The sequence below is a fragment of the Hyperoodon ampullatus genome (genome assembly GCF_949752795.1).
Source record: "Hyperoodon ampullatus genome assembly, chromosome: 1".
Classification (NCBI taxonomy): Eukaryota; Metazoa; Chordata; class Mammalia; order Artiodactyla; family Ziphiidae; genus Hyperoodon; species Hyperoodon ampullatus.
The window spans coordinates 83468846-83540934 of record NC_136914.1 but is presented as its reverse complement, the minus strand read 5'-3'; the positions used below and the strand labels follow the sequence as shown (position 1 = coordinate 83540934).

The 72089-nt window shown below is 36.2% G+C and overlaps 1 protein-coding gene across 1 annotated transcript; it reads right to left on the bottom strand.

Moving 5' to 3' along the window:
- Nucleotides 1-19504: 19504 nt before the first annotated feature.
- On the bottom strand, nt 19505-71220 carry N4BP2 (NEDD4 binding protein 2; the record flags this gene model as incomplete). The annotated part of the gene is made up of 16 exons (XM_079706848.1): nt 70980-71220; nt 65675-66809; nt 61978-62102; nt 59059-59147; nt 54151-54227; nt 48686-48838; nt 44757-47134; nt 44046-44131; nt 43265-43310; nt 41470-41666; nt 38560-38678; nt 33517-33655; nt 28976-29164; nt 27911-28079; nt 20951-21074; nt 19505-19550 (listed from the first exon to the last, which is right to left on the bottom strand). The coding sequence occupies exons 1-16, from the start codon at nt 71203-71205 to the stop codon at nt 19505-19507; spliced, it is 5298 nt and encodes a 1765-aa protein (XP_079562974.1). The 5' UTR covers nt 71206-71220.
- Between the last annotated feature and the right edge of the window lie 869 nt (nt 71221-72089).

Below are 72089 nucleotides of genomic sequence, written 5' to 3'. Positions count from 1 at the left end.
ATTTCCTCTCCTAGTTTTAATTTACTTGCATTATGTGCTTTTCCAATCTCTTTATTTTAAAATAATTCTTTATTACATAAATGTGCTTCTTGTACACAACATATAGCTGGGTTTTTGTTGTTGTTGTTGTTTTTTTGCGGTACGCGGGCCACTCACTGTTGTGGCCTCTCCCGTTGCGGAGCACAGGCTCCGGACGCGCAGGCTCAGAGGCCATGGCTCACGAGCCCAGCCGCTCTGCAGTATGTGGGATCTTCCCGGACCGGGGCATGAACCCGTGTCCTGCATCGGCAGGCGGACTCTCAACCACTGCGCCACCAGGGAAGCCTGCTGGGTTTGTTTTTAATCTAATGTGACAGTCTCTGTCTTTTGATAGGAACGTTGAGCTCATTTGCATTTAATATAATCACTAATATTCTTGATTTATTTCTTCTCTCTTGTTTATGCTTTCTATTGAATTTACTTCATTAATTTCCCTTTTCCCTTTATGTTTACTAGTATAATCAAGTTATAATTTATCCCCTTTTCCCCTTACTAATTTCAAAATGATATTATTCTTTCCCATTCCACTAGTGGTTATCTTCTTTTTTTAATGTGCATCACCAAATGCATGTTTTATTACTAGTCTTTGAAAAGATACTATTTCTCCACCACATTAGTCTATTTCTTGATACTTTCCCTCCATCTCAATAAAATAATACTTTTAGAATGCTTTTAATTTCCACTTCCCTTCCCCCAACCCCACCTCTTGGGTTCTGCTGAGAAATTTTACAACTTTTACTTCCAGGCTCTCATTAGGTGAGTCTCATTTATCTGAAGGCTATTTATTGAACATATGCAATACACATTCCCATCCAATCCATCATTATCCATGTTTACTACAGAGCTCACTGTTCACTCACCATTTTTTCCTTTCTACTTCACCTTCTCCTTTCTTGAGATCTCTATTCTCATTAACTTGTTCTTTAGTTAGAGTCCTTTTTTTATAGTTTCCTTGGATGGGGCATATGAGTGATATATTCTTGGTATCCTTACATTTCTGCATCCCTTTCACCCTGGCAGGTGAATAATGCTAGGTTGGAAAAAGACCTCTAGGGTTACATCTTTTTCCTCTCAAAAGGTGTAGACATTATTCCACTGTCTGATGCCAGTCTGATTCTTTTCCATTTGTAAATAATTCCTTATTTCTGTCTATCAACCTTGATATTCAGGAATTCTATCAGAATATGTTTAAGTGCGTGCCTTTTCTCATCAATCCTGTCTAGAACTTGGTGTACCTGCAAATTCAAGTCTTCATTCAGTTCAGGAAAATTTGCATCTATTAAATTTGGCTTTTCCCTTGTAATTCACTTACATATTAGATCTCCAGGATCTGCCCTCCCCCTCTTCTCCTAGCTGTGAAAGTATCCATTTGAGAGCTTAAAAAGGTATATTAATGCTTTTCCTGATAATATTGGATCATCACAGATATCAGCTAAATTATCTAAGTATAACATTTGGTAAAGCAGCCTTAAGTGAAATATAATAATATACATATAAGTTACACACTAGATAATTCACTCTATCAAGTATGACATTTTCATTGTATTTTAAAATATGCATCGGGACTTCCCTGGTGGTCCAGTGATTAAGACTCTGCGCTCCCAATGCAGGGTCCCGGGTTTGATCCCTGGTGAGTGAACTAGATCCCACGTGCATGCTGCAACTAAGAGTTCGCATGGCACAACTAAGGAGTCGGTGAGCCGCAACTAAGGCCTGGTGCAACCAAATAAATAAATAAATAAATAAATAAAGGTCCAGGCCTATTCACCACGTGGAGAAAAAAAAGGAAAAGGAAAGAAAAGAGGGGTAATAGATGAGGCCTAGCACTGGCAAAGATATCAGGGAGGGTTTTGGTGAAAGGGAGAGTAAGAACTATGGGGCAGAGGCTTCGGGTTATCTACAGGATATGAGAGAGTGGGAGACAGAAAGACTATGTGGGAATGCAGACTTAAAGAGGTGTTCATACAAGTTACATAACACAAGTTATATAAAACACTAGTGCTTCTTGTAACTTCTTTGAGAAATACAAATAAAGATTAGAATTACTTTTACTGTCTTCTGAACACGATATGCTCTGAGGCTGAGTCATTAAAGACCCAGGATCTATTCTGTTCACTCTACTGGTGGGTTTGCATTCGTGTGTGTGTACACAGAAAGAGCTGTAGAGTATATAAGTGGATTTATCTATATAAATCCTTTTCAAAAAACACAAATGGGATCATACTGTAAGTACCCTTTTGCACCTTGCTTCTTTTCCCCTTAAACACGTAAGTACCCTTTTGCACTTGCTTCTTTTTCTCTTTTGCACCTTGCTTCTTTTTCTCTTTTGCACCTTGCTTCTTTTTCCTTTAAACACATAGATGTATTTATTTATATCCTGCCTGCTTTCTAAAAAGATCTGAGTTAGTTTATGGTGAAATCACAGGCATATGACCTAAAACTGTTAACATGACTCCAAGGACAGGAACCAAGAAATATAAGGGCCAAGGAAGAAAGTATATTCAGAAATTCTAGAATTATTTCATTTCACGAGTGTAATAAAAAATTAATAAGGTCCTTTAAAAACAGATTCCTAAGTAACCACATGTCAGACATTATTTTTAAAAGGAAGAAATTAATTTTACCTAAGACAGAACAATGAAAAGAAAAACTTAGCCCAGACCTTAAAAAGACAGTGAGAACTTCTTACTATACAGCTCCCCCTGCTTCTGAGTCTTAACAAAGAGATTCAAGAGAGTGCCATTAATTCTCCATTGTGGATTTCCGTAGTGGTGCAGTGGTTAAGAATCTGCTTGCCAATGCAGGGGACATGGGTTCGATCTCTGGTCCAGGAAGATCCCACATGCCACGGAGCAACAAAGCCCGTGCGCCACAACTACTGATCCTGTGTGCCACAACTACTGAAACCCACGCACCTAGAGCCCGTGCTCCAAAACAAGAGAAGCCCGTGAACTGCAACGACGAGTAGCCCCCACTCGCCGCAACTAGAGAAAGCCCGCACGCAGCAACGAACATCCAATGCAGCCAAAAAAAATAATAAACAAATAAAACAAAAATAAATGTACTCAGACAAGTATGTTTAAAAAAATATTCCCCATTGTTTATACACACAGGGAAACTGAGATAATTCAAAATAGCAGGTGATTTTTTTTTTTTTTGCGGTACGCGGGCCTCTCACTGCTGTGGCCTCTCCCGCTGCGGAGCACAGGCTCCGGACGCGCAGGCCCAGCGGCCATGTCTCACGGGCCCAGCTGCTCCGCGGCACGTGGGGTCCTCCCGGACCGGGGCACAAACCTGCGTCCCCTGCATCGGCAGGCGGACCCTCAACCACTGCGCCACCAGGGAAGCCCCAAGCAGGTGATTTTTAAAGTATATTTCATTGGTTTTCATATATTCAGATGGATAAATGAACAGGAAAGAGTCACTTCTAACATAACAGTGAAATCCCACTGCAAAGAATTATTTCAGAAAGAACTGAGAAACTGTTCATTTCCCACAATCCTCTCAGCTCCTCCCAATGACCCCATCCATCTCATCTCTCTACTTGGTGCAAAACAGCAGATAAAAGCAGAATAATCTTTATAAATCTTTCCTCAACATGGGGCTGTGTTGAGTCACATCCTATCAGTGTGAAGGATGGGGACCATGCAAATAAACATTTTTTAATCCATCCATATTTTCAGCAGACTGGCTTTCAATCTTCCTCTAGACTCCATTGCCTGTCACCTTCCTGGGCAATATGTACATTAAATGGATGATCCAGAAATTTGATATCAGCTCTGTGACCTTCTCCACTCTGACAACCATCATTTCCATTCTCAGCCACAAATCAAACTCTGTTGGGAACAAATATTCACATCCCTAACATCTTGTACTCTGAAATTCTCTCCCTATCTACAATCTCCTTCCACTTTCCCTCACATGCTCTGAGTCTGTTCTTTATCTTCATTATTCAGCTCCATTTCCCCAGTCTACCAGCCCCCTCTGGGTGCCACTTGACTCCTTACCTAGTATGTATCTCCCAGTCAGCCATTTCAACTTTACATATATAACACCCTAAATTCCTTCTCCCTTCCTTCCCACATTGACCACCTACCATACCTGTTTGCCAACCACTGACTCTACTTAACCCAACTGATGTCTCTGTTTCTCCTCTCTGACTCCTAAGAATTGCTGGAGAAAAATCACTTGATACAATACACAAATACCTGAGCACATTGCCACCAGATACCTGAACAAAAAGAGTTGGGATAATGAGAAAGAAGAATAGCTGTTGGGTAGGCTGACAACCTCTGCCATGTGGGTAATGATACCTACCCTGAGGGTGGTTATAAAGATTATGCTGGATACATTTGCAAAGTACCTAGCAGTGCCTGGCACATGGTAGACATGATGTGTTTTAAAGATGTCCACGGGCTTCCCTGGTGGCACAGTGGTTGAGAATCTGCCTGCCAATGCAGGGGACACGGGTTCGAGCCCTGGTCTGGGAAGATCCCACATGCCGCGGAGCCACTAGGCCTGTGAGCCACAACTACTGAGCCTGCACGTCTGGAGTCTGTGCTCCGCAAAAAGAGAGGCCGCGATAGTGAGAGGCCCACGCACTGCGATGAAGAGGGGCCCCTGCTTGCCCCAACTAGAGAAAGCCCTCGCACAGAAACGAAGACCCAACACAGCCAAAAATAAATACATTTAAAAAAATGTCCACCAATTCTTTGACATTCTTTCCTTCAAAAAGTAGAGCTTATTCCCCTACCTATGAATGTAGACTGTTCTTAGTGACTTGTTTCTAACAAATAGAATTTGGCAAAAATAATGGTGTGAAACTCCCAGACATAGAGATCAGACTTGTGGTTGCCAAGGGGGGCTGGGAGAGGGTTGGATTTGGATTTCGGGACAAGCAAATGCAAACTATTATATATAGAATGGATAAAAAACTAGGTCCTATTGTATAGCACAGGGAAATATATTCACTATCCTGTAATAAACCATAATGGAAAAGAAAAAAATAATGGTGTGAGACTTCCAATACTAGGTCATAAAAGATATTGCAGCTTCTGTTTTGCTCACATGGATTGCTCACTCTGGGGAGAGCTGCCATGTTCTAAGGACATTCAAGCAGCCTGTGGAGAAGCTCGCATAGGGAGAAATTCGGGATTCTCACCAACAACCAGCACCAACTTACAATACATATGAATGAGCCACCACCTTGGAAGTGGATTTCCAAGCCCCACTCAAGCCTTCAAATGACTGATACCCCAATAGACATGTTGGCTACAACCTCCTGAAAGACTCCAACTTAGAATTCCCCAGGTAGACCACTCCCAGAATCCTGGGAAACTCTAAGGATAATAAATGTTTATTGTTGTTTTAAGCCACTAAGTCTTGGAATAATTTATTAGACAGCAATAGATAACTAATGGAGATTTTGGTACCAAAAAAGGGGGTTCTGCTATAACAAAAACCTAAAATGTGAGAGTAGCTTTGGAATTTGGCATTTGGAAGAAGCTGGAAGAAACTTGAGGAGAAAATTAGTGAAAACTTAAAGGGCCTTGGCGAGACGGTTAGTGAAGCCTGGTCTGCTCTGAGGAGACTGCCAGGGAGGGCAGGGAGGTTCATTAGCTCACTATGACAGTGCAAGTAAAATGTATCTTGGTTTTCTCCTTGATAAATTTGAAGTCTGAGCTTCTTAGACCATTGCTGGGAGGTAATAAACATCATAGTTAAATGCACAGGCTTTGGAACCTGACGGCCTTAGTTTGAATCTTGGTCCCATCACCTCTTGTCTGTGTAATCTTCAAGTCACTTAACCTCTTTGTTCTTCAACTTCCCTCACTGGATTGTTATGAGAATTAAATAAGTTACTGCATGTAAACTTAAAAGAGTACATATTTCTTTCTGTGTCCCATTGAAGAGTTAATTATGGTTGAGAACCTGCAAACCAGGATTGGGGTAGAAGCCAAGAAACACTGCCTTGAGTAAGAAAAGGATAAAGTGTTCATGGGGGCCTATCATACTAGGGTAGCATTTCTTAAGGTGTGGCCCACCTGCATTAGAATCATCTGGGGTATTTATTTAAAATTCAGAGCCCAACCTCCTGAAATTGTTTCAGGAAATCTGAAGGAATGCAAAAATCTGTATTTTAACTGAGCATTTTGTGGATGATTATTGTGTACGCTAAAGTTTGAGAAACTACTCTGGGGAGAGTCCAGGTAAATAGCCTAAAGATTAATCTCTTTGAACCTTTTTTTTTTTTAGCATCTTTATTGGAGTATAATTGCTTTACAATGGTGTGTTAGTTTCTGCTTTATAACAAAGTGAATCAGCTATACATATACATATATCCCCATATCTCCTCCCTCTTGCGTCTGAACCCTACTGTCATATTTTTAAAATTAAGGCAGTTTTCCATTCTTCTCCACAATTTATCCACTTTTGTTTTAATATACAAATAAGGTACATTAAATAATAATGTGCATTATTTGCCATTGAGTAAAATTAATGCTTCTGAAAGATATGCTAAGTTTATCCTGGGCTTGTGGTAACCCCTGGCATACCTCTACATACCTTAGTTGACATGCAAGGCTTTTGTGATAAATACATCAACCTAGTTTATTTCTAGTGCCTGATTTGACAAGTACCATAAGTGCTGTAAATACGGACATTTGATAATTCATCCTCCAGCTCCACTTTCTTCTAATGAGACTTTTTGTATTGTAGAGGCTGGAAAGTTTAAAACTACATTTCCTAGACTCCTCTTGCAGCTAAAAATCTGGGTATAAAATAATTTCCAGCAGTTAGATATACTCTTACGAGATTTGGGAGGTGGAAATAAGTTGGAGGGCATCTATCTACTGCTATTGCTCATTCTGCTAAAAATCAGGTTATGGAGATGCCAGGGTTTTTGGCAATATTTTTCTAGTGTCTAGCCACAAGCTCTGGGTATGTTGAGAGTAAGTCGTAGTGGCCTCCTGATTGCCCATCTTTTAATAATGACAGAGGTGGCAGCTACTATGGCAGGTTAATTCTGCTGTATTCTGGAAGTCATTCCCAGAGCCAAGTCTAGAAACCACTTTTTCAGTTCTTCTACCAACTTTTTAAAATATATTTTTTATTATAGAGTTTTAAATACTTTCAAAAATAGGCATTATAGAATAATGAATCCCCATCTTGAACATTTACCAACTTAGGCCAATCTTATTTCATAAGTACCCCCACCCAATTCATTTTATTTTCAAGCAAATCCCAGACATCATTATCATTTTATGTAAATATGTATCATTTTTTCAAAAAGCAAAGACACTTTAAAAAAATACAACCACTGTGAGATTAGAAAATATATATTGGTCTTTGCCCCTGGTTCCTGGCACAGAGCTCTTGAAACCCTTGTAATTTCCTAAGTGATAAGAACATGAGGGGCATCTCTTATTCTAATATTTGTCTTTGACCCTGTCCCTGACAAAGGGCTCCTAAAACCTCTATAAATTCCTAAGTGATAAGAGCACTAGGAGAATCTTTTATTCTACTGAGGTGACTCTGGGTGGCCTCCTGGATGGGGGCTGGTCCTCAGAAAGACCAAGTCATGATTAGAAGCTTGGAATTTTCAGTCCCACCCCTTATCCTCCAGAGAGGGGAGAGGGGATGGAAACAGAGTTTTAAATTTATCATGCCCAGGGACTTCCCTGGTGGCGCAGTGGTTGGGAATCTGCCTGCCAATGCAGGGGACATGGGTTCGATCCCTGGTCTGGGAAGATCCCACATGCCACAAAGCAACTGAGCCGTGCGCCACAACTACTGAGCCTGTGCTCTAGAGCCCATGTGCCACAACTACTGAGCCTGTGTGCTGCAACTACTGAAGCCTGCACACTCTAAGGCTGCTCTAGGGCCGTGGGCCACAACTTCTGAGCCCGCGTGCTGCAACTACTGAAGCCCATGCACCTAGAGCCTGTGCTCCGCAACAAGAGAAGCCATCGCAGTGAGAAGCCTGCGCACTGCAACAAAGAGTAGCCCCCGCTCACCGCAACTAGAGAAAGCCCGTGTGCAGCAATGAAGACCCAACACAGCCAAAAATAAAGAAAAAAATAAAAGTTAAAAAATTCGTCATGCCCATGTGAGGAAGCCTCCATAAAACCCTACATTGGGGCTCAGAGGGCTTCCAGGTGGGTGAACACCTCCACACCAGAAGGGTGATACACCCCAACTCCACAGGGACAGAAGTTCCTGAGCTCAGGAACCTCCCAGACCTTGCCCTATGTATTTCTTCATATGGTTGTTCATCTGTATCCTTTATCATGTTCTTTAATAACCTAGTAAACATAAGGAAGTATTTCAGTGAGCCACTGAGTTCAGTGAGCCACTCCAGCAAATTAATTGAAATTGAGGAGAGGCTCATGAGAACCTCCAATATGTAGCCAGGTCAGACAGAAGTGCAGGTAGGGACTTCCTTGGTGGCACACTGGTTAAGTAAGAATCCACCTGCCAATGCAGGGGACATGGGCTTGAGCCCTGGTCTGGGAAGATCCTACATGCCACGGAGCAGCTAAGTCCGTGCACCACAACTACTGAGCCTGCGCTCTAGAGCCCACAAGCCACAACTACTGAGCCCACGCGCCTAGAGCCCATGCTCCTCAACAAGAGAAGCCACCACAGTGAGAAGCCTGCGCACCGCAACAAAGAGTAGCCCCTGCTCGCCGCAACTAGAGAAAGCCCAACACAGCCAAAGATAAATAAATAAATAAATTTATTAAAAAAAAAAGTTGTGGGTAACCTGGGGACCTACTACTTGTGATTGTCATCTGAAGTGGGGGGGAGTAAGTCTTGTGAGACTGAGCCCTTAACCTGTGGAATCTGATGCTATCTCTGGGTAGATAGTGTCAAATTGAGTTGAATTGTAGAACACCCACTGGTGTCACAGACAATTGCTTGGTGTGGGCGAAAACCACACACTTGGTGACCAGAAGTGAAGTGTTCTGTGTGAATAGTAAAGGAGACACACAGAAAAGAAACACACAGGAAGCAAGACTGGGTTTTCCTAATGCAACCACAGTATCATCATCCCTAAAAGAAGACAAAAAAGTTCTTTAATATAATTAAGTAACCAATCAGTCTTCACATTGCCACTTGTCTTGTTATTGTTATAAAAATTTTCATAGTTTTTTTTTCTGAACCAGCGCCCAAATAAGGACTACAAATTGCAATTGGCTAATATGCCTCTTAAATCTCAGTGTATAGGTTCCCTTTCCCTTTGTGGTTTTTTTGTTTTCTTCTCTTTGTAATTTTTGAAGAATCTGTGTTGTTAAGAGTTTCCCACAGTCTGTATTTTGATGATTGCATCCCACGGTGTTAACATATTCCTCTGTCTTCTGTAATTCCTATAAATTGCGTGTTGGATCTATAGGCTTGGTCAGATTTAAGTTGGATTTGGTTTTGGTTTTGACAATATAAGGTGATTTCCACTGATTTTTGAGCAACTGGTTCATTCTATGTATTAGATACCTTTCTGGGATAGTAGAAGCCACCAAAAAAAACCCAAAACAAAAACATAATATTCTGCATTCAATCAGATGGGACCACAACTATACAGTTAATGGGGATAAACAACCTGACCCATCAAAGGCAGGAAATCTTTCCTAACAGTATTATCCAATTGATCTTTTAATTAACTATACTCCAAAGAGGTAGTATTACCAAGATCCACCTAAAGAGAAGCCAATTCATTAGCTTATTATGACAGCCCAGGTAAAATGTGTCTTCCTTTTCTCTTGATAAACTGTAAGTCTGAGCTTCCTAGACTGTTGATTTCAGCTTATATAAAGCTGATAGTCGGAAACCTCCCAAAGGCCATTTGGATAATGGACTTCCGGAACTGTTTGCTCAAAATTACAACGTGTCTAACTACCCAAAAAATCTGTTTTCACTTCTGACTGCTACAGCCAAGCACAGGTCTCCCAAGAGATACACTATTTACTGTCTACATTGTTTCTGGGAAGCTTGCCGTTTCCAATAAGATTTAAATAGCTTAAGATCCTGGATAACCTCTTCTTTACTTCATTTTACTAACCTGGCTAAGCAATTTTAGCAACCTCATTGTATTATTAGCCAGGGTTCAGTTAACAGAACAAGAACAATTCCAGGTATTTTTTCAGAAAAAGATCTCAATTACTTTAACCATTGGCTCTACCATGCAGTTTTAGCATTAGCAGAGGTTGGGCAAAGATGACCCAAACCAAATTAAAGCATGTCTAAGCATCAGTTTCTAGAAACAAGCAGACCTTGGCTTCCCCCCAACACCCGGCCCATCAAGTTATTTATTTAGTGGATTTCATAGCAGAGGGTTGAGTTAGTCATTCTCCCTAGTTCATGGCAACTATCACCTTTGTTCTGTGAAAGGCCCCTACATTTTATTGATTTATTCCCTTTTTGCTGCTTTCATTTCCATATCCTTTCCTCACCCCCACGCAAACTTTGTATTTGCATGTGTATCATTGTTATCTGTTGTAAAACATGCACTGTTTTTTTGTGTGTATGTATTTTTAATTTACATAAATAGTATTGTGCTATATATCTTTTTTCCCACACAGCACTGTTCTTAAGATTTATCCACATTGCTGTGTGTACATCATTGCCCATTCTAACTCCTTCACAGTACTCAATAGTGTATATTATCCACCACCTTCACATTCTCCCAGTAATGAAGACCTAAATTACCTCCAATTTCCTGCATCCTTGTGAACTTGTGTAGAAATTCCTTAGGGATACACCCCCCAGCAGTACAACTGCTGTGCCATAGGATATATAAACATTTTAACTCAACTAAGCACTACCAGAATGCTCTCCAGGTCTCTCATCAGTAGTGCATGAGAGTAACATGTAGCATTGTCCAGGTTTCCATTTTGCCAGGCTAATAATAGGTGTGAGAGAATACCTCATTTTTATTTTAATTGTATTTCTCTTATTAGGAATAAGCTTGAGTATGTTTATTGGCTTGCTGGCTTTTAGTCTCCCCTTCTGTAAATGGCCTTACCATATTCTTTGACCATTTTCCTATTAGATTTATTTTTACCAGAGTTCCTCTATATTTAGAAACTAGTTCCTTGTCCCTCAGACGTTGCAAATATTTTCTATTGTCACTCATGACATTCTTCATTGGGCAGAAAACCTTAATTTTGTTATCAAATGCATCACAATTTTGCCTTATGGCTTGTTTCTGAGTGTTTTAAATTCCTCTCCATCCTTACGTGACAAAGATGTTTTCCAAAACTATTTTTCATATTTAATGAAATCTCAGATGCAGTATATGAAGACACATACTGATATCAGAGATGTTTAATTGTGGAAAAAAATGGCCAATGGCAATTTGTAAAAAATCTATGGTAAGGCTCATTCCATTTTCAGAAATAATAAATCGTGATACTTAAAATTGATGACACAATTTTATAGCTTCACGGGTCACAATTGAATCATTAATCCTTCTGGAGCCCACCTATGTATATGTTTAGGTAGGAATCCATTTTGATTTTTTTTTTTTTTTTTTTTTTTTTTTGCGGTATGTGGGCCTCTCACTGTTGTGGCCTCTCCCATTGCGGAGCACAGGCCCAGCGGCCATGGCTCACGGGCCCAGCCGCTCCGCGGCATGTGGGATCTTCCCAGACCGGGGCACGAACCCGTTTCCCCTGCATTGGCAGGCGGACTCTCAACCACTGCACCACCAGGGAAGCCCCCATTTTGATTTTAATTCATATAGATCTAGCTTCCTGATCTCAGGAGGCAAGATTTCTGTATTTTACCTTTAAATATATTTGTGATTTTTAAATACTCTTTATCAGACTAAAGTAATTCCATTCTATTCTTAATTATCTGAAGTATTTTACCATGATAGGTGTTGAATTTTATCAAATACTTTTTCCATATCTAGCAAGTTAACCATATGATTTTTTTCCTTTTTTCTCCCCTTCTGTTACTGTGGTAAATTATATCCTTGTAAAACCCACTTAGTTGCGATATATTACCCTTTTTATGTATCACCGGATTTGTTTTTATAGTATTTTGTTAGGATTTCTGCATATATGGTCATTAAGAACATAGGATATATCTTTTATGATTATATTTTAATCTATTGTTGCCAATGAAGACAGTTTTTACATGTCTGTTTCTGCTCTCTTATTTCTACTAGTTGGCACTCTTGGTGAATTAGTTCCTTGTATGCTTGGTTATTTTATTATAAACTGCTTGTTTTCCTTGGAAGTAATTTGTGGGATTTTTTTTTTTTTTAATACACCAAGATGAAGGTGTATTCTCCCTGAGAAGATGTGCATTTGCTTCTGCCAAGCAGCTAATGGTGGCATTATCAGGCTGGAACCTCTTCAAACTCAATTCATTGAAGTTATTTGGACTACCTACATCATGTGACTTTGGGCTGCTAATCTGTGAGGGCCAGTAGTGGTTTTAAGTTTTTATGATTTTTTTTTTTTTTTGGTCTCTTGTTCTGCTCAGTGCCAAGGCAACTGAGTCTTTTGCAGTCCAAAAGACTGAGTCCTTGCAGTCTTTCGGCAGTGGGAAGGAGAAGGGAAACATTACTTCTGATTCATCCCCACTAAGGGTGAAGCCCCTTCAGGTGCTATATTTATGGGGTGTCTCTTAGCCTCCAGGTTTGCTTGCCATTGTCTTTTCTCACTGCTTCCCAATGAGACTTTGAAAACTGAAGTCAAGGTGACTCATCATGCTCAATGGTGAAAGGCTGAAAGCCTTTCCTCTACAATCAAGAACAAGACAACGGTGCCTGCTCTTACCACTCCTACTCAACACGGTACTGAAATCTTAGCTAGAGCAATTATTCAAGAAAAAGAAATAAAAGGCAACCAAATCTGAAAGGAAGAAGTTAAACTGTCTGTTTGCAGATGATATAATCTTGATATAGAAAAGCCTAGGGCTTCCCTGGTGGCGCAGTGGTTGAGAGTCCGCCTGCCGATGCAGGGGACACGGGTTCGTGCCCCGGTCTGGGAGGATCCCACATGCTGCGGAGCGGCTGGGCCTGTGAGCCCTGGCCACTGAGCCTGCACGTCCGGAGCCTGTGCTCCACAACGCGAGAGGCCACAACAGTGAGAGGCCCGAGTACCACAAAAAAAAAAAAAAAAGCTTAAACACGCCAACAAAAACTGTTAGAACTAATAAACGAATTCAGTAAAGCTTCAGGATACAAAATCAACATACAAAAAGCAGTTGTGTTTCTATACACTAACAATGAACTATCTGATAAAGAAATAAAGAAAACAACCCCATTTACAACAGCATCAAAAACAATAAAATACTTAGGAATAAATGTAACCAAGGAAGTGAAAGATATGTACACTGAAAACTATAAGAGGTTGATGACAGAAAACTGAAGACACAAATAAGCGGAAAAATTATCTCATGCTCATTGATCAGAAGAGTTAACATTAAAATGTCCATATTACCCGAATCCATCTATAGATTCATTGCAATCCCTATCAAAATTCCAGTGGCATTTTTCACAGAAACAGAACAATCCTAAAATTTGTATGGAACCACAAAAGATCCTGAATAGCCAAAGCAATCTTGAGAAAGAACAAAACTGGAGGCATCACACTTCCTGATTTAAAACTACAGTACAAAGCTATAGCAATCATCAAAACAGACACAGACCAATGGAACCCAACAGAGAGCCCAGAAATAAACCCACTAACATCTGACAAGGGAGCCAAGAATACTCAAGGGGAAACAGATACTCTCTTCAATAAATGGTGTTAGGAAACCTGGATAGTCACATGCAAAAGAATGAAATTGGACCACTGTCTTACACCAGTCACAAAATTACACTTAAATTGAGATTACCCAGAGAAGCGCTAAGAACCTATGAAAGGTACAATTGTATGGTTATACATATACAAAAGCCATAAATTTGCAGTGTTTAATCTTTTCCCTACAAAAAGTCACTTAAAAATTCAATCAAGAGAGCAAAGTTCAAGTTTACCACCTCCAAAAAGAATTACTTATTCCCCACAGTCCTTCCACAATTCTTTATACACAGCTTCTAGTTCTTAGGACATTTACATGTTTACATCTCCCTACCCCAGTTTATTTATTAGCTTTACATCACTTGTAACAAGTACTGCTTGTACACATGGATGTGATTAATGGATGTTTAAGAAAACACAGAAGTCACTATGCAAATATATTAAGCAGTATCACTAGAAATAACTTATGTACTTAATCTAGTTGCCACAACTGAGTTATTAGATTAAAAGTGATACCACTAGCAGTTAAATCATCAACTGAAAACCCATTCCATCAGCCATGTTGGTTACTATTTGAATATTTAAGTTTAAATACATACAACTGTGATTATCTTTTTTATTATTCCTAGCACATAGTAGTCATCAACAAAGATCTGTTGAATAAACATATAAGAACTAATTTTCACATTACTTGCATTCAGTAATCAAAAATGATGTGGCTGAGACTGCTCTTCATTCCCCTAATATACATTCTCTTTCCTCCAAGAGAATGCCCAAATTTAGGTGAATATTTGGCAGTCTGAAATAAAGACAATTTCCCAGCCTCTCTTGCAGCTAGATGTGACCACATGACTGAGTTCTGGCCAATGAGATGTAAGTGGAAGTGTCCTGTGGCAGCTTCCATAATTCTTCTATAAAAGATCATGGCACTTGCCTATTGCTCCCTTCTTTGTCTTCCCTCCAACAGAATGTAGATGTGATGATCAGAGCTGTAGCCACCCACACTGCTTTAGGAACATGAGAGCCACACGTTGGATATGGTAGAGTGGTGAGCTAAAAGGATCCTAGATCCCCAAAAACTGTAGAAAAGAGCATGCCCATCAGTCCTGGACTCTCTATATCTCTGAATTTTAAATTAAGAGAAAAATGAACTTTTATCTTTGCCATTGGGAAAATCCATAATACCAGCTTCCCCTGGATAAAGGAGGAAGGCAGATTTATAAATGACAGACTTTCATAGACATATACTGTGGAGCCACATCTCTCTCAGTTGGGGATAATAGGATATTATCTCTTTTTCAGTAATTATTTTTACTGTTATGACAAATGCTGTTGCTCTATACTAGGAGTTAGAGAATCTAAGTTGAAGTCTTACCTCTGTCACTAACTAGGCAAATCAGTCTAAGCTTTTGTAACATACATATGTAATAAAATTCTCTTGAGTCTTAAAATATAATGTATATGAAAAGTGTTCCACCATATAAATCACTATACACAAAATAGTTGATGAGACTGTAAGATACCTGTGGATAGAAGCTCTGTCTGTCTCACTTTGTATCCCTAGTAACAAATGCTCAATAAATATTTGTTGAATAAATATTTTTAAGTGCTTGCTAAATGAGTAAATTATTCTGCTTTGGAGGTGAATAAAGTTCAAAGGCCTTTAATATTAATTAAAGTATTACTTGAATCCTTTAGAGATGCAATTCTTAATTTTGACATCAGTCAAAAGATATAAGGTTATGAAAAGACAAATCTAGCTAACCCATTTACCTGGTTCAAAAGTAGACCCCTATTTGCTATAGCAAAATAATTTAAACTAGAATAAAAGGTGTGGTACAAAAATGAAAAATTTTTGACCCTTTTCCCTTGAAATTACAAAGTTACACATACACATATATTTTAATATTTAAACCACTAACCCTACCACATCAAATGAAGGATATCCTCACACTAGACAGTGGTTAAAGTATTTTATTAAATTAAGTACATAATTTGCAAATGGTTTCATAAGAAATTTTAAAAGCAAAGTTATAAAACATTTTCAATAAAAAAGTACAGAGTTAACAGCAAAATTACATTTTCTTTATAGTACAAATAAAAGTATTTTGTTTCTTATATACTATCTGAAAATTTTATAATATATTCTCCAACTGACAGCTGCAATATATTTTAATGAGAAGTCTCATGGTTAATTCAATCATTTGTTAATCAGGGTTCATCATTTGGACCATAAAATTCAACTGCTCAACTTTAAGGAAAATAATAAAATTCATCATCATGTAATGTGAAGTTATAAAAAGCTCTTCGGGATGTAGATGTATTCTAGCCTTATTTCTCTAATAAATTCTGCAAAGAGACATTAAGTAACACTGTAAACTTGAATTACATTTTAAAAATAAGCACCATTAACATACATTCTACACAAACTTACTTCACCTTTTAAATGACAATTTTTTTTGGCCACGCAAACATTTAAATCTGTTTTCTTTACCATGTAAATAAAAATAAGCAATATTTAACCACTACACAGAAAAATTATCAAACTTCACCTCAATTGCACAATGGAAAAGCACTTAGAAGAAGCACTTGGAAAAAACAGCACACATTATTTCTGTGTCTTTTTTATACATTTTGTCATTTTCTTAAATTGAGAGCAGTTAAAACATTGTCAGAGCAATTTCCTGAGTTTCAAAGTTTCCAATTTCCAGCTCAGAAATAACCAATCTTACTTTTATACACGTCCTTTTTCTAAGCATACAAAACACTTGAATTTAAAAAGACAAAGACCAAAATAAAGGATTGGAAACAATCCAACAGAATTATTTAGCTTTTCTTCTCAAAATGTGTTATAATACACAAGACACTTTAAAGTCAGGATTTCTACTATACAATATGTCCTACATTTAAAGGCCTTTAAATTGCAAGTAGTATTGAAACACTAATAAATTGAAGAAACCTCAACTTGAAAACAATATAGAGATATATGAACATCCAACAAATGTAAGACAACATGCTTCCATTTCTCCTGTTGAAGGAAGGAAATGAATAGTTGGAAATACTGTTAAGAGTCCAACCCCACTTTCCCTGTGGTTTCCACATTAGTTCTCTTTTCCCCCTGGTAGATACTGGTAAGAGACTATTGAAAGAATATAACTGTTACTAGACTCTTGCAAATTACAGAAGTGTTATACTTTTAAAATATTAATAACTTTGCAAAGAGCCATTCTAATAAGTCATATATTAGCACAAATATACCAATACATACATGAAAATTTTGATAATCCCCACATTATCATTAGTTTTGACACACAGGATTTAGAAATGGGCAAAAGAGAAAAATTTGATAATCCTCAAACTCTGTTTACCTTTGGCATACAGGATTTAGAAATAGGCAAAACAAGAAAGGGGCAATTATAAAATTTTCTTTCATAATTATGTGTTGGTTAAACTATGCTACATAGTGGGGTAGGAGGCAGTTTGGTACTAAACAACTTCATAAAAACATTTATGATGCTCAAAATTTGCCTATATATTTATGGATGATTAAGAAGAAATACCCTAGATTTACCAAATAAAGCATAAAATTAGAGTTGATACAGTACAAAACATAGGTTCTTTCATTTGGTTTCTGCCCACAAAATACCCTACCTCTTGTTCTTTTTGACTGCTCCCACATCAATCATAATTATAATAAATAATACTGAAATAAGTCTAGCTGAAGTGCTCAAAAGTGATGTCTTTTTAAAACTGGGTAAGGAAATATAAAAACAGAAAATGAGTATGCAGCTGCACACACTAGAATAATTCTAGGTTTTAGTACTGTTATTCACATTTCTTAAATCGTATCAATTTATATGTAGAAAGACTTTATTTCATTAACAGTTGTAGTTTTATAAGTTGCTGAAAGGAATTGCTTTATTTTTAATGTACACAGTTCTTCTAGACATCACACAAAACATAATGCCAAACTGTTGGCATTCGTTTCTTTTTTTTAACAAATTACCACAAACATAACAAATGTGAATAATACTTAAATACCAGTCACTATTTCTAATTAATAAACATATATTTTTATTTTTGTGGAAATGAATTCAATGATATGGCTCTTCTTTTACAAGCATGCTTTCATGATATATAAAGACATTTTTCGAATTTTATTTTCATTAAAATGTCTGTTCTTTTGGGAAACCATTCTAAAATTCAGGATTCTTTCAGTAATAGCTCAATCGTATCATTCCTGATCCAAATAATTTTTTATGCTTATCAAAAAGCAATTGTTCGCTAAAATTACGTATGTTGAAAATATCCTTCATATCCAAAGTCAAATTTATCTAAGCCAGTGTCTCACATTGGAAAATTATACTTCGCCACACTAAACTTGCATAAAGGAAATTATAACTGACATACTAACAGGACTTTTTAGCTCACCAAAAAACAGAAGTCAATGAAAATTTCCTTTCAGAAAGTTGGTTCTTTTTAAAAATAAAGGTAAAAAACTTTTAAATTGTAATAATTTCTTTTATGATTATATCAAAAAAGTTTTCTATATCTATTTAAGTTAATAGGATTTTGACCTACTGTAATTTAGAAATTACATGCCTCAAATATAAAATATAGCTCTTTAAGTACTGTCTTCAATACCACTTACACAGACAGTTCTATAAGACTAGAAGCAGTTTTATAAGACAGGAGCACTTGGTAGATATCTAACCATTTCTCCTTCTCTGAAAACTTGCCTGCCTATGGAAGGTATAAAACTGCAATATAATCTCAGACTCCAACTTTACTCCTAGAAAATGTACACACACAGAACAAAGGAACAAAAGATAAGAGATCACGGTCATATACAAAGCAGAAGAAAGTGCAACAACATGTCTTCCTTCCTGTAGGATACAGCAAAATGATTTTTTTGGTATTGTTTTGAAATCAAAAAGCACTCAAGTGTTTTTGTTAGATCTCCTTTCTTTCATTACTACTGGTACTATTTTTTTTAATTAATTAATTAATTTACCTTTGGCTATGTTGGGTCTTCGTTTCTGTGCGAGGGCTTCCTCCAGTTGTGGCAAGCGGGGGCCACTCTTCATCGCGGTGTGCGGGCCTCTCACCATTGCGGCCTCTCCTGTTGCGGAGCACAGGCTCCAGATGCGCAGGCTCAGTAGCTGTGGCCCACGGGCCCAGTTGCTCCGCGGTATGTGGGACCCTCTCAAACCAGGGCTCAAACCCGTGTCCCCAGCACTGGCAGGCAGATTCTCAACCACTGCGCCACCAGGGAAGCCCAGTACTTCTTTTTTAAATACAAGCTTTTGAAGGGCTTGTATTATGAACCAGGTCTCAAAGCACTTTAAATACCTCTCATAGAAGCCTTTAAGACTTTACTAAATGTCAAACAACAATTAATATAAAGGTTACATTTTCTGTCTGAGAAAGAATCAGAGCATTTCAATCTTTAAAACCGCAGCTGATAATTTTCTTAGACATTTTGTAATCAGTAAAAATTCTCTTTAATACTTTTAATAGACTACCTATTTGGCATGTGATTCAGTAAAAAATTAAACTTCTCTTGAATTTTGAAAAACATAATGTTTTTCTGTTTTATAACTGGACATTACTTCTAATAAAACACACATTTACAGTACAGTTGACTAAATTACTGCAAATAAAACTAATTTTAACCTACAAACCTTCACACTTTTAAGTCAAGGACATTTATTTTACTTTAGCATGACTTTCAAGCACCCTGGTTTAATTTCAGAGAACCTGCAGAAATGAAAAAAAGAGTTATTTTAAAGATAAGAATTTCAAACTGATTAAGAAACATAATCTTGTAATCAATTCAAGTGCCTATGGTAAACATAATATTCACTATCAAAACACTCTCCTTTAAGTTAAATCCAGCACTAATATCTATGCTTATGTTCCTTTTAATCTATTGTCAAAATAAATACGTGACTAAGGCTGGGGGTTACTCCTAATTTAGTAGTTATTACAATTTAAGATTTTTAAAAATTCTCAAGCCTGTATTTGACCCTCATGAACAACAGCACGCTGCATGAAGGATAAGACGATGTCTGCATTACATTATTTCTATGCATTGTAACAGTACCAAGAAATCTCTAATAGGTAAGTCTGATTCATCAGGCCATGAAATGCTTTCAACTCCCTCACTGTGAAATTTAAAGAAACACAAGTCTCTGGGGCTTCCCTGGTGGCGCAGTGGTTGAGAGTCTGCCTGCCGATACAGGGGACACGGGTTCATGCCCCGGTCCGGGAAGATCCCACATGCCGCAGAGCGGCTAGGCCAGTGAGCCATGGCCGCTGAGCCTGCGCGTCTGGAGCCTGTGCTCTGCAACGGGAGAGGCCCTCGTACCGAAAAAAAAAAACAAAACAAGAAACACAAGTCTCTAAAACAGATCATTAATCCCAACATGATAATGTTGTGGTCTAACTACTCCTTTTGTAAAAGTAACTCTAATATGTCATCTATTTTCATGCTCAGAATTAACACTACCATTTTCTATAATATAGCCAACATTTTATTACATGACAAACAAAATATGCTACACTCATTGAAACTAGAAGTAAGGGAAGGAGGGTACTTAGATTCCTCATAACCACTTAATGAAAAAGGACATTTCATGTTTGTCAGCTAAGATCAATAATGGCACTTAATTTATGAAGATGTATAAATTTGTAACTGACTGGAGATTTCCACTAATGTTTAAATACATCCAAATTATAACCACATTTTAGCAGAAGCTCCAACTCCTTCCAAAATCCACAGACATGTTATTTCTTTTCAAAGGAATTAATTAAACAGCAACCTTAAACTATGATATGTATAATCTAACTACCTTGAATGATACATTATCAAAAAAACACAAATATACTTATTTTCTTTTAGATTTTTAATTTATGATAGAAATAGTTTTGTCAAATGATTACTTCAACAACAAACATTTTTCTCTCATTTCTGGTTTAGTGGACATCATAAATCTAGAAAGGAATGTTATATATCATAATCTAGTCATGAATTTATGGCTAGAATCAGATGGTTAAATTTAGTTAACTATTTTAACAAATTGTTCTGAGCAAACTATTAGTGTTTACCATCTGCATATGGGCAACTGCCATTATCGATAACAGAAATCTATACTCACCTGAAGCTATGGCTTGTGAGGTATTTAATGACAGCTGGTTTGATGCGAGCAACTCCTCCCTGGCTGTGGTTTCCTCTCCCCGTAATCACAGAGAGATAGGGCTTACCACCATTCTGCTTAAATTCTGTTACAACAGGAATTGGAACCGTTAAAATTGATCTATCTTACATTCTCAACAGAAAACAAACCTTTACTCAAACACGTATGAAATAATTTTCATGAGGATTTAGAGACTTATCACTTCAAAAATCCCCAAATTAATGTTTTTAAATGTACTGTTTCATCTACATTTTAAGTATGGAAGCTTCCTAGCAACTCATCCACCTAAAGACTTTAGTGGGACTTCTCCTGTGGGGAGAGAGATTTCCATGTGCTATCAGAATTTCTCTCTGAAATAATGATAACAACAATAATATTAATGATACTTAACAATTATTACACACATGGAGTCAGGCATTGCTTTAAGTGACTTATATTTATTAACTAAGAATCTTTACAACAACTCTATTACTCTGAAGCCACCCAGCTTTGGTCTGATTAGCAGCTCTGCCACTAAATGACTGTGTGATAGGACCATGGACAATTACTTAGCCTATCTGTGCCTATTTCCTTAACAATAAAATGGGGTATAAGGCAACTGCTTTATAGAATATCATCCTCAGGAATAGCCATTAGCAAATCCACTAATTATAGCATGGACTGCAGTCTTACTGCTAAAGATAATCAATTATTAACTTAAGAAACTCTTCCAAACAGATGATTTTATAATATTGAATGAACCTGAGACTCTTAAAAGACCACAGTTTCTGCTTTGGAAATGACCTTGTGAAAATCAAGTATATAAATCCTGAAAGTCAGTAATAGCTACAATAAAATAACAAAAAAAACCCTGCTAATAACAGGAGTTGATTTAATAATTCAATGGATGCTTGTTCCTCAGTTATAAATAGCACAAGTTTTGGGCTTCCCTGGTGGTGCAGTGGTTGAGAGTCCACCTGCCGATGCAGGGGACACAGGTTCGTGCCCCGGTCCGGGAAGATCCCACATGCCGCGGAGCGGCTGGGCCTATGGGCCATGGCCACTGAGCCTGCGTGTCCGGAGCCCATGCCCCGCAACGGGAGAGGCCACAACAGTGAGAGGCACGCATACAGCAAAAAAAAAAAAAAAAAAAAAAGCACAAGTTTTGACCTTTAGCATAAAATACATATATACATAAACATTCCATATTCTGCTCAGTAAGTTGCCCTAAGACTCCATCAGATCCACAAACAGACTGTTTTTCGAGTCTCATATCTCCAGGGCAATATTTAGACTAGAATTTTAGTGGATATGTTGCTCCTGCATTTATAATTCCTTCTTTGCTTAAGATCCACCTCCATAACTTAAAGCAACATTTTGTTCAAAATTCAACTCTCTCTGGGTGATGGCTATACACGGGTATTCATTCTGTAAAAAGTTTTTATGCTATACAATAATTATTTGTGCATTGTTCTTTATGTGATATTACAAATAAATGCTTACTTTAAAAAAAAATCACTCAATTAACCATAATTCAGCTCTCGTCACTCCTTCACTACCGCTCCTCTCATCAGTTAAGTCAGTTATTTACAGCATTTCACCTTTCAATAGTTTACTTACTGCTCTGAAAATGTTCTCACATGCCTCGAAGTAGGGTGTCAGAGGATGTTTATTGAATGAATTAATATGCTTAGGTTCCCGAATTTCAGGTTAATCCTGCTTATCACCTTTTTAAACTGATTTTTAAGCATATCTCAGATTTCTTAACATTTCAACTGTAAATATTTCAGTATGTATTCAAAAAGGACTCTTTAAAAAAAACATAACCACAATGTCACCATCATATGGTACAAAGTTAAAAATAGTTCCTTAATATGTTTCTAAAAATGGCTAAAAATGTCCCCCAGTAGTCTCAAAAAAATGTTTTTACTGTGATTTGTTTGAATCAGGGTTGAAACAAGTCTCCACACATTGTATTTGGTTGATATATTTCTTAACTTTTAATCTAAAGGTTCTCCTTCCCCCTGTGTGTGTGTGTGTGCGCTTTCTTTTCTTATCTTTTTTTTTTTTACAATTTGTTGAAAAAATTAGATCATTTATCCTAGATATTTACAGTCTGGATTTTGCTGACTGTATCTCCATGGTGCCATCTAACATGTTCCTCTGTTCCCTATAAATCTGTATCAAGTAGTAGTCAGATCTAAAGGCTTTACCTGCTTCTGGTTATTTGGGGGCAAAAGAAGCTTCATGAGTAGTAGTGGTGTATATTTCAGTAAGAAGACACAAAAGGGTCAGATTTTTTTTTTCTTTAATTCATCCCCAATTTTGACAATCATCTTTTATGACTAAAAGCAATGCGGGGCAGAGCCACAGATTTTTCCCCTCGACACATTTCTATTCAACAATACTACCATCTGCTGGTGATGTCAGTAACTACAGGCTACCACAGGTAGCAGGCACAAGATGGGCTTTGGCTTCCAAGAAGGGTTTGTATCTTGGGTCTGATCCACTATCACCTTACACAAATTATTTAACACTTTTATTCTCATAATTTTTTCTATTGATATAAAATTCACCTAACATAAAATTCATGATTTTAAAATGTACAATTCAGTAGTTTTTAGTACATTATTACAATGCTGTGTAACCATCAACATGATCTAATTCCAGAACATTCCATCACCTCAAAAAGAAATTCTGTTCCTGTTAGCAGTCAATCTCCATTCCCCCCTTTCCAGTCCCAGCAAACATTAATGTACTTTCTGTTTCTATTGATCTGCCCATTCTAGACATTTCATGTACAATAAATGGAAATCGTGTAATATGTGGCCCTTTGTACTGGCTTCTTTCACACTGCATAATGTTTACAAGCTTCATACATGTTGTAGCACGTATCAGCATTTCATTCCTTTTTATGGCTGAATTATATTCCATTGTATGGATATACCACATTTTGTCCATTCACACCAGTTGATAGATTTGGGTTGTTTCCACCTTTTGGCTATTATGAACATTCATGTACCAGCTTTTGTGTGGATGAATTGTGTTTTCAATTCTCTTGTGTACAAACCTAGGAGCAGAACTGCTGGGTCATATGGTAGCTCTGTGTTTAACCTTTCAAGGAATGTCAACCTTTTCCACAGTGGTTGTACCATTTAACATTCCCACAAGCAATATATGAGGGTTCCAATTCTCTGTATCCTTACTGACACTTATTCTTTTCCACTTTATTAAACTGTTTATATCATCAGTTTCCTTACCTATAAAATGAGAGGAATACCTACCCTTTATTCAGTCATTTATTCAAAAGTTTTTTAAAGTGGTGAATGAAAGGCTCAATATACAATAGTGATTCAATAATCATCACTGACTCAATTCTTGGCCAAAAAGATGGACATTTAATAATCAATTATACAACAAGCTTTTTATACGTACTGTGATACAGAGGAGTACTATGAGAGGCTTTCAATAGGGAGCCTAATTTAATCTGGAGGTTAACAAATGATAATGTAGATAAACATAAAGAAAAGGAGAAGAAGCAAAACACGAGATGAGAATGTAGAGACAGGCCAAGGAACAATCATGTAGGGATCTGGGAATTTATGCTAAATGAAACATAGCAACCTGTACTTTCTTATCACAATGCTAACCATTTATGTAACTATTTATTCACTGTCATCTATCCTACTAGACAGCAAACTCCATAAAGACAGGGATTGTGTGTCTTTTTCACTGCTTTATCCCTGATGTCTAGAATATAGAAGATAATCAAATTTTATTGAGTAAATGACTTACTCATCCTCTATAGACAAAATATTCCTTTATAATACTTCCATATAATACTTCTACTTTTCTTTTCTCCAGATTAAATAATGTATTTAAACCGCTCTTAAATTTTCTCTTTTCTAATCTTTATTGTTGTTGTTTTCTAGTTCTTTCTCCAAGATTTTCAAAATTCTATTTAAAAAACAACTGGGGGAGGGGGATCCTCTACTTTATCAAAGAATGTCTGCTAATAAACAGAGAAGGAACACAAAATTATAAAACACCATTATGAGAACTTCCCTGGTAGCACAGTGGTTAGGAATCCTCCTGCCAATGCAGGGGACATGGGTTTGATGCCTGGTCCTGGAAGGTCCCACATGCTGCAGAGCAACTAAGCCTGTGCGCCACAACCACTGAGCCTGCGCTCTAGAGCCCGTGAGCCACAACTACAGAGCCCGCATGCCACAACTACTGAAGCCCGCGTGCCTACAGCCAGTGCTCTGCAACAAGAGAAGCCACCGCAACTAGAGAAAGCCCACGTGCAACAACAAAGACCCAACACAGCCCAAAATAAATATATTTTAAAAAATAATTTTTTAAAAAAACACCATTATGCAACCACCAATATAATAATTGATTCAGGCAAGGATCATCTGTGGATGCTAAAATCATAGGCAAAATGAGAACAGTTATTCACACAGTCACAAAGTATCAATCACCAAAATTTACTAATTGATTACAAAGGGAGAAAAGGTACATTTACAAAGTGAAATCTGATATGATAGAGTCGCACATTAAGCTAAGAAATCAAACTTAACACCACCAATACTGGGGCAAACTGACCATATATGTCTCTTGATTAGTTCCCCAAGGATGACCTAACATCTCCTATGCAGTATTTTCACCAAGAAAATTTTAAACTGAATCTAATCATGAAGAAACAATCAGACAAATTAAAATTGTAGGGCAATCTACCAAACAACTGGCGTGGAGTCTTTAAAAATGTCAATAACATGGAAAACAAAAAACAGACTGAGGAACTCTTCTATATTATAGGATGCTACAGATTTGGGACAATCAACTGGAATATATGATGCATGACTAGATCCTGGATTGGGGGTGGAACATGGCACAGCTACATAGGACATTTCCATATAACTGGAAAAATCTGAATATGGCCTGTATATTAGACAATATCATTATAACAATGTTAAATGTCTTAAAAGTGATAATGTATTGTGATTATGTAGGAGAATGAACTTGTCCTCAAGAGATAAACATGCTGACATATGCAAAAGTAAAGCACCACAATGTTTAATGAGACTTATTCTCAAATGGTTCAGCAGAAAAAAATTCTAGAGAGATAATAAACAAATGTGGCCAAATGTTGACGACTGATCAATCTAGGTAAAGGATATATGTACAATTCATATATTGTACAAAATTTGTACAATATGTATATTGTACAATTCTTTCAACTTCTCTGCAGGTTTTTAATTTTTCAATATAAAAAGCTAGGAAAAAGGATAATGATAAGAGTACACATGTTGATATGCAAAATAAAGCTCACTGCAACATTATAATTAAACATCCATCAATAGAGGGATGGATACATTATGATAAGGTCACACAATACTACACAGCAGTTATAATAAAAAAAAAACTCAATCTGTCGAGATGAGTAGATCTTGAAAACTGTATTGGGTAAAAATAAAATAAGTGGCTTGGCTGACGATATAGTGTGACACCATGTATGTTCATTTTTTTAAACTCACAAAAAGGATACTACAGACCAATTATGGATGAATGTACAATACACGTAGTAAAGGTATTTTCAAAACTGTCCAGGATGATGCAGACCAAACTGAAGGATGTTGATTTCCATCAGAAAGGGAGAGAAGAAAGAGAAAAGGATTGGGGATAATGCAAAGGGAGGAACAACAACAACAAAAATATATATATATGAAGCACATACAGTAACATGTTATCACTTGTTACTTACATTCATGGGTACAGAGGTGTTCGTTATTTTACTCGCAACTTTTTCAATGTGGTTTTCATGATAAACTTTTTATATCAATTATATTTAATCAAGCATTTAATTACAACTGAATTGTAAAACCTATATGTGCTGAACTGATAAACCTATATAACATATAGTATAAAACTTTCTAATATATATACAAATTAATTAACCAGAACAATACAGCTATCAATGACAGAGCAGTATTATTGAACCACAGGGTAATAACTGAGGCATGGATTCCATGTCTCCACAATAAAATGTAAGACAAAGAGAAAGCCAAGTTGAGAATTCAAAATATCCTAGTAGTGCTAAGAGGAGATGACTCCCTAGTATTAGAGTCTGGGGTACTACAACAGATTGAATTTTCCCAAGTGCTACCATTTGGTGATGAAAAGGAAACAAGATGATAAACCAACAAGATACTTTAACGTATATAAAGTACATGATATTGATTGTAAGAGGCAGGCAGTAGCATTCCTACTGACCCGCAAAGACAACATACAAGCAGAAAGGGAGAAGGGCATACCACCATAATGCAAACACTCATAAATCCTGCCTTTATGATAATTCTGTAAAAATCCTATCACCTAATTTACTTCTGCATTTTAAAAATTTTTTTTTAGCGGTACGCGGGCCTCTCACTGTTGTGGCCTCCCATTGCAGAGCACAGGCTCCGGAAGTGCAGGCTCAGCGGCCATGGCTCACGGGCCCAGGCGCTCTGCGACATGTGGGATCGTCCCGGACCGGGGCACGAACCCGTGTCCCCTGCATCGGCAGGCGGACTCCCAACCACTGCGCCACCAGGGAAGCCCTACTTCTGCATTTTATTAAACATCTGTTGAGCAACTGACATCTAATAAGTATCTATTGGCTTTAATAAATGTCTACTGAACAAAGATTATATTCCTGAATGGTCCAGAGGATTCTCAGATTACATCATGCCCTCCCTTTGACAATTATAACAAAGGAATACAAACATAACTGAAACAAGAAAATAAAAATGTTAATGGACATGGCAGTTAGAATTCTTTCCCAAGGTTTTCTTGAAGAATGAATCTAATACAAACATCTATAAATGTGGCACAGATATCCTCAGCCTGCACGTTCAGACTCCTTGAATTTGTGAAAATCTGTCATGACTATAGTCCTACCTTCAGTTTTCTGCTGTAAAACTGTCATCAAATGTTCTATAGCCTCATCCACATGCAGCCCATGGAGGTCTAAAACATTCTGTGGCAGCAGGGAGGCATTGACTTTCTCAAAGATCTCCACAGCAGCAAGGTGATTGGCTTCTTTCATCTTCTGCTCATGGAGACTACCCTTTAATTATAAATATATCATCAGTAATCACTTTTGATATCTGCTACTTAGTAAGCAATGAGGAAACAAATAGTGACCCAAATAAAAGGAAGAACAAAAAAGGCAACAACAAATGTAAAATTTTAAATAATGCAATGGGCTAATATGCAAGAATGCACCAAAATTTAGGTGAATTTCAGTGGACAAATAACATAGTTCTTAAACTACTAAATCATCATTTCTAACACATTCTCTGATCCAAAAATCATAGGAAAGGGACACTTAAATAAACACACATCTCAAGAAGAATCCACTGGTTTACCTTTTGATAATCCCGAGTCTCAACCCTTTAAAACCTTGGAGTTACCCCTGAAGTCATTCCTCAAGGTTTGCTATTATTGCTCACAAGGTTATACCGGTTTGATACCTTTTTCTGCTCCATCATAAAAAAGTAAGTGATATGGAACCACAGAAAACAAAAAGTAAATCAATCAGGTTTCTTGTAATACCATGCTGTATGAGACCAGGTAGAAATTTTACTTCCCTGAGAGATATTAATGTAACTTTCTTTTTCTGACTATGATAGTGATACACAACTTAAAATTCAAGCATGATAGAAAGCACAAGACCTCTGTAATCCCACACTGGGATGGCCAATATTAACATTCTGCTTCCTTTCCTCCAGAAAATTGGTATCTGTTTAGAGGCAGTACTGAATGAGAGAATCCAACCTAAAAGAAAATATGGACTGTCGGAATTCTCAGAACTATACATTTCTTACATATTAGGATACTTTATATCACTTATACAATGTACATTCCCCAGAATAACTTAATCAAGTCACAGTATGAGTATTATCTGCTTCAAGATTATTCAGACGTTGTAAGTGACAAAGAAAAAATAATTTTCCTCTTTACTTGCTGGGCATAAAACGTGGCAACGTTTTTCTTCCCCATCCGATAAGCTTCTTTTGCCTTGCTATAGCATTCCATCCTCTTCTGCTGATGCAGGAAAGCCTCTGCCCTGTAGTCATCATACTCTGGGTACTCAAAATCCTGGAAAGATGGTTCGCTTGGTATATCTTCAGTCTCTTTCAATTTCTTTACCTGTAAGGTGTTACACAATAAGTAAAATATGAAAAAAAAAGTAGAAAGCACAAACTTTACCTTCAAAAAAATGTACATGAAAACTGGGCTCTACTAATTTTTATCTTTCTTCTTAAAAAACAGACTCTCCCTACTGTCTATCTAGTAAGTCATGCACTTAGCAACTACTGTTAACCTTTTCATGCTATAAGCATACTCCTTCTTTAACCATTCTTATCTTAGAAGATGTTAAAAAGTTCTCTAAAATTATGAAAAAAAAATCAAGCCAAAAGAGAGAATATAAGATATTCAAGGAATGATGTTCATTTATCTAATGCAACATTTTCCAAATTTTAGTTTGTAAACCCATTCAAAGGATCAGTCCAACCACCGAAGGAAGTAATGGCATATTTCAATATTTTTAAAAAACCAATTGATAAAGTAATTGAATAATATTCTTGTTAAAACAGAAAGGCATGTGGAGTAACCATGCCTTATAGTAGGTAAAAAAATCATAAGGAGGTTTATGGGCAGTTTTCAATCAGCTGACTACCAACTAGCCGCTACGGTAGCGTTGACTTTTTGAGTTTTCTGAAATATCATCAAGTAGTTGTTACCCATATGGGACCTTAAATTAAAGAAACTAAACTAACTCTAATTTAAAACACAAGGTTAATGAAAATAATAATTATTACACAAATACGCCTCAACACTCTCCACCAAATAGAAAAGAATAAAATTAATGTGTCACCATATTCCTAACTCATTACCACAGTCAAAAATCTGTAAATATACAGTCAATTTATTTTTTGCAACAAATCCAAGGCTCTCTCTTACCTAAGAATATTCATAGGACCTACATCCTTATGTCACGCTCAGTAGTAAATAATCACAAGCTTCTTTCATATTAATGTTTAAATATTCTGTGAGTATATGGCTTGCATCCCTGATAAAATCAAAGATTTTCCAGGGAGAGGATAATAAAAACACTTTCTATGACCTCTGAAAAGCCCACAGTGCCTAACAATATGGACATAAACATTTCACAGCTTTAAAGTCTCTCACTGTTGGTGTTCATACTAAAAAATGCAAATACATTTGGTTCTCTGGGAAGGGACCTTTCATTTCTTATTTTTAAAAAAGAAAAAACAGGGAATTCCCTGGCGGTCCAGTGGTTAGGACTCAGCACTTTCACTGCCAGAGGCCGGGGTTCAATACCTAGTGGGGGAACCAAGATCCCGCAAGCCGCATGGCGTGGCCAAAAACAGACAGTACATAATGAGAGATACTTTATCAAATAGCTACTCTTTTAAAATAAAACCAAAATTTATTTTTACATCCCTTTCATAGTGATGTGGTTTACTATAACTTCATTAACAAGGGCCAAGTGAAATACATGCTGCCTAAGAATTAATGTAATTAGTGTCACTTGAAAGTGTGATGTACTATTATACCAAAACCATTTCCAATGGTAACAAACTTGCAAATTTTATTAAAGGCTAAAGGGAAAAAGTAGTAGTATTAATAAAACACAGTTTTAAATAAATGTTAGTTTCTTGAACAAAGCAGATAAACCAAAATGTAACTGGTATCATGATACTCCCCTTTAGTATCTCTGATCCCTTGGGATCCTGGGATATCAAAGACAGACTATTCTGCTCACAGATCTTAAAAGATTTTTATCAGTGTTGTGACACCTGCCTACGTTTTTTGAGAAAGGCTAAGAATAATCTCCAGTATAACTTACCCAAATTTACGTTCTGGCCAACATTTACACAACTCACAAAATCCCTTTTCTGATTCCAACATTTCTAACCATCTCCCACTTTGAGCAAGCACACTTTGTCCCCATCACTTCCTCTATCACCATAATGACCAAGAGTGCCTTGCTCTATTATCAGGTGAAAAAGTAATCTTCATTCCCAGTTTGGCACTGAAGGTCTCATCATCATCTTGTACACTCCCTGAAGCTTATAATATACTGCACCTATCCATGATGAACACAGGCATCAGTGTGGTACACTTGGTTCCTGCTCTGTGTACATACTAACAGATCACATGAAAACCAAAATTACCTAAGTTCTACATATCAGCTAAGTGATGGTGAAATATTCAAAGAAAAAAGGCAACACACAAGTGGTGCTCCACTATCCCTGAGCAGTCTTATTAATAAGTAAGTATAGCAGGATGATTGAGGACTGTTTAAAGAAGAAAAAAAAGCCTAAAATGAATACAAGATTAATATACAAAGTCAATTGTATTTCTATGTATTTGCAATGTACAATCCAAAAATAAAATTAAGAAACCAATTTCATTTATAATAGCATCAAAAAAATAAAATGCTTAGAAATAAATTTTTTAAAAGGCATGTAAAACTTATACTCAAAACTACAACACACTGTTGAATGAAATTAAGAGGACCTAAATAAATCGAAAGGTACTCCATATTCATGAATTGGAAGACAATATTGTTAAGATCACAATACACCTCAAATTGATCCATAGGCTCAACAAAATCCCCATGAAAATTCCAACTGGCTTCTTTGCAGAAATTGACAAGCTGATCCTAAAATTCACATGGAAATGCAAGAGGACCAGAATAGACAAAATAATCTTGAAAATAGTTGAAAACTCACACTTCCCAATTTCAAAACTTACTACAAAGCTACAGTAATCAAGACTGTGGTACTGGCATAATGAGAGACAATACAGATCAATGGAATGAAACTGAGAGTCTAGTGATAAATTTATAGTCAATTCATTTTCAACTAGGGTGCTAAGAAAATTCAGTGGGGAAAAGCAGTCTTTGCAACAAGTGGTGCTGTGACAACTGGATATCCACATGCAAAAGAATGAACCTGGACCCCTATCTCACACCATATATAAAAATTAACCCAAAATAGATCAAAGCTCTAAATGTAAACACTAAAACTATAAAACTCTTAGAAGAAAACTCAGGTGTAAATCCTCATGACCTTGGATTAGGCAATAGTTTCTTAGATATGACACCAAAAGTACATCCATAAAAAGAAAAAAGATGAATTGCACGTGATCAATTTTTAAAACTTTTGTGCTTCAAAGGACATCATCAAAAAAGTGAAAAGACAACCCTTGGAACGGGAAAAATTCTGCAAGTCATATGTCTGATAAGGGTCTTGTACGTAGGCTATATAAAAATTCATACAACTAGAGAATTTTTTTAACTGTAATGGGTAATGGATATTAACAGACATTTCTTCAAAGAAGTTATTCAAATGGCCAGTAAGCACATGAAAAGATGCTCAACATCACCAATAATCAGGGAAATGCAAATCAAAATCACAATGAGATACCACTTCTGTATTAGCCACGTGTTTTATTTCCTGTATTCTGATGCTTTGACATCTGGGGCCTTGCTAATCCCCAGAGACACAGCACCCACCACCTTGGGGTTAGCTAATTCCTAGAGATAGGAAACTCACTTGCTAGAATGCTTTATATATTCAAACCATCCAATCTAGAGCCCATACCCCCAACCACCTTCATTATGGGGCTCTCACTCTCTGACTACCACCTATATACCCTGATCACCAAAGCCAGGTACCAGAAAACTAGGGACAGTTCCTATGCCCCAGAGCCTGCTGAAATTATTCAAACTAGTCCATCCTAAACCTGCTTATTACTCTGCCTTGCCCAGTCCTTCCTGCAGACACCACAAAAAAGGCTCTTGCCCACACTTCCCCCCTACTTCCTTTGCCTCCTTGACCCTGGTGCTTCCTCATGTGGCTTTGGGCCATGCCTCCTGTTTCTAGGGATCTGTGAGTATAATAAACTTCCTTCACAACATTTCCATGTCTGGGTGTCTGACCATACCTGATTAAAACAAATCCCAGGTACCCATAAAACAACTTCACACCCACTAGGATGGCTATAATCAAAAAGACAGATGATAACAAGTGTCAGAGAGGATGTGGAGAAATTGTAACCCTCACACACTGCTGATGGAAATGTAAAAGAACGTAGCTATTTGGGGAAAATGCTTGGTAGCTTCTCAAATGGCTAAACATTTCCACCCACATTATTTATGCCCTAAGACCCATCATATTACACCCACTGCTATTCAATTAAGCCTCATACTCTACTGTGTAGTCTACACATAAAAAGTTACAGAAATTCCAATGCTTGTTGTGCACAAAGGCTTTAAAGAAAAAAATATAATCAGCTATAAATTCACTATTTTGAGCAAACATATTCTAAACCAAATATGCTATTGGTGGTTAAATTTCCAGTCTATGAAAAATGGTGAGAAATAATCATTAAACTATCTAACAAACCAATTACATTTTCAAACACAATTATTTACCATTACTGTAAAAAATTAAGTAGCTCTATACCTTTTTCTCCTTAGACTTCTGTGCAGTATGAGAAGTGACATTCTCATTTTGGTGAACAAACTCTTGTGCTACCACTGTTTTTACAGGGTCTCCTTCAAGAACACAATTTAGAAATTGCACTGTGTGTTCTAACGAATAGCTGTAGAGAGTTGAAGTACAAATATGCGGTCAGTAAATGAAAATAAAAGTTATGTGGAAACATTAACATAAGCAAACTTTCAAAATCTTAGAAGAATATGAAAAATTGGCTCACTTCTGAGTTTTAAACATGAAAATTAAACACTCATTGTGTATCTCAAGACTCAAGAATGAACAGAAGGTAACTGTCAAGTTAGAGGCTCTCAAAAACTAATTTTTTAAATGAATACCAAAAAGTAACATATTGATAATTAATTCATTTTCTTATCTTTTATTCCAGGTAAATTTTCCACAAATCTTTCTTTCATCTTATCACCTATACTTAAGTCCCTTGTTGGATTCACACCTGGTTTCAGTTTCCTTCAAACATCAAAAACAGACAATAAATCCTTAAACTGACATTTTTATCCTGTCAAATTTTACATTTTACTTATACCATGGCGTTCTAGTCAAAGAAATTCTAAGCAGGGATATAGAAAGGAAAAACTAAAACACTACCCTACCTCCCACCCCTACATTATTTAGGCATATTTTCATGGTGATACTATATTATGTGGAATATGAAATTCTACAAAAATTGACAAACATCTGAAACACTAATGTCCCCGTATCCAAAGAAACTCATTCCAAAGCAAATTATAAATGATTTTATACTGCTCATTATTTCAGACTATTTATGCCTCTGATCTTTTCCAATGGCCAGATAATGAAGAGCTGACCACAAAGGACTGTTTTTGAAATGTGATAAATAGTTATCTAAAATACTGTGATATTTTGCTATTCTCCAATTTATTAAAGACAACCCTTGAAGGGGAACCATTTGGGACTACCAATTCTCCTTGAGCACTCTCATCTTGCCGCCTCACATATGCTCAACAAATAGGGGTTTCTAGGGGCTAGAAGCTACCAGAAATTAACCACATCCTAACTAGTTTTTTTTTTTTTTGCGTTATGCGGGCCTCTCACTGCTGTGGCCTCTCCCGCTGTGGAGCACAGGCTCCGGATGCGCAGGCTCAGCGGCCATGGCTCACGGGCCCAGCCGCTCCGCGGCATGTGGAATCCTCCCGGACCAGGGCTCGAACCCGCGTCCCCCACATCGGCAGGTGGACTCTCAACCACTGCGCCACCAGGGAAGCCCCTAACTAGTTCTTAAAATCACCTGGCTTGCCCACTCCTAGGGCTGGAAGCCAGTCTCCACCACAGGTGCTGTTAGCAGTGCGTGGCCCTGGAAGATGACACTGCAGGCGTATACTGCAGTAACTGAATGAACCTACCCTTCTTACCAGGGTGAAACTGAAGCTAATGGTAACTGAGACAATTATCCAGCTGTTGGCAGAGAAATGGAGGTAAACATTTAATACCATAATACCTGCCCCGAGGGGCCTGACTGACCAATCACTCTGAGCATCGAGAGGAAGGACTCAACTCAGTCCCCTTACCTTGCCTGGGGAACCACAACTCTGGGTAATTTCACATCAGGGCTTCTTGCCCTAGGTCCCCACAGAAGAGAGTTGCCATATGCCAGCACCACCCTCCTAACCCCCAGTGCCTTGGGATATTTTAACACATAACTCTAAGAAAACAGCTGTTTAGGTAGCAAAAATAAATAGAAAAATTGTGGATTGAAATAATACCATGAAAAACTTGATTCAAGTGACATATTTAGAACTCTGCATACTCAGCAGAGAATATTCTTTTTCAAAAGCACTTTCAGGGACTTTCCTGGTGGTCCAGTGGTTGCGAATCCACGTTCCAATGCAGGGGACGTGGGTTCAATCCCTGGTCGGGAACTAAGATCCCACAGGCCACGGGGCAACTAAGCCCACGTGCCACAACTACTGAGCCTGCGTGCTCTGCAGCCCGCAAGCCAGAACTAGAGAGAAGTCAGCACGCTGCAACGAAAGATCCTGCATGCCACAACTAAGACACGAAGAAGCCAAATAAATAAGTAAATAAATATTTTTTTAAAAAGGCACTTTGTGCAATATTTGTAATAACTGATCATGTATTAAACCACAAAGGAAATCTCAACTTCCAAAAAGTAGGACTCTTTCAGGCTGCATTCTTATACCCCAACACAACAAAACAAACAGTAATCCCCCCCCACCAAACTATCAAACCATTTAGAAAATATAAAACTCTTGGATAAATTAGAAAGTCAAAGTGAATCAGAGATTATTTAGAAAAAAAAAGAAAATACTACATATCAAAATCAAAACATTACATATATATCAAAAACATTATACAGAAAAAAATTCACACCCTTAAGTATATTTGTTATTAAAGATTGAAAGGAAACAAACTAACCAAAGAATTGAAAACATAACAAATTTAAAGAGAAAGGAACCATCAAAAATAGAAAAGAATCACCAAAAATAAATGATTAGAGAATATAAAACAGACTTTGACCAATAAACCTAGAGCCTGTTCTTTAAAAGGGCCAATCTGATAAACAGCAATGACAAAGAAAATAGAAAAAAAAATTAGGAAAGGAAAAAAGGACATGATAAATACAAAATAATGTTTTTAATTATCACAGAATATTATATACAACTTAACAATAATAAACCTGATGATTTTCTAGAAGACAAACTACCAGAAAAGACTCATGGAAAAAAAGCAAACATCTGGGCTTCCCTAATGGCACAGTGGTTGAGAGTCCGCCTGCCGATGCAGGGGACACGGGTTCGTGCCCCGGTCCGGGAAGATTCCACATGCTGCAGAGCGGCTGGGCCCGTGAGCCATGGCCGCTGAGCCTGCGCGTCCGGAGCCTGTGCTCCGCAACGGGAGAGGCCACAACAGTGAGAGGCCCGCATACCGCAAAAAAAAAAAAAAAGAAAAGCAAACATCTGAATAAAGCAATACCCCTAAAAAGATAGTGAAAAGACCTTCTCCCTAAAGAAAAGCGAAGAGACCTTCCCCCTAAAAAGGCACAACCCCAGAACCTTCAAGGTACTAATTTATTTAAACTTTCCAGAGCACAGAGAAAAATGACAGTCTTGCCAGGTTCTTTTATTAAGCCAAACACCAAATTAAACCCTAATACCAAAATCTGACAAAGATAACACAGGAACAGAATATCACAGACTTATCTCATTTAACTACTGTTGCAAAAATCCTGAAATCAATTCCGACACTACATTAAAGGAAAAAAACAAAACCTGAAAGATTTTTTTATTCCAGAAATTACTGTGACTGCCATGAAGTATACTAATAAACTAAAGAAAAAAAATCTATATTGGATTCTCCAAAGATTCTAAAAAGGCATCTATTTAAAACAACTCTTGCTAAAATAGGAATTTAAGGAATACATTAAGATCGAAAGTATGTATTACTCAAACCAGAAGCATTCCTAACATACTAAGCATCAAAACACACTACAACACCACAATAATTAAAACAAGATGGTGGAAACTTAGGACCAAATAGCTCAATGGAATCAAAGAGTCTATAAAAGAAAATGTGTATTTGAGAATGTAGTAAATATTAGTAATTCTATTTTATATCAGTGGGTAAAGGTGACCTATTCATCCAGTTAATCATTTGGAAAAAACAATTAAGTTAAACTCTACTTCATACCATACACATAAAAATGCTAGATAAACTTTTTTAATTTAACTATTAAAAATACTGCAGAAAATATTTTCATAATATTGGGGTAGGACAGATTTTCTTAAAAAGTGATAAAACTCAGAACCAATAAGGGAAAAGACTTTCTGATAAAACATGAATTAAAATATGTATATGGCTATATCAGGAAAAATTACTATAATCTATATTAACAAAGATAACTACACATGATATATAAAGAGCTCTCACAGATCTAGAAAGAAATACAAACAGCCAAAAGGAAGACAGGCAAAGGGTAAGCAATTAATAGAAAAAGAAATTAATGGAAAAAAAGCTCAACCTCAGTAGTAATAAGGAAAATAAAAATTTAAACAGCAATGAAATATTTTTCGCACCAGACTAGCAAAAAAATTGAAGATTCTTAATATCCAGGGCAGGTTACGCTATCAGCGCATATAACTAATATGGAAAGCCCTTTTATTTTTTTTATTTTTTTATTTTTTATTTTTTTTATTAGTTTCTGCTTTATAACAAAGTGAATCAGTCATACATATACATCTGTTCCCACATCCCTTCCCTCTTGCGTCTCCCTCCCTCTCACCCTCCCTATCCCACCCCTCCAGGCGGTCACAAAGCACCGAGCTGATCTCCCTGTGCTATGCGGCTGCTTCCCACTATCTATCTACCTTACGTTTGGTACTGTATATATGTCCATGCCTCTCTTTCGCTTTGGAAATCCCTTTTAAAAGGAAATTTGGCATTAGCTGTAAAAAAATTTAATATACACACTCTGGACCAGCAATTTCACTTTTAGGAACTAGCCTACAATAACATTCACCCATGCACACAAAAATGTACGTTCAAGGATACTCAGTGCAACATGGTTTCCTTTTCTTATAGTCAAAAAGCCCATAAACAGAACATGTTTAAAGAAACTACGGTACTTTAAGAAATCACTTAAGAATACTATGGAATACTCTGTAGACTTTAAAAAGAAAAGAGTAGATCACAAAGTATGGACAGAAAAAATAAATAACAGTAAAACTACAAAATAGCACATAAAACACAACCTATTTTTGTGTTTATATAGACACAAAAGCAAATAGGTACACATGTACACACATACATTAGTGTATGTATATGAGAAAAAACTGAGGAGGAATATGAACCAATTGACAGAAACTCCTCACTTTCTACATTATCGCATTTAAATGGTTTATAATATACCTATATTATTTTTGTTAACAGAAAAATAAAAATAAGAGATTAAAATGCATGACATATGCTTTCAATGACATCACTACAGAAACTACACACAATCCTTCTAGCACTCACTTGTGGTCCTTGAAAATGTCCATCAGAAAATTTTGGTTAATGGCTGGAAATATCTTAAAGAGCTGCTTCTCCTTTAGTTTAGTGGCACAATCTCTTTCAAATATAAGAGGCTCCCTTTTCTAAAACAAACAAAAAAAAGACAAAAAACATCTTTATGATGGAATTTACAATACTAGTTATGCTGACCCAAAAGCATGGTTATTTTATTGCAAAAAGACTAATAATTTAAAAGCAGTCACAGACTTTCTTCACTGATTAAAGGCTGAAATTAGTAATATAAGTATTCTTGCACAATTTATTTATATCCCATTTTTTGCTAAGTATTTGAAGCTGTTCATTAACACACACACACACATATACACACAATCACACATATACATATATGTGTGTGCATGTGTATATATACTCTCACATATACACACCCAACACATTCAATCATATTATACAAAAAAGGATATAGATATATATATATAAACAGGATATAAATAAATGAAGTCAGAGAGTAGAGAAAATAAAGGTAAGAATATAGGATAAAGCTAGCAAGTAAAATTAGTATATAAATGCATGCCACAAAATCCTGTACAATTGCTAAAGGTGGGCCACAAATTCAGTTCTTAGCTTCTTAGTGGCCAAAGCAAAGGGGGAAACAAAGATTCTCAGTGTCCATAAAATAAAAACAAACCAGTTGCTCAGGAGAAGTACAGCTTTTTCTGGTACTGAGACCTGAGAGAAATTTCTCCCATGGGTCCTCATTAAAGGGACACTGTGTGATGCTGTGAACAACGTCCTCAAAAACATATTCTCCTCAATGGGCAGAAACTACAATGTACAAATAAGTTGCAAATTCAGGTTGACAGAAAATCTTAAAATTCACATTAAAAATTTTTTTTCACAAACATATTTACTCCAAAGTAATTGCATGAGAATTGTTACTAATTGTTATTTTTTCAAAGTCATATTTGGATTGTTTAAATAGCCAAACCGAAAGAGCTTTCCTAAAATGTGCCATTTGAATTCTAATTGAGGAATATGGTAATCATTCTTAAAGTGATTTCTAACTCTAAGACAATTTACTGACATTGTGATTTAACTATGTAATATTTTTGTTTATTCCAAAAATCCTAATGTCTGAAAAATAACTTCCTATAAAATTTCAAAGGTGTCTGTGAAAATACAAAAATTATAATAATTTAGGAAAATCCTGGAATAATTAATGGTTTTGAAGCCTAACCATATTTAGGCCATTTATAACACCAAACAACAATAAAAAAAGAACCACAACAGGTGACAATCTGACCAGTAAAAAGGAGTGATCAGACATCACAAGAGTGATGAAAACAAGCCACCTCGAGAATTTTAAATATTCACGCCTTATTTAAGATATACATTATAATCCGACCTTATTAAAAAATTCAGTGATCAGATTTACTAGCAATCTGCCAGATCATAGAGTTTCTAAACTACAAATCCTAAGGTCCCATTAATAAACTGAAAACTCATAACCGTAATCATGTTACAATTAATTATCCTATTCATACATTATGCCTAATGTTTATTTTATATGCTTTGCTTTAAAAGAATTTAAATGATACTTCTCCTTTGGGAAATTCTCTTACTGAGAAATTTCTCCAGAAATTCTCTTAACTGAGGCTCTAAGGGGGAATACCCTCGGGGTGAAGAGTACAGCTTCTATTACCAAATCCATGGAAAGAAAAGCAAAAATCACTGATAGGAAAAAAAAAAAAATTTAAGTTGGAAAGTCAAAGAAACTTTTTTGTTCATTATTATACTAAGAGATTAAAAGGCAGGTTAGAACCATAAAGATAAGTTTCAGTAGAGGAAAATGGCATTTCAACAAAAAGTGTCACACCATTTGAGCATAAGTTCTAGGCTTTCCTTATTTTTTAAGAAAATCTATTTCTCCAATTTATTACATATGTAAATTGAAGAAGGATATTTGAAACAACACTAAATTATAAGATCCTACTGAAGAGATTGTTCTTTGGATTATGTAAACATGCAAAGATGGTAATGGTAGCTTATTTCCAACTTAATTAACAAGATAACTGGAGGAAATAAATATGAAGGTAGAAGAATCCCATCATTCTTTCTATGCCCCAATTCTATGTATTTCAGCCAATATAAAGGTGTTCCTTTGAGCAGTCAAATGAGTGAAAAAAGAGGGTAAAATGCTTTAAGATCACCAACTAAGAAATTTTTTTTCCTTGAGAATTGGACTAAATAACCTCTAAGGTCTTTTCCCTTTTGATTCTGAAATTCTCTAATACTAATTTTCAGAATTCCAAAGAAGGTTAAGAAAAAGAAATGCAAAATAAACCAAATTCTCTTGCAGCTTCATATCATATAATTAGATATGTTGAATAAAGAACAAAAATTAAGTTCAAAGCAAAGTGAAATATCTGAACTTGTTTAATTGAAAAGTTAGATAAAAAATAAGAGTACTTAATTTCATATTCATAAGTTTCTAAAATTTTTCTCTAAAAAAATTTTGTTTCAAAGATGGACAATTCTTTAATAGCAAGTGTCATTTGCTATTATATGATAAATGAAATTATCTTCAAAGGAAATATTTCTTTCATGTTTTTCTAGAATTAAAAAATTGCAGAAATAAATGTTAAAGATAAGATATATACACCTGCAAAATTAAATCTAAAACAACAGATTTAACATAAATTGGCTTACTGTTATAGAATATCAACTAATTTTCCAGAAGCAAAGACCTCCAAATTCAAACTACATTTAAAACATTTTTCAATTTTAACATTAACTTCAATCAGGTTAAAATATGATTTCAGACTAGGAAAAGTAGAATCACATGAAAATCAAAAAGTAAACATATGATTAAATTAGAGTCAGAGACAAAGGCTTAATATTTATACTAACTCATACCAAATCATGCTTTTCCTGTAAGGCAATTTCTTCTGACATTATTTCTCTGAGTGATACTTTTTTAGTATGAGTGTTCCAATGATCCAATAAGGGTTGCATTTCAGGTGCTGCTAAAGTCTTCAGTAATTTTTTGCCCGTTCTCTGAGATGATTTTTGTTCTGGATTATCAAGACCAACATGCCCAACCAGGGAAGGATCTACAAAAGCAGTATCAATAGTGTCAGACCATCAACAATAAATGTACAAATTAGGCATTATTCATTCTGTTACATCTACCTCAGAGAGACCCAGAAAACATGATTTTTTACTCTTTGCTTATAAATACAATATTCCAAGTTGTATTTCAAAGTTTCAAAATACATCTTCACATAATCGCAAGCAAGTATAAATGTAGAAATATTCAAATGAACAATGATCTGGGTATTACTGTAAATCAACTCAATGCTTCCCCACTCTTTTTCATATCACATCAACACAGAGAAAACAGTGACACACATATACACTGGTAAACAGAGGAAGCTGCAGCCAGCCAGAAGTGAGCAGCTTTGGTCAGCTCTGCTTGGCCGCTCCAAGAACTGAAAGGATGAATATTTCTGCAAATCTGTAACCCATTGGAGGCCTACAATAAATATTGAACAAATGATATTCAACATAAGGAAGGAACTAAACATTCTAAAAAGTTCATAATAACAAGACAATGTATAATATTTCAGCTTTTCTAAGAGCACCACATTCTGATATACTCCTTTGATTTCCTGGAGAGTGAAGAAATAGCAAATACTGTCATCTGAATAACTCTGATACTCTTTGGGAACTTCTAGCTCTCAAACAGCTTTAGCTCTTGAAGCTACAACACAGGTCTGAACTAAAGTTAAGAATCTTCATTATAACAATCTTCAACCTGGAGTCCTAGGTATGGAGTGGACAAGAGAGGCATCTGGAGGAACTCAGGCACAAAAGGAGGACCCTGTAACAGGTCTGCCACCCTGCACTAACCACTTACAACAATGCTATCTAAGAAATCTTCTGGAATCAATTATTTTCAATTTGGCAGATGTAATCAAAAAGCAGGTTGACTTTCGTGCTCTAATTATATTAACATCAATAAAAAATTTGAAAAACCAAGTAATATTTCAATGATGCTCTCAAACACAGGAATATTTTATTGCTCTCAAACCAGAAGTTTCCCTTCATTCAGAGCAAAATCATAAACAGGAAACACCCTGACTATGTGCATTAGAGCACACCTTGGGTGTTCCACAGCACTCCTGTTTTTTTTTTCTTTAATTGAAATGTAGTTGATTTATAATGTTGTGTTAGTTTTCAGGTGTTAACTGAAAGTTAAATGATATTATAGGGGCTTTTTTCTTCTTTAAGCTTTATTTTCTTTTGTATCAATATTAAATGTTAAAACTTTTATTTGCAAATCAAAATTCTTGGGTAACATATTTTGTGGAAGTATATTTAAAATGAGTTAAGATTCAGGGACTTCCCTGGCCTGCTCCCAGTGCAGGGGGCCCAGGTTCGATCCCTGGTCAGGGACCTAGATCCCGCATGCTACAACTAAGAGCCTGCATGCCACAACTAAAAGACCCCTCACGCCGCCAACTAAAGATCCTGCACACCTCAACAAAGATCCCACATGTGGCAACAAAGATCCCGCATGCCACAACTAAGACCTGGCACAGCCAAATACATAAACACTTAAAAAAAGAAAAAAGAGTTAAAATTCATACACACACAGCAAGTTTCAACATCAAGACAAGAACATTAGAAGTGAAAATATGTGCTTTACCTTGCATTATTTTGCCACAGGATACCTCTTCTTGTCTTTGTCGCTCCTAAACACAGAGGCAGAACGGGATTGGCAAAGGAGGGTGCATTAGAAAACAAGCTTATATTATTTTTCTCTAGTAATCATTTCTCCCTGTAAAACTATCAATCATTCTTGCTAAATCTAATAAAAGTAGATAAATATAATTATAAATTGATTCCATCTATATATTTTTTCTACTTATAGAGCTCTTATGCTGTGATTTTTTAAAAACTGTTTATGAAACTTAATTAGCACTGCAAGTCTTTAAGGAGTAAAAAACTATTTATGATTTTTTTCCCTAAAAAAAAAAAAAAATCGGGCCTCCCTGGTGGCGCAGTGGTTGAGAGTCCGCCTGCCGATGCAGGGGATACGGGTTCGTGCCCCGGTCTGGGAGGATCCCATATGCCGCGGAGCGGCTGGGCCCGTGAGCCATGGCTGCTGAGCCTGCGCATCCGGAGCCTGTGCTCCGCAACGGGAGAGGCCACAACAGTGAGAGGCCCGCATACCACAAAAAAAAAAAAAAAAAAAAAAAATCAACAATCATATTGAGCTCCGTCATTAATTATATAATTTGGCCAGTCTGGAAATAATCTAAAATACTGGAAGGAGAAAAAAAAAATCAGTAACCTGTTAACTGGTAAAATTAATTCTCTCTCAAAGTCAAAATTCAATAGAATCTTTCATATAACAGATTTTATTGAAGAGCAAAGGTGACAAAATGTACACAAAAGGCGCTTTCTATAAAAAGAAGCCTACCAACCATTACAGATTCTTTCCATTTTTCATGAATCACTTTAGCCAGATTCAGATCTATATGAACCACACAGTCCTCAACTGTTAGGGACCCTTGTGAGGGGGGGAAGAAAAGAAAAGAAAATATGATCATTACTCATTATACATTTGCAGAAAACATACTCAACTACCTTATGCCTCATAAAACTAATTTGTATTTTTAATTACTAACCTATGTCTCTAGTTCTAAATCTCTTGGAATACTTTTATGTAATATGTCATTGTTTTCACACTTCTTGGCAGGTACAATTATATTATGTTTCATATATTTAAGTTATTCATGTCCATTAGACTAAATATATTTAATATATTCATTTCCATTAGTCAAGACTTTCCAGTAGGCGTATTCTAAGGAATTATCTTGCCTTAAGTGTATCTGGAGTAGCACCAAAGGATTCAAAAAGATGTATCTGTGCAAATAAGTATGAGGTAAATACCAGAGAAAACTTCCAGTATATGCACAAGATGAATACAAAGTCCATCTAAATACTCTCTATTTCTTCAAATTATATACTTAAAAATCTTCTACAAATACACTGTGTCAAAAATAATAAGGTAGGCAAAACAAATTACTTTTACACTTCTAGTAACATAAAATAATTTTAAAATTGAACTAGACCCTCTATCTATATTCTACTTACACAAAGATACACATATAAGTAATTTACTTTTTCCTTACCTGAATCAATACCAACAGGACCAAATAATTCATTGAGCTGAAAAGCCAGTTCAGGGGGCAATGCCAATTCCAGACAGTCTATGGTCAGCGATTTGGCCATCACTGGCGTGGGATTCAACGTTTCAGTTTTATCTCCTTCAGTAACTTCAGCTGACAAAGCACTCCCTGCCATTAGAATTTTTTCCACTTCCAGTTCATCTTCATTCATAAATTCTTCTGTGTTTGGAAATTTCACATAATCCTTTGGAAGATTTTCACTTTTATTTATGTCAAAAGAGTCAGTAAAATAAATTTCTTCATGTAATTCAAGATCCGAAGTGCTCGATACAGAATTTAAAATATCAGACAAATTCAAAGAAGAATGTATACTGTCTCCAATCTCAGTGACTTCTGGATTCTTCTCCATTTCACCCACATTTTTAGTGGTAGTAGCTTTTAGAGTGCCTGGAAAAAACTGCTTAACATTATATAAACCTGAAAGTTCTGCCTGACTATTAGGAAGTACTTCATTATTATTCTTGAGATCTACATTAGGAAATATACCTGTTATTAATCCAGGTTTTTCAGTAGTTATAGCTTTTATTTCTGCCTGCTCTAAGTTTTCCTTTTCTGAATTACAGGTAGACTGTACGTTAGTGTTACTGATACCAATTCCATGGCTAAATTCTGGCACAGAAGAATTAGACTCCTCTAAGCTTCCTCTTTGGCTAATAATTTCCTTCAAATTCAGTCCCAGAGAAAATGGCCCAATTTGTGCTTCATCATATGACTTTTCTATATTCTCAAATTCAGTATCCTCACATAATTTAGTTTCAGAATCCAATAAAAGGCTTGTGGCCCAAATAATATCTTTGTTACACCTCTCATATAGGTCTTTTAGGGCTTCTAATGAAAACGATCCAAATAGTTTACAAAGAATGTTAAGATTTTCAGATTCATCAGCACTGGTAAGCTCACTTTCTTCAACATATGTGCTTTTGTCATACATTACCCTATACGGAATTGTTTCTTGAACATCTAATTTTGTGTTAATATTGAAAGCTTTCGGTTTAAATCCATCTAATCTTCCTGTTAATACTCTCAGAGAATCTGAAACACCAATTTTATTCTTTTCTATTTTCCATAAGAGAGCAAAATCCTGTGGTTCAGTCTGAGTACACTTGCCTACTTCTATTCCAGGGACTTCTTTAGTCTTTTCTTCTTGAAATTCAGCTAAAGTTTGTGGTCCCACTCCTCCAGGAGCAGTTGGCACACTATTGGTAAAAGTAAGAGACAATGTGTGTTGCCTATGAACCTTTTTACTTGGACAAGTTTTATTCTCACAAGTCATTTCATTGGGCAGCATTTCAGAACTTCCTCGAGTAGAACTACCCAACGTTTTTAGCTCTTCAGGGCTTGTGCCCCAACAGGCCTCATGTGCTGTATATAAGGACATTTCATTCATAGTGTTGTTAGTTCCAAATTCTAGGTTGGGTTCATTTAAGCCAGCCTTTGGCATTCTTGATCTGTGCTCTCTCTGAGCTAAAGAATCAGATGAAGGCCAGTCACCCACAATGTTGAATGAGTCTTTTTCAGTATTTTTATAAGTACCATATTTACAGCTATTGAAAGATTCTGAGGCATCATCACACTGTGACTTGCTGTCATCCTCTACGTTTTCACGTGGAGATCCTCGTGGCTGGATACAATCTACACTCACAGATAAACTACTGTCTAATACTTTATGTGACTGAGGGCAATTATACTTTTTGTCACTTTGTATAGATAAAGCTTTTTCAGTTTTTCGGTTCCTTTTTGTCCTCTGACCGATAGACTTATCAACTGGCCAGTCACCAACAAAGGACAGCTCTTGTCTTGGGAACTTTTCCGAAGTTGATTTGCTTTTTTGTTTTCCAAAGGCTTTTTTCTTTACTCCTGCTCTTTCTTCCAGCGTTTCACTAGATGAAGATTTTTCATTTTGAAGTGGTACAGTATTTGAAAGACCACAGTCTTCTTGATTATTTCCACCATAGCAAATACTTGGTGATATTCTCTCTACAAAACTATCTGCATTGGTTTTACTACACTCTTTTTCAGGAGCCATTTCTACTGGTTCTTCTTTTTCACTTTTGTCTGTTGCTCGTTCTTTGCTTTCAGAATCAGAAAAATAAATGTCTGGAGCTTCCTGAATGAAAGCATTCTGAATGTTAGGATTCATACCAATTATTTCTTTTTTTCCGTTGTTTAAATCTGCATTAGGGAGATATGTAACATTCTCAGGTAACAAATTTTCTTTGGTCACATCATGTTTCTTCTCTTCAATTAACTCTGGATGCTTCAGAGACGAGGATAAAACATTTTCTTCTTTTTCAGAGGCAATATCTTCATTGTCTCTTGGGCTGTAAGATCTGTTTTTAAGTATTATAAGGAAATCTCTTAATGTTGCCATTAATATTATGATTTAAAGAATCATTCAACTGAAAGACGAGACACTTGATCCTTCCCTAATACACTATGAACACATCACTTTATTGTAATCCCAACACCTAGCACAATGCTTGGCATACAAGAAGCACTCAGATTTTTTCAAATTGAATAATTAACAAGATTTTCAGTTAAGGTGTTTATTATGCATTAAATATTAAAGTTAAGGTTCTAAATTTGTTCCCAGAAGAGGACACCTCCCTAGCTCCTTTCCAACCTATTTAAGCTTAATATATGTGAAACTAGGTCTGCCTCTATACCACCTGTCATTTGTTGCAGAGGAAAATGCTTAAGATTGATTTACAAAGTCTCAGAGTCAACCAACATGATCTGCACAATTAAGTGAAATGAGAGAAAGGGAGGACAGCTCTCATTTGAGATGTCACTTGCTAAATTTTTTAAAGCCATCCTCGACGTTAATTTCAGACTCAGAGCACTTTTGCCGAATCATTATACTTTTAACTTCAGTGCATTTTCCTTATTTAACAACTCATCTTCCTTTCTTTCTTTATTGCAGGAGTTCTCAAGGTCCCAACTATCCCATGAAGCCTTCCTAAGTGAAATCACACCTAACATTCAGTTTTCTATACACCAGATGCTAGTATATTATAAGTTCTTCACAAGTATTAATTCATAATCCTTATGAGATCCTTATAAGCAAAGTGTTACTATTGCCATTTTGCAAATGAGGAGCCGAAGTATAGAGAGATTTTATAATTTGTCAAAGATCTGACAAATCTTTGGGATTTGAAGCCAGGAAATACAGCGAAGGAGCCCACATTCTTAACCACTTTGCAATACTGCTCCTCAATAAAAGAGTATTCGTGAATTTTCTTTTCCCAACTCCTTTTTAAAAGGGTCTCTCATCCCTAATCATCAAAAAATGTGAGCAATTCAGAACTCTATTTATATTTAAGACTCTTCTTTACTCACTTATTGATTCAATTGTTTATGTATCCTAAATGTTTTTAACATAATCAGTACTATCCTGAATTGCAAACTTTCAAAAGGTTGTGACTTGTTATTACTTAGTAAAAGTATACCATGCATAATACATTTTTACGATACTAGTTTGAAAAGAGTATTTTTATTAATACCTAAGAAAATTAAGAAGTAATGTGACTATATACAAAATAACAATAGAGGGTAGATAATGTAACAGATAAATACTGGAATAGCAGCAAGTTAAATAAAGAAGGCCAGAGTATTCATAGTGTAAACAGGGACCTACATAAACCAAAAGACAATGAAACCCCCATGTATGTCATCACCCACATAAACTTTTACTTCTCTTGCTAACCATATATATCCTGTTCCAGGTAAGACTATACCTAAACCCTACAAACAACAAATGCCTACCTTATTTTTAAAGTTATTTGGCAGTGATTTTAAAAGTTCCTAAATTATCAGATTTTTTAAAATTAAGTTTTTAAATTGAATTTCTGTACATAGAGACTTTAACCTACCTAGTACTTCTGTCACAAGAATATGCACACAACTCGATACGTTCCATTTTCTCTGGAACTGAAGAACTCATGATTATGGGCACTGAAACAAAACGTTGATAGTGTTCCAACATTCTTGTTATTTTTTCTTTGCTTATCCCATGAATATTACGCCTAAAAATTCCAGGGGAAAAAAAGGGTAGAAGGAACATTGGTAATTAAGTTTTTAAAAAATCGGCTCATATAATGTTAAGAGAAACAATGATACATTTCTAATACATAAAAATATCAAAACTGGTTTATTATGACACAATATAAACTATTTGATTCTAAGTTTCATTTTATTCAGAATGTCCTAAATTACCATTTTCTTAATCATGCCATACAATCTTTTCCAAACATCCTTCAACTTGGAAAAAACCAGCAGATCTTAATAACTTTAAGAGAAGTTATTCTCAAGCTCTGACAAAAAAATCTCATACGAACATGACCATCATTTCAATTGATTAATTATTAACTAGTGACTAAAAAAATTCCACTACAGAGGCTTCCACTTATGCCAGTACAGCAGACTAGATGTGCCAAAGGACACTCCTATTACAGTAAAACTGGATCCCATACAAATTAAAGCAGACACACACTTTAACACATTTTAAGTTCAAGTAAAGAAAAAACATTCCTAGTATTTGAAGTCTCCAGATGTCCAAATATGAAGTTTGTTATATTTGTGCTTTCATTCATGGTAGCTTATTCCTTTGTTTTTGTTTATGAGCTCACACTTAGTTGAATCTAATATATGGGAATCCTTAGGCCTTAAACTGGGGGTGCTTTCATTCATACAGCATCTGAATTTGCATCTGCCAGGAGGCAAGATGGTATGCTTTAGTCCTTCAAGGGTCTTGTCTTAATGAAAACATCCAGTTGAAACTCTCCTATCTCAGGCTGGATCCAACATTTAGTGTCTGGATCCCGGGGCTAATATTAGCATTTGCCACCTGGGGAAATCTGGCTTTCATATTTAAATACCTCAGTCTTGTCTGGTTTCAGATGACAAAAAAGCAAAGAGATAGAAAATATGAAAGAGAGGTTAAGAGACATAGACATAGAGGACAGAGCAAAGAGGTCTAGTATACATCTAATCCAAGTCCCAGAAAGAGAAGAGAGAGTACGTGGGACAGAAGCAATTTAAAGAAAAATGGCTGAGAATGTTCCAGAACTGATGAAAGACATCAATCTCCTAATCTCACAAATCCAACAAATCTTAAGCAAGATAAATAAGAAATCTACAACTAGAAACACAGTACTGATATTGTCATTCACTAAAGATAGAGATAATATTAAAAGCAACTAGAAATTTAAAAAAACTAATCATCTACAAAGAAACCAACTATTAGAATTACACCTGACAACAATAATAATGGACAAATGTCATCATCAATAACAGAAACTGTCAATCTAGAATATATACACTCAGCAAAAGTATCTTATAAGAATGAGGACAATAAAAGGATTTTCAGATTTAAAAAAAAAAGGAAAAAAAGAAAGAGATTGACATGAAACTGGTCTACAATGTAAAGAAAATCCTAAAAGATGAATGTCAGGCAGAAGGAAATTCTCAGATGAAAGACCTATAATGAAAGGAAAATTAAGCACAAAACACTACACACAGCACAACACAAATAACTACACGAGTGAAAACAAACACCATCTGTACATTCCGGATAATCATAGCATGTAAGTTGGAAGGGAGGTAAGTATCAGAGTTAACATGTTTGAAAGTCCTTGTATTTGTGAAGAGGAAAGCTAGGAAAATAGTTTAATTTTAAAGTTTGCATGATAAAATTTTTAATGTAACCACTAAAAGAGTTTAGAAAGTGTCTATAATCTCCAAATTAGTAGAGAAGGAAAAAACGAGTAAGAAAATTTGCATTCAATTAAAAAAATCCAAAAAAGGCAAGATGGGAGGAAAAAAATCAAATATATAATTTTCTGTGATAGGAGAAAAAACAACCACAGAAAAGGTGAGGTAAATAAAAAGTACAGAGAGAGACAGCAAGAAACAAGACCAATTATATGAATACCCAAAATAACTGTAAAAGAACTAAGCTTATCAATTAAAAGCCAAAGATAGAGTGAATTTTTTAAAACCCAGCCATACTGGTTATAAGAGGTACACCTAAACACAAAGATACTGAAGGTTGAAAGAAAAAGTATAGAAAAAGAAATAACACTCAAATATTAACTAAAAGAACTGGTATAGTTCTATTTATATTAGACAAATTAGATTTTATAACAAAAATTAATATTAATAAAAGAAAATTACTAGACAAGGATAAAAGGTTCAATTAGAGTGATATAAAAATCTTAAGCTTATATGCACTTCAAAAAATATCCTCAGTATATTTAAAGCAAAAATGGGCAGAATTATAAGGAAAAACTGACATAATCAACATAATAGAGGGAGGTATCAACACCTCTCCCATAGTACATTTTCTCATCCCTCTCTTAAACATTAGTCCATCAAGCAAAATTTTCTGAAAAGTAAAGCTACAGATGCAAGCAAAAGAATAAGCATGATTTAATGATATATTAATATACTACAACTGTTATACATTCTTATCAAGCAAATATGAACATTTATAAAAAATTGACAATGAACTAGTGAAACACATCTTTAAAAATATCAGAGAATTAGTATCATACAAACTGCACAATCTTACCTACTGCAGTAAAGTTGAAAACCAATTTTTTGGAAAAGATAAATTTTAAAACCATCTGTTCCAAAATTTAAAACATAGTTCTAAACAACCCAAGGGTTAAAGAATTAAAGTAACAGTAATGCAAACTAGAAAATAAATGATAAAAAGAAGATATTATATACTAAAATTCTAGGAGCATCTAACATGATACTTAGGGAAATTTATAGCATTAAATGCTCATATTAGAAAATGACCTAGGGCTTCGTTGGTGGCTCGGTGGTTAAGAATCTGCCTGCCAATGCAAGGGACACAGGTTCAAGCCCTGGTCCAGGAAGATCCCACATGCCGTGGAGCAACTAAGCCCGTGCACTACAACTACTGAGCCCGTGCTCTAGAGCCCAAGAGCCACAACTACTGAGCCCACATGCCACAACTACTGAAGCCCATGCGCCTAGAGCCCGTGCTCCCCAACAAGAGAAGCCACTGCAATGAGAAGCCCGCGCACTGCAACGAAGACCCAATGCAGCTAAAAAAAAAAAAAAGAATAAACAAAGCAAAATAGATTTTTTTAAAGCAAAGAAAGTAGAATAAAAGAAGCAGAAATGAATGAAACATAAAACAAACTTATAATAGAAAGATCAACAAAGCAGAAAGATGTCTATTTGAAAAGGCTAATAAAAAATCTGATCTCGGGCTTCCCTGGTGGCACAGTGGTTAAGAATCCGCCTGCCAATGCAGGAGACACAGGTTTGATCCCTGGTCCAGGAAGATCTCACATGCCGCAGAGCAGCTAAGCCCGTGTGCCACAACTACTGAGCCTGCGCTCTAGAGCCCGCAAGCCACAACTACTGAGCCCTCGTGCCACAACTACTGAAGCCCGCGTGCCTAGAGCCCATGCTCTGCAACAAGAGAAACCACGACAATGAGAAGTCTGCGCACCGCAATGAAGAGTAGCCCCCACTTGCTGCAACTAGATAAGGCCCGTGCACAGCAACGAAGACCCAACACAGCCAAAAATAAAAACAAATAAATAAATAAATTTATAAAAACAAAAAAATCTGATCTCTGCTAAGAATAATCAAGAAAAAAAAGAAGACACACATAAACACATTAGGATTGAAAAGTATAGATGCAGCAGAGATGTAAATGGTAAGAGAATACTACAAGAGTTTTAATAAAAAGATTTTTGTTTTATTTATTTATTTCTTTATTTAATTTTTTGGTTGCGTTGGGTCTTCGTTGCTGTGCACGGGCTTTCTCTAGCTACGGGGAGTGGGGGCTACTCTTTGTTGCGGTACGCAGGCTTCTCATTGCGGTGGTTTCTCTTGTTGCGGAGCATGGGCTCTAGGCACGTGAGCTTCAGTAGTTGTGGCATGAGGGCTCAGTATTTGTGGCTCGCGGGCTCTAGAGCGCAGGCTCAGTAGTCGTGGCACACGGGCTTAGCTGCTCTGCGGCATGTGGGATCTTCCCGGACCAGGGCTTGGACCCGTGTCCCCTGCATTGGCAGGCAGATTCTTAACCATTGCGCCACCAGGGAAGTCCCATAAACGGTCTTAATAAATTTGAAAACTTTGGTGTAATGGACAAATTCCAATGGAAACCTCTCAAAAAGAAAATAGAGGATCCAGACAGTTTCATAAGTAAATTCTATCAAACATTCAAACTTACATAAACTCAGAAAAGAGAAGAAATACTTCCCAACTAATCTTATGAACCTAAAACCATTATACCAAAACCAGGCAAGACAGGGCAAAGAAGAAAAAACTGTAAGTCAATCTCACTCATTCATACAGATGCAAAAATCCTAAATGAAATATTAGAAAACCAAATCTAGTAATGTATCAAAAGGATAATAAAAAGGAATGAAGTACTGATACATGCTCCAACATGGGTGAACCTTGACAACATTATGCTAAGTGAAGATGTCAGACACAAAAGGTCACATATTGTATGATCCCATTTATATGAAATGTCTGGAATAGGCAAATTGATAGAGACAGAAAAGCGGATTAGTAGTTGCCAAGGGAAAGGGGAATTGGGAGTGACTAATAGCAAATACAGGGTTTCTTTGTTGAGGTAATGAAAACGTTCATTAATTAAACAGTGGTGATGGTTGCACAACATTGTGAATGTCCTAAAGTTAGGTTGTCCTTTATTTAGTACTGACATTAGTTTAAATTACCATGGAGAAAATACTCTGACCAAAATTAATTTAGGGCTATCTCTAAGGGAATACAGAGCACAAAACAAAATACACTGTATGTCCATGTCCTGAATTAACATTTTTATCCAAGTCAAACAATCAAAGAAAAAAGTATAACCTTGGGGGGAAAGCAGAGTGGGTAGTGAAAAACCTGGACAGCTGAACATTTGCTACCTTTTCCATTTATACCTCCTCACTTCCTTCCAGCATTGTGAGTCACTAGGCAGCTACAACAATTTGTTCCTGCCAGTAGCACATGGTTCAGGTTTGCCAAATCCTAGAATCTCTTCTAGTTTCAGATATTGACATTATATTATTAATAAGTAATAAAGTACTGACTATATAAGACAATTGGAATTTTCCTGACTGCTAATTAACAATTTAGGAAGAAAAAGAGAAATTCTTCACAAACTGAAAAAAGAAAGCCTATAGGCAATACAAAATTTGTTATCAATTTTTAAGTGGCAAAGCCGCAATCTAATACATTTTGTTTCGTTCATTATTTACAAGGGGAAAAAAATCTAGATGGACTTTCTATCACTCTCATGAAATTAAAAACATGTTAGATAAACTCCAAGTTTTACCTTGCAAGTTCCTTTGGTTTGAATTTCCACCAGGTATCCGGTTCCCGGAAAAGGACTTTATATTTATGTTTTTGAGACTACATACAAAAAAGACAAATGCATTTTAAAATAATTACTTCCATGAAATTTAATTCATTGTTTCCAAATTCACAGCATGTTAAAACTGAAAGAACCTAAAAGATTATCTAATCTTGATGAGTGTGTTACCTGGTAAAATGTACAGTCTCTTTGATCCAGCAATGAACTTCCAGAAATTTATGCTATTGATAAAAACTTATGTCAGAGTGCAGAAATATATATACGGCAGGATATCCAGTTTGCCATTATTTGTAATGGCAAAAGAATACAAACAACTTAGTGTCTATTAACATGGAACTGGCTAAAGAAATGAAGATATAGCCATACAGTGAAAATATATACAATGGTTTTAAAAATACTATGTGTTAATGAGAAAATGTTCTTAATATAAATTGTTAAGAAAGTAAGATACAGAATTTTCACTTGAATAAAAAAGGATTAGTTACACATCTGTATATGTATAAAAACTTCTGGAAAGATTCTCAAAAATACTATGAAAAGCACCTACCTAAAGGGGATAGGACTTTAGGCATTCTTTTTTATGGTTTGAATACCTACCATATACATGCACGACTTTTGTAAGTTTAAAACCACTCTAAAAGATAGCTCATTCTATTTTTCAAAACTCTAATATGGCTGTAATCTAAAAGCCAAGCCCTATACTTGTGCACTAGATCCATCTTCTCTATCTCAAGGGTAACAGTTCAGCAACTCTCCCCTCTGAGGCATGATTAATTTTTCTCTCCCTGCTGAATCAATCTCATCACATTCAGTTATTTCTCCCATCTTACTCTAACCCCTCATCCCCTGACAGCTATCTCCCCATTTTCCTACTCCCATTGCAGGAAAACGTCTCAAATAATAACTATATTCTGTCTCCAATTCTTCCCCTTCTAGCCTCTCAAACCCACTCCAACTGGCTCCTCCATTGAAACTGGGCATGGAAACCATGAATTACTTCCACATTGAAAAATGTTACGGTTAATTCTCACTCTCTTGCCTCTCAGCAGCATTTGTCACAGTTCATCACTCTCTTCTTACACTGTTTTCATTACTATTGCTTTTCCTACTCCTCCAACTGGGTGGGTGTTCTCAGTCTTTTTTGTTAGTCCGTCCCTTTCACCCAGACCTCTTCTCACAATGGAATGGCCCAGACTTAGTCCTTGGTCTTCTACTCTTGATCCACACTCACTTCCTCAGTAATTATCATGCCACTCCTTGGCTTTAAATATCATGCATTAGGTAATGACTCTCAAATATATATTGTTAGCCCAGAATTCGCTCCTGAACTCCAAACCCACAGATCCAATTACCTATTAAACAAACTTAACACAGTCACACCTAAACTTCTGAAATTCATTACCTCACACCCACCACAAAACTATTCTACCTGGGGACTACCCTGGCAGTCCAGTGGTTAAGACTCTGCAGTTCAATCCCTAGTCAGGGAACTAAGATCCCACATGCTGTGCAGTGTGACAAAAAAAAACAAAACAAAACTATTCTACCTGAATTGAACCCTCTCCATATCAATTGATGACAACCTCCCACAAGCCAAAAACCAACCTTGATGTCATACTTAATGCCTCTCTTTCTTTCACATCCACATCAATACAACAAGAAATTCAGTTGGCTCTACTTTAAAAATATATCCAGAATCTAATCTCTACTCACTATCACCTTTACTGCTACCATGTTGGTCTGAACCATGTGATCCTTTACTTTAATTAACACTATAGCCCTCTAACTAGTCTCCCTGCTTCCATTCTTCCCCACTCTTAAGTCTATTCTCAATGCTGCACTACAGTGATCCTTTTAATAGTCAGATCATGTCACTCAAAACCCTGTTATGAACTGAATGATTGTGTCCCCTCAGATCCCATATGTGGAAACCGCCATCCCACCATGTGACTGTGTTTGTAGACAGGATCTTTATAGAAGTAATTAGGGTTAAATGAAGTCAAAAGGTTAGGGCCCTAACCTGTTAAGATTAGTGCCCTCATAAGAAGAGACACCCTGGGGCTTCCCTGGTGGCGCAGTGGTTGAGAGTCCTCCTGCCGATGCAGGGGACTCGGGTTCGTGCCCCGGTCTGGGAAGATCCCACATGTCGTGAAGCGGCTGGGCCCATGAGCCATGGCCGCTGGGCCTGCGCGTCTGGAGCCTGTGCTCCACAATGGGAGATGCCACAACAGTGAGAGGCCCGTGTACCGCAGAAAAAAAAAAAAAAAAAAAAGAAGAGACACCAGAGAACTTGCTCTCTCCACCATGTGAGAACACAGCAAGAAAATGGCCACCTGCAAGGGAGGAAGAGAACTCTCACCAGAAACTGACCCTGCTGGACCTTGATCTGGGACGTCTAGCCTCCAGAACTATGAGAAAATTAATTTCCTCTTGTTGAAGCTACCCAGTCTATGGTATTTTTTAATGGCAGCCTGAGCAGACTAATGTTATCTTCCAAGTCACCCAAGGTAAAATCCAAAGTCCGCACAGTGATCTATGTACGAGCCCTTACATAATCTGCCCTACCATCTCCCCAACCACCATTACATCTCTGTCCTCAACTCCCACTATTGATCCTCTCAGCTTTATGACAAGATGCCAAGAGTGGTCATTGCTATTTTCTGTCATTCTGACAGAAAAGTCCAAAATTCAACCCAGACACCAAGGTAGGTAGTGACAATAACACCCTGTAATGAGCTTACTCACTTCCATCTCCTCCCCTCAGCACCAAATTTCATACAAATGATTCAAGGCCTGGCAATAGCCCAGGTCTCTAATTACCTAAAGGGGTATCATACAGCTGTTAGGATCAAATTAATTTTAAATGCACACATACACAAAGAGAAAAAGAGAGACTATGAATTTAAAGACTTTTTCAACTCCCATATCAATAGGCAAACCTTAATAATACGTTACATTACTTAAGAGGATTCTGACTTAGGTCAACCTCTATGATAGCCCACAAGGAACAATATTGCTTTGCCATATATATACATACATACACACACACATACACACACACACACACACACGTTTTGCCAATTGCCACTAAGCATACTTGACTGCTCCCTATTTATCTCTTACTACTTTAGCTACTTGTGTAAATGACAGTCAAGATGGTAAGAGACTGTTTTCTCTACTCTATTCCACTCCCCTACAGCTTTCATTATCTTACTACCAAAAGAAGCAAAAAGTGATCCTCTTCTCTACAGTAATTCCTACATCTACTTCTTTATGAAGACAAAAGCATTTGGCATCTATGATAAGCAGGAGTACTTTATACTTCTAAGTAGAGTTGCAAAGAGTCAAGGAATTAATACTGGAAAAATAGCTTCATATTTTCAATCATTATATAATAAAAAAGGGGAAAGAAAACATTATAGAAGGCTGAAGCCTAAACGAAAATCAGAAACACATAATTCAAGGACTTCTTTGTTTTCTACATAGGAAAATAAAGTGGTTTTTTTCCTATTTTCATAGGAAAATAAAGAACTTTCTAAGATGAGAACAGGAAGCTAAGAAAAACCTACAGAGGAGTCAAGTAAGGTTAAGGGGGAAGCAGGTCCCAGTGGTGAATATATTAGTCTAGAAACTAGGAACTCCTAAGGCCAGAAAGCAAACTGAGTTTCAGCTCCCAATGCACTAAAATCAAGTCTTTGTTCCCTCTACTGCCCTGCACAGAAGTAAAATCTCACTTGTTCAAAGGACACAATTTTCTTCAGAAAAGTGAAGAATCACACCTTGTACTTCAAAACAGTACAAGTGCACTGGGCACAGCAATGGGGGTATAAGTTGGATGTGTTAAGAACATAAATCAGCAAGTACAATATTCACTAACTAAAGAAACAAACTGAGCTTCAATGTGCCAGATGTGCTAATCTTGGGGTAATAAAACAAAAAATACCCATACTCACAAAAGCTTCAGTCACCAAGTTACTCAATGAATATATATTAATTATATGCCAAGCATAGTGCTATACTCTGGAGATTCAATGATGAAAAAAATGATAGGCTTACCCTCAAGAAAAATGGATGGCTTAGAGCCAAATTCAGCCCATCAGCCAGTATTTGTACAGCCTAGGAGCTAAGAATAGTTTTTGTGTGTGTGTGTTTTTATCTTTAAAAGGTTGTTAAAAGAGAATATGCAACAGAAACTGTGGCCTGCAAAACCTAAAATATTTACTATCTGGTGCTTTCTAGAAAAAAGTTAGTCAACCCATGGCCTACTGATAAAAACAGTGTGCTTAATACTATGACAGAAGTAAGCCAGGGTGCCAGGAAAGCAGAAAGAGTGCCCAATTCAGCTTTTTACTAAGTGAATGAAAGCTAACTTCCTGAAAAAGCTGACATCAAAGTTGGACAAAAAAGGAATCCAGCAAATTTGGAGAACTGAAAATAGCTGAGTGTACAGAATTTTGAATTTCTCAGAATAGCAAAATTTCAAAAGAAATTTGGGGACTAAGAAAGAACCAGCAAATTTTGATTCTGCCAAGTAAAAGCAATAAGAAAATGGTTATGTGTGTGTGTAGTCACACACATACATACATATAAATACACACAAACATAAAATTATAATACCACTATCTTTTCATAAAAGACATCAAAAAACAAAAACAATCTCAGAATTTAAAAACTGAATCTCAAAATTTGAAAATTGAATAAATTTAGTTTTATGGAAAACTATTCCTATTTTTCTCATTTTGCTAAAGACCAGAGAAAGCTCAGTTACATACAGTCCAAGGACTGTTTGCTTGAGATTCACTTGTGTAATTAACATCCCCCAATAATTTCAAACCCACTATTAGACTTATGACAATTCATGGTACAAACCAAAGCAACATATGGCTTCATTTCCCATGCCTGTAGATTTGTATTATCTATTATTATAGGAGATACCATCTTCTCAAATGCTTCTTTTGCTGAAATACAAACAGAAAATGAGAAATCACTTTTAGTAACAATATTAAGGATTATCCTGATATTTTAAAAATCTGATCTTGTTTTCATAATTTGAAAATCATAGATATGTGCTAATTTTATTCACAACTCTACTTCTAAATACTACTTTTGAATATATAAAAAATTAAAATATAGGGAAATGTTGAATAATAAATACTAAATAAATACTAAAATTATAATCAGAGAAATTAAATAAAAACTGTCTGATTTTAGTTTGATGTGTGTGTTACATGTATAAATAGCATAAATGGGGAAAAAAGCTATCAGTAAAAACAATATCATACCATGCTAAAAGCAACACGGTATCCTGGATAAGATTCTGGATACCATGAATCCAGAATCTGGATTCTGGAACAGAAAAGGACTTTTGTAGAAAAACTAAAATCTAAGTAAAATCTGGAGATTAGTTAATAGCAATGTACCAATATTAATTTTAATTTCTTAGTCTTGACAAATGTACCATAGTTATATAAAGTGTTAACATTAGGGCCAAATGGGTGAGGGGTATAGAGAAACTCAATACTGCCTTTGCAAACCTTTCCATAAATCTAAAATTATTCCAAAATAAAGTTTAAAAACAAAAAATATAGGCAAACATGCATACACATGACAAAAAACAAGATGTCTTGATTTGGAATAAACTATTATATGCCTGTGCAAGAGATTTTCTTATAAAACTGCCTTTTTTCCCAAGGAATTAGACCATTCAGGGAATTAATGATGAGCCACAATAAATAAGCCTTACAAGGAAAATATTTGGAAGTTTTAAAAGTTCTGTATACTCTCTTATAACTCAATAATAAAAAGACAAATAATTCAATTTAAAAATGGCAAAAGATTTGGATAGTTCTCCAAAGGAGATAAACAAGTAGACAACAAGCACACAAAAAGATGCTCAACATCATCAGCCATCAGGAAAATGCAAATCAAAACCACAACAAGATACCACTTCACACCCACCAGGATAGCTATAATCAAAAAGATAGATAGGGCTTCCCTGGTGGCGCAGTGGTTGAGAGTCCGCCTGCCGATGCAGGGGACACGGGTTCGTGCCCAGGTCCGGGAGGATCCCACATGCCGCGGAGCGGCTGGGCCCGTGAGCCATGGCTGCTGAGCCCGCGCGTCTGGAGCCTGTGCTCCGCAACGGGAGAGGCCACAGCAGTGAGAGGCCCGCGTACCACAAAAAAAAAAAAAAAAAAAAAAAGATAGATAATAACATGTGTTGGTAAAGATATAGAGAAGTTGGAACCCTCATAAACTGCTACTGGGAATGTAAAATAGTGCAGCTGCTTTGGAAAATAGCTTGGCAGTTACTAAAAAGGTTAGACATAGACAGGCATGTTCATAGCAACATTATTCATAATAGCCAAAAAGTGGAAACAACCCAAATGTCCATCAACTAATGAATGGATAAACAAAATGTGGCAGATCCATATAATGGAATATTATTCAGCCATAAGAAAGAATAAAGTACTGATACTTTCTACAACATGGATGAACCTTGAAAACGTTATGCTAAATGAAAGAAAGCCATTCACAAAGACCACATATTATATGATTCTACTTGTATGAAATGTTCAGAAGAGACAAACCTATAGAAATAGAAAGTAAAGTAGTAGTTGCCTGGGGCTGGGAGAGAGTTGGGGAGAAATGAGGAGTGACTGCTAATGGGTATGAGGTCTTTCTGGAGTGATAAAAACGTTCTAAAATTGATTGTGGTGACGGTTGTACAACACTGAATATGCTAAAAACTATTTGATTCTTATCTCATTCAATAAAGCTTCTTAAAAAAAGAGTTCTGCCAATTAATTTCATATCATCATTGTTGCAGTTGTTGTTATAGAAAGGGCACACTGAACTACGGCTACGCACTTTTCATTCTCATTTAACCTTTACAAGAATCCTGGGGGTTTAGTATTATTAAGCCCTTTTACAGATGAAGACACTGGGTCCTGTAGAATATAAATAACTTGCACAAGATCACACAGCTAGTAACTGGGAAATTCAAGACTGCTCTTCATCACATCACACTGTTTATTTTTGTGTTGGTATTCCTGAGTTTTCACTTCAGTATTTAGTTCAAGAATGAATATAGAAAAATTTAACAATGTCTAAAGATGACAAATTCAAGAATAGCCTTCACAGTGCATTTATCTTAAAAGAAACACAAAGTAAAACACTGTCTCTATGTCTTAATAAGAACTTCCCACATGAAACTCTATCCATAACTAAACATTTCAAAATAAAACCATCTTCAGTGAATAGACAGTTGCACTAATAAAGAAATTAAGGTTTTACCTATGATCTCCCTGCAGATTCAGTTTGAGGAGAGTCATTTTTACACTCACACTATCCTCTATAAAAATTAAGCCAATCTAGGCAAGACTAGTGATTAAGAATGCAAATTCTATTTTAGGAAACAGGAACCAGAGCCAGAAAACTGTAACCACCTTGAGCTATTCAGAGACCAGCACAGAAAATCTGACTTACTACTTCTGACAAGATAACCCACTGATTAAATAAAACTTAAACATGTTATGCAATGTTCTAAGCTATTCTATAAAACTTAGCTCATTTAATTCTTATAACAACTCTATGAGACTACCTCTTTCACTTACTATGTAACATTAGAATTGTTATAATTTTACCTATATTATATATAGTTATAATTTAGAATTAAAGATAATTATTACTTTTAAAAGTTATACATCTCTCAAAATACAAACACTAAGTGGATTTTTTTCTTTATATTCCTCTTAATATTATGCATCATCTGATGTCTATTCTTACCACGATTCTGGTTCCATTCATGTGCTTCTCCTAAGTACTTTACATCAAACTGGTATTGTCCATTTATGTAAAAATAATCATCAGTACTAAGAATGACTCCACTTGGATTATCCTCTTGCAAAGTCCTGTGAATGATAAATATAATTATTTTCATTCATTTTTCTTCTATTTAAATTCTCTCTCCTAATTTTTGCAAAGTCATAATCCCAATTAAAAATTCAAGTATTGGACTTCCCTGGTGGCTTAGTGGTTAAGAATCCGCCTGCCAATGCAGGGGACATGGGTCTGATCCCTGGTCCAGGAATATCCCACATGCTGCAGAGCAACTAAGCCCGTGTACCGCAACTACTGAGCCTGTGCTCTAGAGCCCGTGCTCAGCAACAAAGAGAAGCCACCGCACGCAACAAAGAGAAGCCACCACAATGAGAAGCCCATACGCTGCAACGAAGAATAGCCCCCACTCGTTGCAACCAGAGAAAGCCCGCGCAAGGTAAAGAAGACGCAACACAGCCAAAAATAAAGAAATAAATTAATTTTTAAAAAACCCAACTTAAAAATTCAAATATTATTATTTAAAAGGATGAAAATATTTTATTATTCAAACAAATCACACTAGAGGGACTTCCCTGGTGGTCCAGTGGTTGAGAATATGCCTTCCAGTGCAGGGGATGCAGGTTTGATCCCTGGTCAGAGAACTTAAATCCCACATGCCGAGGGGCAACTAAGCCTGCGCGCTGCAACTACTGAGCCCGCGTGCTCTGGAGCCCATGCGCCACAACTAGAGAGAAGCACGTGCACCGCAACAAAGAGCCCGCGTGCCACAACGAAAGATCCCGTGTGCCACAACTAAGACACGACACAGCCAAAAATAAAATAAATAAATAAAATATTAAAAAAAAAATCACACTAGAAATCCTCAAAGCAGAAGTTTGACTCCCAGGTATACTGACCTGAGGCAAGGCTACTTTGCTTTATATACTATAAAGGTTTGAAAATTAACACATTTTAATTATCAAGAAAACCAGAAAACTGAAAATGTTTCAGAACTCTTATCAGTCACAATCACAGTCACAATTGCCAGATGAGGCAATCCCCTCATCTGGTCACTTGATACACACTGATCTACCTTACCCACTCTTAAGTGGAAGGTCACTTCCCATTAGGTGAGTACCTTGATATTCAACCGATCTTCAAAAGTAGATGAAGCTCTTTGTGTATTGCCATAAATTTAGTGAGTATGCCGAAAACATCCAAAAATATAATGTTAATAGACTATTAATTTAATCTGTTAAATTATACAAAGTTAAGATAGTTTTCTGGGGCTTTTCTGACATCTCTTTCTTTTGGCCATGCTGTGTAGGTTGCAGGGGATTTTAGTTCCCCAACCAGGGATCAAAGCTGTGTCCCATGCAGTGGAAGTGCAGAGTCTCAACTACTGGACCACCAGGGAAGTCCCCCATCTCTCTTTCTTGACTCTGGAATTTATCTTCTATGTAATTGAGATACATGCAAAAACTAAGCCAACAGAATCCACAGAGACATAACAATGCTACCCTCTTAACCATTTGTAAAATATCACCATTTATCCTCTCCTAAAACATGTATAAATATTCCTAAAGTTAAAATATACTTTTAAATTAATTTTTATTGTAGTATAATTGATTTACAATGTTGTGTTTCAGGTGTACAGCAAAGTGAATCAGTTATACATATATCCACTCTTAGATTCTTTTCCCATATTAAAATATACCTTTTGAATTTAATTTTTATTAGCATCTACTAAGTGCCAGGCACTGTTTTAAGCACTGTGCATACATCAGTGAATAAAAACAAACATTCTTGCACTCATGGAGCTTACATTCTGATGAATGCTCACTTGTTCCCACTTTTTAAGACTCCTACATTTATCCTCTTCTTCATCTCTAAGTCTTCCCCTCTGACACTTTAGTTCCTCTTTTCCCTTTAAACGTGTATACATCTCAGCTATCTTTTAAAATTTTAACCACACTTTAAGGACTCCTTTTTCAACTACTGCCCAACTTCTCTCCTTCCCTTAACTGCTTTAGTATAAATGCTTTTTTACGGTCTTAAGGTCTTCCACATTCCCAGCGCAACAAAATTGTTTTTCAAGATATCCATTCATGACCTTCTTTCCAATCCAAAAGCTGTTTTTCATCTTTCATTTTCCTTGGGCTTGCACGCTAGCTTAATACTGTGGACTGTTCTCTCTGAGAAAACTCAGCTTCTATGTCTCTGTACTTCCCAGTTATTTCTCTCTATTCATTCAAAAATTATTAGTAAGCTCTGACTTTGTGACAAGCACTTCTTTCTCTTCCCAATCGCTAACTGTAGCTGCCTCTGGCTCTAAGGCCTCTGAAACCTACTTCTTCTAACAAATGTCACAGCACTATTACCTTTTAAGGTACAGCCTTTTGTTCCAATCTTTCACAAAATGCAATATTATAACTGACTGTAATGTCTATAATATTAAATTAAAATGTTTCTTATTCTTGTGGTCATTAAATCAATGAGAAAGCCTACGTCTACAAAAGAATATACTTATAAGTGTATGAGTAGAATATGTGGAAATTTATTAGGAAATAAATCCACACTAAGAAAGGACATTAGGGCCTCCCTGGTGGCGCAGTGGTTGAGAGTCCGCCTGCCAATGCAGGGGATACGGGTTCGTGCCCCGGTCTGGGAGGATCCCATATGCCGCGGAGCGGCTGGGCCCGTGAGCCATGGCTGCTGAGCCTGCGCATCCGGAGCCTGTGCTCCGCAACGGGAGAGGCCACAACAGTGAGAGGCCCGCGTACCACAAAAAAAAAAAAAAAAAGAAAGGACATTAAAAAAACAACTGAAAATGAGCTCATCAAGGTATACATGCATACTCACTAATGCTAGATACACCCAGGATCAAATAGAAAAGACCCAACTAAGAATAGAAGAGAGCAAAGACTTAAAATTTGGAATAAAAAGGGAAAAACTGGCAAATAAAATATATTAGATGTAAATATTCTGGAATTTAAAGAAGGGGAGTAGGAGAAAACTTTGAAAACAACACTCTTTAACAAATGCCACTGAAAACACAACAAAGCTGCCTCTAACCCTGACTCTAGTCTCTCACACCAAGGCATCCACAACATTCCTTGATTACAAAGGGGACACAGATGGGTATTTGAGATAAAACAACTGAGAGCACATTTTGCAAGAAATAAATCACTGAGAATTTGAAGTTCTCTGTCAGTGGTTCATCCCATGTTCTTTCTTCAAATCATACATTTCTAAAACCTTATTTAACAACACGCTGCACTTCCAAATCTCCAACTACCAGTAGAATTCTTGTGTATAAGACTTCCTTGAATTCAAAATCAATTATGGCCCTTTATCTCTATAATCAAAGCTGAATTCATCTTTCTCCCACTCAAATTAGTTCTCTTCCACATGAGCTTATTTCTGTTGATTTCACAAGTTCACAATCTTGGAATCATCTTTAATTTTTTCCTCTATTCTGTCTCTCAAAATATTCTGAGATGAAAGAATTCAATAAAAACTTCTAGAGAAAACAGTGCTATTAGCTACAAAGTTAAAAAAATTAGTAAACATCTCTATGAACTATAAGTATTCCACATATTCACGCCGTTATATTCAAGTTCATGCATTACGCTCTTTCTTTAAACTCAATTAAACCTCATACCTTGCCAAAAACGATTTTCCTGATCCCGGAAGCCCTCTGAGAAGAACAAGAACTAGTCCAACATATGATGATGTCTTCTTTCTTACAACCTGAGAAACTGGAGTTTCTTGTACCTGATAAGGACTTGTTCCCTCTTTATTTCTCCATACCTTTGTTGGGGAAGTATGAGAAATAACCGGGGGTGGAAATGTATAGTTGACAGATCTCCAGTGTGCAGCTGTGGTTACAACAGGAGCTACAAAGCCATGGTTTCCTTGAAAGAGGTCAAAAGCAGGAATCATTGGATTCCACATTGGTGGAGGGGGAGGAGGAGGCAGCAGTAGAGGGACAGGGGTAAGTACTGGGCAGTAGTTCACATCCTTCCCCTTCGGTGGCAGTTCAGTCTGTTTGTGTGACTGGAAATTGAATTCTTCAGAAGGTACAAAAACATCAGGAACAGATTTCTGATCTCCACCTGTACCTAGTAAGCCAAGCCCCAGAGTTTGCACAGTAAGGTTTAAAGGAGCCTGAAGTTCGTTGGCATCCAAATCTACAGGGGCTTGAGAGAACTGAGTCTCAACACACACAGATTCTAAAAGCTCTTTCTGAATTTGGTTACTACAATCCATCATAGTGTCATTTGTTACATTTAAAGAACTACTGAGAAGAGAATCTTCCAATGCCAATGTGTTATCCTTTGTAAAACTTTTGGACTCATTTGAAAGTGAATGTGAAGTTAAGGAATTTGAACTTAATGTAGAGGCAGAACTCTCTACATTTTCACTGTTCAAATCCATATTTTGGGTAGAAAGAATGGGAGTCGTACTACTTGAATCTGAATTTATAAATGCACTCGGGCTACTAAAATTATTAACATCTCGCAAAGGCAAAAATGAGTATGCATGGTCATCAGGAGAAGGGTTCAATTTCTCAAAAGCATTCTGTATTAAGGAATCTAAGTCTTCAGTTAGCTGCATGTCCAAAAATGAATCCATTTTTGAATCTTCACTCTCTTCTTCAGGAGGACACTTTTCCATTATTTCACATCCCACTGCATCTACTTGGTTCTCAGAAGCAACGAAGCTTTTTGAAGGCGATTCTTCTATTTTAGCGTCTGTGGCTGATAATTCTAATAGACAATCCATGGCATTTTCAACTGTACAAGAACGACAACAAAATATATCCGTATGTATTGAAAACAGTAAAATATAATTTAATTAAAATCCACATAAAATTATACTAGAATTCACATTGAATGAAATACAGAGAAATTTATAAATATTCAAGTCATTCCTTAAATTAATATTTTACTAATATATCAGTCTGTATTAGTGAAAGGTTTAAATTATGAAGACATGCAATGTTACTTTCAAACCAACAGTAGTAAACTAGGCATCAAGTAGATATTGTCTGATGAATTTATTGATTAAAAGTAAAAATATTTGTAATTATATACATTAGGGTTGTTTATAAAGATCCTATAATCAGTTGATTTACTCAACAAATACTAACCTACTGCATGTCCTTTTAAGTATGAAGTATTTTAAGTACTCTCCTAGTAAATGTAATTTGTATATATGGTCCATGCTATGAATTTCACTTAATACAAAAAATATGGGGCTTCCCTGGTGGCGCAGTGGTTGAGAGTCTGCCTGCCGATGCAGGGGACACGAGTTCGTGCCCCGGTCTGGGAAGATCCCACATGCCGCGGAGCGGCTGGGCCCGTGAGCCATGGCTGCTGAGCCTGTGCTTCCGGAGCCTGTGCTCCGCAACGGGAGAGGCCACGGCAGTGAGATGCCCACGTACAGAAAAAAAAAAAAACCCAAAAAATAAAACAAACAAAAAATATGTATGAGCATGTACTACGTATCAGACATAGACAGCTTTTAACTACACTCAAAGGATTTTTGCAGTCTAATGGAGGCAATTACAGATAATTATGTTAGAAGACAATCACACTATAATATAATATAGATTAAATAATGCACACTTTTAGTAATATACAAATGCCTTAACAGCCTTATAGGAGAGTAAGGAAAGATTTCACATAAGGTAATATGTGAACTGGGAGTCGAAGATCAAAAAGAAACTTGTCAGACACAGAAGGGAAAGGCAAAGCCAGTCTTGAAAACACAAAGCATGTTTAAGGTATTAAGAGAAGTTTGTTGGAATGCGAGTACACGGTAGTATGGTGGGTAAGAGGAGATAAAACTGGAAAGGGAAATTGGGAAGGGTCCTGTATTTCATGGTAAGAAATATCAATTTTATTTTCTAAGGGAACTTGAAGGGAAACTACTTATCATAGCATTTGGGCTGGATGCTTTGTCATCTCACTGAATCTTCAAATTATACTATGAGGTACAGTATTCCTAGCAAATAGATGAAGGAAATGAAGTTCAGAAAGTACATTAACTTAGCCCAAGTCACACAGATAGTAAGTGACAGAGCCAGGACTGGTATGTCTGACTCCACTGCTGAGTTCTTCCCCATATAACATAAATACAGAGCCATTAGAATTGTTAAGCATCAGAAGTTTGAGGCTTTTTTATATTATTTTTGTGTTTTATCTTGTTTTGTTTTATGGAAGATAAATGTGGAAACAGCACAGCACAGTAGGTAAAAGCTCTGGTCAGGAGTCAGAACGACATTTAAATCCCTACTTGCTGGCAATAACACTTTGAACGAGCTACATAACTTTCCTAAGCCTTGATTTCCTCATTTGCAATGTGTGGATAATAAAAGTACCTACCTCATAGTGTTGTTGTAAGGATTAAATGAGATAATCCATGAAAAAGGGCTGTGCACAAGGACTGGCACCTAGTAAGCACCCAATTTATGTTCCCTTAAGAAGAAAAACAAAGAGGGATTGGAGGGGGCAAGCCTGACAGAGAGACCAGTTAGAAGACTATAGCAATACTACAAAAGCTAGAAGCCCTAAACGTGGAAAAGAGAAAAAAGAAAAGGAAAAGAAAGCAAATATAAGAGGTATTTCTAAGAAAAAAATCTATGTGATAGAAAAATCACAAAAGAAAAAAAATCAACCAAAAAAATTAATGTGTATATAATGAAAAAAACAGTATTAAGTAAAAATAAGTAAAAGATCAAACTATATCTATATAACACAAAAGAAAAGTTCTTTCACAGAATGTTGAAAAAAAACCAATGGTATAAAACAATGAAAAGCACATGAACAATTCACACAATACAAGAATTAATAAACAATCATACACAAATATATTCAACATTTCTCTTTATCTTAAAAAAATAGCATTAAGAAAAGGTAAAATCTTATTCCTAAAATCTTAAAATAATACCACTCAATGCTCAAAAGGCTGTGACGAAACTCCTTTACTTATACAGTGCTGGTGTCATTACAAATTGCCACACACCCCCTTTTTTTTTAAAATAAATTTACTTTTTAAAGTTAATTTTTATTGGAGTATAGTTGATTTACAATGTTGTGTTAGTTCCTGCTGTACAGCAAAGTGAATCAGTTATACATATACATATATCTACTCTTTTTTAGATTTTCCTATGTAGGTCATTACAGAGTATTGAGACGAGTTCCCTGTACTATACAGTAGATCCTTATTAGTTATCTATTTTATATGTAGTAGTGTGAATATGTCAATCCCAATCTTCCAGTTTATCCCACCCCACCCTTTCCCATGCTGATACCATATGGCACACCTCTTTAGTAGGCAATTTAGCAGTATGTTTCCAAGAGCCAAAAACTGTCCTAACCCTGTGATAGAAGAAAATAAAACTTTGGGACTGAGAAAAAAGCCAAAAGACAGAAAAGGTTATTTGTACCAAGATGTTCTTTGCAATATTAATTATCCATGTAAAACTTAGTTATAATTAAATAAATTAGAGCACAACAACCCAATGGAATATTAGAAAGCTATTAAAAATAAATATAAAGACTGCAGCCAAAACTGAAAAAAATGCTTATGTTAGGCTAAGTTTAAAAAGTAGAATATACAATTTCATCAATGTTATTATTCAAACTACTCAAAACATCAGTATTTATGAACAAGGTGTAGAGAAGATCCTGGAAAACTGAAATGTTTTTTGTTAGGATGTAAGGGTAATATATTTTCCTTGTAATTCTTCATTGCTATGTCAGTGCATGTGCAACAAATAAAGTTTAAACACATCAAAATTAGGAAATAAATGTTGAAGCCACAAGTAAAATTGTAAACACTATCATTTCTGAGCATCATGTGGACTGCTGAAAACTGGTTTTCTGTATACATATCATAACAGTATAGATAAGATATGCTCACATCACAGACCACGGAATGTAAAAAAAATGGAAGTTTATCACATTACCAAAACTCCCTAGACCTAGAATAATTTTATCTTATACTAATCATGGCCAATAGCAACACTAAACATCAATATTTAATTTACTCATCAGTCAAATTTGATATCTATGGCTGCAAACATACATCTAAACAATTTATTACAAGTCATTAATAACTTACTATACTGAAGACTTTATCAAAACAAACCAAAAAAACTAAAACTCAACCTTCACTGAAAAAGTCCTAGTAGGTACCTACTATTATTATTCTCCTTAGCAGATAAGAAAACTGAAACCAGAGAGGTTAAGTGACAGAGCTGGAAATCCAACCTAGTTTTCTTGACTCCAAAGCCAATTTTTTGAAACCGCACTACTCTATTAGCCTCAATTCTTAATCAGCTCTCATGTCCACAATTATAATTACCTTTTCATTCAAAAAATATTTACTGAGATCCTACTGAGTCATTTGGTATTTGAGGGCTTGGAAACACAATAGTAAAACAAAAGTTTTTTAAATCCCTGTCTTTAAGGAGCTTACATTCCAGGCCAATGGTTCTCAACTGGGGATCATAAGATGATATATAGAGGCATTTTTAGTTGTCACAGCTGGGGTAGCAGGGAGGAATGTGCTACTGGCAGCTAGTGGGTACAGGCCAGAGATGCTGCTGAACATCCTACGATGCACAGGAAAGCCACGCACAACAAAGAATTATCTGGTCCAAAATGTCAATAGTGCCAACCTATTCTAGAAGGAAGATAAAAAGAAATAAAGCATAGAATATGATATCTACACATACATCTTACACTTAGAACTGTACATTTCTTGAAAGAAGCTAAGCTTTACTCTTCTTCATATCCCTTGTAATACCCAACTTATACCTTGCCCTCAGCAGATATTCAAAAAATGATGAACACGATAGAAATAAGGTAGTCATTTTCTATATTACTACTGGTCATGGCATAGTACATGAAATCTTCTTATAAGATGCAAAGGGTTCAAACTAAACTTTTTCTCACCTTTGAAATCACACTCAGAAAGCATCAAATACACTACATCAGGATCCAGATCAGAAAACATCTCTGAGATACTGGTGAAGAGTTCTTCCTGATCAACGTTTGTCTCACACATGGAAGGAAGAGTAGTGGTTGGCTCCTCACGACTAGCAACACTGGATACAACTTCCTTAGAGTTTGTAGTCTTCCGAAAAGGATTTCCCCCAAGATTTTTCCTTCTCCTTGGCATTCTGACTTCCAAAACTAAAATGTTGCCCTTCTCTTATTTGTTTGATATTTAAGTCATACCTCAAAGAAAATAGGGTTAAATATCTTGCACAATCCAGCAGTAATAGGACCTAAAATAGAAAGCAAGTTGAAACACTCAAACTATAGTTATATTTCCATGTCTAAAATCGGAATGACATCTTTATTTAAGAAAGTACCATCAACTCTGGTGGCAGCAAAGCCAAAAAGCAGTCAAACAATTTCTCTCTCCAAAATATTCAAGTTTTTCAGGATTGAACATGTTAAAAATTAAGATATTAACAAATGTAATATATTTTCAGAACAGTGAGTACACTGTTTTAGTACAATTATTTCATTTAAAAAAAAACAGTATTCATAATGAGAATGCCTACTGAACACCTATTTGGATGTCCACTAGGCATCATAAGCTTAACATGTCCAAAACTGAGCTCCTGATCACCTACTTCACACCTGTTCTTCCTAGTCTTTCCTATCTCAATTAATGCCATTCTATCCTTCCAACGGCTTAGGTCAAAAACCTTGGAATAATCCTTGACTCTTGTCCAGCCCACATCCAATCAGTAAGCCAATTTTGTCAATGCAACCCTCAAAATGTATCCAGAATATGATCATTCCTCACCATATCCACTGCTACCACAGCAGGTTAGTATAAAAGTCTCCTAACTAATCTCCTTGCTTCCACCCTTGCCCCTTCAGTCATAACAACTAGAGTGACTCAGTTAAACCACAGGGTCAGATCATGCCCCTCTTCTGCTAAACTATCCAGTAGCTTCCCATCTCATTCAGGATAAAAGCCAGAGCCCTTAAAAGGGCCTATAACGCAGACACTTTTTACTTCGGTGCTGTCATCCCTAATCCTCTTTC